Genomic DNA, 72089 nt, shown 5'->3' on the forward strand with positions numbered 1-72089 from the left:
TTTTTTTACAATCGTGAATGATTGCCAAGATGTAGGAACGGTGACTTCCAGACTGCACCGCCTATCAATCATCTAGAGTACATATACATTATTGGTGTAAAGGGTCATTCTGAGAAACAATGTTTTGCTATTGTCTAGGACTACTATCCCATCATTATTTTATTTAATATGTTTATTTGGACATGGACAATGTGCAACAAAAACACACATCTCAGATGTGAGATGTGATGCTTGGCACCAGACAGAGCTAACAGCTCATTTCCATCTGCAGTCCCCATCATATAATTTTAGAGAGATCTGTTGCAAAACCTGCTGCAAACTAATATTGGAAATGTTTTCCCCATGAGATGAGTAGGTCCCCTTTGTCCCCATGTGCAGTTGCAAACCGTAGTCTGGCTTTTTTATGGCGGTTTTGGAGCAATGGCTTCTTCCTTGCTGAGCGGCCTTTCAGGTTATGTCGATATAGGACTCGTTTTACTGTGGATATAGATAATTTTTACCTGTTTCCTCCAGCATCTTCACCAGGGCCTTTGCTGTTGTTCTGGGATTGATTTGCACTTTTCACACCAAAGTACTTTCATCTCTAGGAGACAGAACGCGTCGCCTTCCTGAGCGGTATGACGGCTGCGTGGTCCCATGCTGTTTATATTTGCATACTATTGTTTGTACAGATGAACGTGGTACATTCAGGCGTTTGGAAATTGCTCCCAAGGATGAACCAGACTTGTGGAGGTCTACAATTTTTTTTCTGAGGTCTTGGTTGATTTCTTTTGATTTTCCCATGATGTCAAGCAAAGAGGCACTGAGTTTGAAAGTAGATGACATAATTTTCTGGAATTTTCCAAGTTGTTTAAAGGCACAGTCAACTTAGTGTATGTAAACGTCTGACACGCTGGAATTGTGATACAAGTGAATTTTAAGTAAAATAATCTGTCTGTAAACATTTGTTGGAAAAATTACTTGCATCATGCACAAAGTAGATGTCCTAACCGACTTGCCAAAACTATAGTTTGTTAACAAGAAATGTTTGGTGGTTGAAAAATGAGTTTTAATGACTCCAACCTCAGTGTATGTAAACTTCCAACTTCAACTGTAAGTAAAGAAAGATGAAAATAATTGAAGTTTAATGACAGTGAAAATAACAGTAGCGAGGCTGTACATAGGTGGTACCGGTACAGTCAATGTGCGGGGGCACCGGTTAGTCGGGCTAATTGAGGTAATATGTACATGTAGATACAGTGCCTGGCAAAAGTATTCATCCCCCTTGGCGTGTAATTATTTTTTTGCATTACAACCTGTAATTTAAATTTAGATTTATTTGGATTTCAACATACACAAAATAGTCCAAATTGGGGGAAAAAACGGAAAAGTGGTGCGTGCATATGCATTCAACCCTTTGTTGTGAAGCACCTAAATAAGATCTGGTGCAATCAATTGCCTTCAGAAGTCACATAATTAGTTAAATAAAAGTCCACCTGTGTGCAATCTAAGTGTCACATGATCTCAGTATATATACACCTGTGCTGAAAGGCCTCAGAGTCTGCAACACCACTAAGCAAGGGGCACCACCAAGAAAGTGGCAACAGTAAGACCAAGGAGCTCTCAAAACAGATCAGGGACAACGTTGTGGAGAAGTACAGATCAGGGTTGGGTTAAAAAAACTATCAGAAACTTTGAACATCCCACGGAACACAATTAAATCCATTATTAAGAAATATTGCCCCACAACAAACCTATCAAGAGAGGGCCGCCCACCAAAACTCACGGACCAGGTAAGGAGGGCATTAATCAGAGGCAACAAAGAGACCAAAAATAACCCCGAATGAGCAGCAAAGCCCCACAGCAGAGATCCGTATATCTGTCCATAGCACCACTTTAAGCCGTACACTCCACAGAGCTGGAAAAAAGCCATTGCTTAAAATAAAAATAAGTAAACACGTTTGGTGTTTGCCAAAAGGTACTCTGGTCAGATGAGACTAAAATTGAGCTTTTTGGCCATCAAGGAAAACGATATGTCTGGCATAAACCCAACACCTCTCATCATCCCGAGAACACCATTCCCACAGTGAAGCATGGTGGTGGCAACATCATGCTGTGGGGATGTTTTTCTGCGGCAGGGACTGGGAAACTGGTCAGAATTGAAGGAATGATGGATGGTGCTACATACAGGGAGACTCTTGAGGAAAACCTGTTTTAGTCTTCCAGACATTTGAGGCTGGGACGGAGGTTCACCTTCCAGCAGAACAATGACCCTTAGCATACTGCTAAAGCAACACTCGAGTTGTTTAAGGGGAAACATTCAAATGTCTTGTAATGGCCCAGTCAACGCCCGGACCTCAATCCAAATGAGAGTCTGTGGTATGACTTACATATTGCTATACACCAGTGGAACACATCCAACTTGAAGGAGCTGGAGCAGTTTTGCCTTTGAGAATGCAAAAATCTCAGTGGCTAGATGTGCTAAACTTTTAGAGACATACTCCAAGAGACTTGAAGCTGTAATTGCTGCAAAAGGTGGCTCTACAAAGTAGAATAGTTATGGGTTCTCAAGTTCTCTTATTTTTGGTCTTATTTCTTTCACAATAAAAAGTATTTTGCATCTTCAAAGTGGTAGGCATGTTGTGTAAATCAAATGATACAAACCCCCCAAAAATAAATTTTAATTCCAGGTTGTAAGGCAACAAAATAGATAAAATGCCAAAAGGGGTGAATACTTTCGCAAGCAACTGTTGTGATTATGCATAGACGATAAACAGAGAGTAGCAACAGCATAAGAGGGGGTTGGCGGGTGGGGAGTGGCGGGACACAATGCAAATAGTCCGGGTAGCCAATGTGTGGGGGTACCGGATTGTCGGGCTAATTGAGGTAATATATACATGAATGTATAGTTAAAGTGACTATGCATAGATGACAAACAGAGAGTAGCAGCAGTGTCAAAGAGGGGTTGGCGGTGGGACACAATGCAAATAGTCCGGGTAGCCATTTGATTACCTGTTCAGGAGTCTTATGGCTTGGGGGTTAAAGCTGTTGAGAAGCCTTTTGGTCATAGAATTGACGCTCCGGTACCACTTGCAATGCAGTAGCAGGGAGAACAGTCTATGACTGGGGTGGCTGGGGTCTTTGACTATTTTTTGGGCCTTCCTATGACACCTCCTGGTGTAGAAGTCCTGGATGACAGGCAGCTTAGCCACAGTGATGTACTGGGCCGTACGCACTACCCTCTGTAGTACCTTGCGGTCGGAGGCCGAGCATTTGCCGTACCAGGCAGTGATGCAACCAGTCAGGATGCTCTCAATGTTGTAGGTGTAGAACCTTTTGAGGATCTGAGGACCGATGCGAAATCTTTTCAGTCTCCTGAGGGGGAATATGTTTTGTCGTGCCCTCTTCATGACAGTCTTAGTGTGTTTGGACCATAATAGTCTGATGGTGATATGGACACCAAGGAACTTGAGGCTCTCAACCTGCTCCACTACAGCCCCGGCAATGAGAATGGGGTCGTGCTCGGTCCTCCTTTTCCTGTAGTCCACAATCATCTCCTTTGTCTTGATTACGTTGAGGGACAGGTTATTATTCTGGCACCACCCTGCCAGGTCTCTGACCTCCTCCCTATAGGCTGTCTCGTTGTTGTCGGTGATCAGGCCGACCACTTTTGTGTCATTTGCAAACTTAATGCTGGTGTTGGAGTCGTGCCTGGCCATGCAGTCATGGTTGAACAGGGAGTATAGGAGGGGACTGAGCATGCAACCCTGAGGGGCTCCATTATAGTGTTGCAACCTACCCTCACCACCTGGGGGCTGCCCGTCAGTAGTCTAGGATCCAGTTGCAGAAGAAGGTGTTTAGTCCCAGGATCCTTAGCTTAGTAATGAGCTTTGAGGGCACTATGGGGTTGAACGCTGAGATGTAGTCAATGAATAGCATTCTCACGTAGGTGTTCCTTTTGTCCAGGTGGGAAAGAGCAGTGTGGAGTGCAAGAGATTGCATCATCTCTGGATGTGTTTGAGCGGTATGCATATTGGAATGGGTCCAGGGTTTCTGGGATAATAGTGTTAATGTGGGACATTACCAGCCTTTTAAAGCACTTCATGGTTAAGGACGTGAGTGCTACGGGTCTGTAGTCATTTATGCAGGTTAACTTAGTGCTCTTGGGCACAGGGACTATGGTGATCTGCTTGAAACATGTTGGTACTACAGAGTCAATCAGGGACATGTTGAAAATGTCAGTGAAGACACCTGCCAGTGTTGCCAGGAGAAATGGCACTATCTTATCCACATGTTTGAGGAAACCCAGAAACACAGAGGTAAACCACTCCTCTAGATGACGTCAGAAACACAGAGGTAAACCACTCCTCTAGATGACGTCAGAAACACAGAGGTGAACCACTCCTCTAGATGACGTCAGAAACACAGAGGTGAACCACTCCTCTAGATGACGTCAGAAACACAGAGGTAAACCACTCCTCTAGATGACGTCAGAAACACAGAGGTAAACCACTCCTCTAGATGACGTCAGAAACACAGAGGTGAACCACTCCTCTAGATGACGTCAGAAACGCAGAGGTGAACCACTCCTCTAGATGACGTCAGAAACACAGAGGTGAACCACTCCTCTAGATGACGTCAGAAACACAGAGGCGAACCACTCCTCTAGATGACGTCCGAAACACAGAGGTGAACCACTCCTCTAGATGACGTCCGAAACACAGAGGTAAACCACTCCTCTAAATGACGTCAGAAACACAGAGGTAAACCACTCCTCTAGATGACGTCAGAAACACAGAGGTAAACCACTCCTCTAGATGACGTCAGAAACACAGAGGTAAACCACTCCTCTAGATGACGTCAGAAACACAGAGGTAAACCACTCCTCTAGATGACGTCAGAAACACAGAGGTAAACCACTCCTCTAGATGACGTCAGAAACACAGAGGTAAACCACTCCTCTAGATGACGTCAGAAACACAGAGGTGAACCACTCCTCTAGATGACGTTAGAAACACAGAGGTGAACCACTCCTCTAGATGACGTCAGAAACACAGAGGTGAACCACTCCTCTAGATTACGTCAGAAACACAGAGGTAAACCACTCCTCTAGATGACGTCAGAAACACAGAGGTAAACCACTCCTCTAGATGACGTCCGAAACACAGAGGTAAACCACTCCTCTAGATGACGTCAGAAACACAGAGGTAAACCACTCCTCTAGATGACGTCAGAAACACAGAGGTGAACCACTCCTCTAGATGACGTCAAACACAGAGGTGAACCACTCTTCTAGATGACGTCAGAAACACAGAGGTAAACCACTCCTCTAGATGACGTCAGAAACACAGAGGTGAACCACTCCTCTAGATGACGTCAGAAACACAGAGGTGAACCACTCCTCTAGATGACGTCAGAAACACAGAGGTGAACCACTCCTCTAGATGACGTCCGAAACACAGAGGTGAACCACTCCTCTAGATGACGTCAGAAACACAGAGGTAAACCACTCCTCTAGATGACGTCAGAAACACAGAGGTAAACCACTCCTCTAGATGACGTCAGAAACACAGAGGTAAACCACTCCTCTAGATGACGTCAGAAACACTCCAAAAACATCATCTGCTGATCAGGTGCTTCTTTTAAACCTTTCACCTCGTTATTATACTCAAATTCAGCCTACGATTAATCGACACGCACTGATAATGTTGTGTAAATCACTCATACATAGTTTCATTTATTAAAGCTTGTCTTTCTTTCCTCACTGATGTTCTGGTGCGTTCCAGCACCAAGGTCACAGCAGGTCACACAATGGCTTTTCGACATGGTGTTATATATGTTAATCAGGTACACTGCTGAACCTTTAACTGCGTACTGGACTAAGCCTCAGGTTCTGTTGAGGGAGAAGTACGACTTTCCACTATTCAAAACATGATTCCTGGTTGGAAGGAAGGACTAAAGAGCCACCTCATCAGCAGGATAGATGGTTCTTAGGGTAAGAATCTGAGTGAAACGTGATCTGATATTATGCTCATTAAGGTGGTCAATCTGTCAACAGTCTGTCAGTTCTATTATGTCTGTCTGTCCTTAGGGCAGTCTGTCTGTCAACAGTATGGTATATTAGATTCTCATCAGGCTTCCCAGTAAGGTCGTGTGTGTGTGTGTGTGTGTGTGTGTCTGTGTGTGTGTCTGTGTGTGTCTGTGTGTGTGTGTGTGTGTGTGTGTGTGTGTGTGTGTGTGTGTGTGTGTGTGTGTGTGTGTGTGTGTGTGTGTGTGTGTGTGTGTGTATAGAACTCCCTTCCATCTGTCGGTCTGTGTGGTAGGGTCCCAGCAGCAAACCCAGGTGGTGATTAGTGAGGGCAATTATAGCAGAGCTGTCTTTAATGCAGCATCCATAAAACACTGGGGCTGCTAACTCCTGTCTACACAACTTGTCTCTCTCTATTCAATTTCAATTTAAGGGGCTTTTTTGGCATGGGAATCATATGTTTACATTGTCAAAACTAGTGAAATGGATAAAACACAAAAATGCCAACTCAACTGTAAACATTACACCAAAAGAATAAAGATATTTCAAATATAAAATTATGTCTATAAACAGTGTTGTAACGATGTGCAAATAGTACAGACGGGAAAATAAATAAACATAAATATTGGTTGTATTTACAATGGTGTTTGTTCTTCACTTGTTGCCCTTTTCTTGTGGCAACAGGTCACAAATCTTGCTGCTGTGATGGCACACTGTGGTATTTCACCCAGTAGATATGGGAGTTTATCAAAATGGGATTTGTTTTCTAATTCTTTTTGGGTCTGTGTAATCTGAGGGAAATATATGTCTCCAATATGGCCAACACATTTTGGGGCTCCCGAGTGGTGCAGCAGTCTAAGGCAATGCATCTCAGTGCTAGAGGTGTCACTACAGACCCTGGTTTGATTCCAGGCTGTATCACAACAAGCCATGATTGGGAGTCCCATAGGAGGTGCACACTTTATCCAGCGTTGTTAGGGTTTGGCCAGGGTAGGCCGTCACTGTAAGTAAGAATTTGCTCTTAACTGACTACATTTGGGAGGAAGTTAGTGTGTGTGTGTGTGTGTGTGTGTGTGTGTGTGTGTGTGTGTGTGTGTGTGTGTGTGTGTGTGTGTGTGTGTGTGTGTGTGTGTGTGTGTGTGTGTGTGTGTGTGTGTGTGCGCGTGTGTGTGTTTCTGAAAGTTGTTTACCCACTGAATTGGTAGAGTTTTTCCAAATGTTTTCCCGGAATCGCATTCCTGCACCTCTGTGCCCCACCACCTGCACCTCTGTGCCCCACCACCAGCACCTCTGTGCCCCACCACCTGCACCTCTGTGCCCCACCACCTGCACCTCTGTGCCCCACCCCCAGCACCTCTGTGCCCCACCACCTGCACCTCTGTGCCCCACCACCGGCACCTCTGTGCCCCACCACCTGCACCTCTGTGCCCCACCACCTGCACCTCTGTGCCCCACCACCTGCACCTCTGTGCCCCACCACCTGCACCTCTGTGCCCCACCAAATGATCACTACAGTAACTCTCTAAATGATAATCCACTGGAGTCCACTACAGTAGCACTCTAAAAATGATAATCCACTAGAGTCCACTACAGTAACACTCTAAATGATAATCCACTAGAGTCCACTACAGTAACACTCTAAATGATCATCGACTAGAGTCCACTACAGTAACACTCTCTAAATGATCATCCACTAGAGTCCACTACAGTAACACTCTCTAAATGATAATCCACTAGAGTCCACTACAGTAACACTCTAAATGATAATCCACTAGAGTCCACTACAGTAACACTCTCTAAATGATCATCCACTAGAGTCCACTACAGTAACACTCTCTAAATGATCATCCACTAGAGTCCACTAAAGTAACACTCTAAATGATATTCCACTAGAGTTCACTACAGTAACACTCTCTAAATGATAATCCACTACAGTAACACTCTCTAAATGATAATCCACTAGAGTCCATTACAGTAACACTCTAAATGATAATCCACTATAGTCCACTACAGTAACACTCTCTAAATGATAATCCACTAGAGTCCACTACATTCACACTCTCTAAATTATAATCCACTAGAGTCCACTACAGTAACACTCTAAATGATCATCCACTAGAGTCCACTACAGTAACACTCTAAATGATCATCCACTAGAGTCCACTACAGTAACACTCTCTAAATGATAATCCACTAGAGTCCACTACAGTAACACTCTCTAAATGATCATCCACTAGAGTCCACTACAGTAACACTCTCTAAATGATAATCCACTAGAGTTCACTACATTCACACTCTCTAAATGATAATCCACTACAGTAACACTCTCTAAATGATAATCCACTAGAGTTCACTACATTCACACTCTCTAAAGGATAATCCACTAGAGTTCACTACAGTAACACTCTCTAAATGATAATTCACTTGAGTCCACTACAGTAACACTCTCTAAATGATCATCCACTTGAGTCCACTACATTAATGCTCTCTAAATGATAATCCACTAGAGTCCACTCCAGTAACACTCTCTAAATGAGCATCCACTTGAGTCCACTACAGTAACACTCTCTAAATGATCATCCACTTGAGTCCACTACAGTAATGCTCTCTAAATGATCATCCACTTGAGTCCACTACAGTAACACTCTCTAAATGATAATCCACTAGAGTCCACTACAGTAACACTCTAAATGATCATCCACTAGAGTCCACTACAGTAACACTCTCTAAATGATAATCCACTAGAGTTCACTACATTCACACTCTCTAAATGATAATCCACTACAGTAACACTCTCTAAATGATAATCCACTAGAGTTCACTACATTCACACTCTCTAAAGGATAATCCACTAGAGTTCACTACAGTAACACTCTCTAAATGATAATCCACTTGAGTCCACTACAGTAACACTCTCTAAATGATCATCCACTTGAGTCCACTACATTAATGCTCTCTAAATGATAATCCACTAGAGTCCACTCCAGTAACACTCTCTAAATGAGCATCCACTTGAGTCCACTACAGTAACACTCTCTAAATGATCATCCACTTGAGTCCACTACAGTAATGCTCTCTAAATGATAATCCACTTGAGTCCACTACAGTAACACTCTTTAAATGATCATCCACTAGAGTCCACTACAGTAACACTCTCTAAATGATCATCCACTAGAGTCCAATACAGTAACACTCTCTAAATGATAATCCACTTGAGTCCACTACAGTAATACTCTCTAAACGATCATCCACTTGAGTCCACTACAGTAGCACTCTCTAAATGATCATCCACTTGAGTCCACTACAGTAATGCTCTCTAAATGACAATCCACTAGAGTCCACTACAGTAACACTCTCTAAATGATCATCCACTTGAGTCCACTACAGTAACACTCTCTAAATGATCATCCACTTGAGTCCACTACAGTAATGCTCTCTAACCGATAATCCACTTGAGTCCACTACAGCAACACTCTCTAAATGATCATCGACTTGAGTCCACTACAGAAATGCTCTCTAAATGATAATCCACTAGAGTCCACTACAGAATTCTCTCTAAATGATAATCCACTAGAGTTCACTACAGTAACACTCTCTAAATGATCATCCACTTGAGTCCACAACAGTAAAGCTCTCTAAATGATAATCCACTAGAGTCCAAAGTGGCTCAGCGGTCTAAGGCATTGGGTCTCATTGCAAGAGAACTTCACTGCAGTACTTGGTTTGAATCCAAGCTGCATCACATCCAGCCATGATTGTGATTCCCAAAGGGCGGTGCACAATTGGCACAGCATGGTCCGGGTTTGGCCGTCATTGTAAATAAGAATTTGTTTTTAACTGACTTGCCTAGTTAAAAATAAGGTACAATAAAAATAAATACAAAACCACAGTAACACTATTTAAGTGATAATGCACTTGAGTCCACTACAGTAATGCTCTCTAAGTGACGCTCCACTTGAGTACACTATAGTAATGCTCTCTAAGTGACACTCGCCTTGAGTCCACTACAGTAATGCTCTCTAAGTGACGCTCCACCTGAGTGCACTACAGTAATGCTCTCTAAGTGACACTCGCCTTGAGTCCACTACAGTAATGCTCTCTAAGTGACGCTCCACTTGAGTCCACTACAGTAATGCTCTCTAAGTGACGCTCCACCTGAGTGCACTACAGTAATGCTCTCTAAGTGACGCTCCACTTGAGTCCACTATAGTAATCAATCAATCAATCAAGTTTATTTTATATAGCCCTTCGTACATCAGCTAATGTCTCGAAGGGCTGTACAGAGACCCAGCCTAAAACCCCAAACAGCTAGAATGCAGGTGTAGAAGCACGGTGGCTAGGAAAAACTCCCTAGAAAGGCCAAAACCTAGGAAGAAACCTAGAGAGGAACCAGGCTATGGGGGGTGGCCAGTCCTCTTCTGGCTGTGCCGGGTGGAGATTATAACAGAACTATGCCAAGATGTTCAAAAATGTTCATAAGTGACAAGCATGGTCAAATAATAATCATGAATAATATTCAGTTGGCTTTTCATAGCCGATCATTAAGAGTTGAAAAACAACAGGTCTGGGACAGGTGGCGGTTCCATAACCGCAGGCAGAACAGCAGCAAGGCCAGGCGGACTGGGGACAGCAAGGAGCCACCACGCCCGGCAGTCCCGACGTATGGTCCCAGGGCTCAGGGCCTCCGAGAGAAAGAAAGAGAGAGGAAGAGAAAATTAGAGAGAGCCAAGATTTTCAAAATGTTCATAAATGACAAGCATGGTCAAATAATAATCAGGAATAAATCTGTTGGCTTTTCATAGCCGATCATTAAGAGTTGAAAACAGCAGGTCTGGGACAGGTAGGGGTTCCGTAACCGCAGGCAGAACCGTAATGCTCTCTAAGTGACGCTCCACTTGAGTCCACTACAGTAATGCTATCTAAGTGACGCTCGCCTTGAGTCCACTACAGTAATGCTCTCTAAGTGACGCTCCACTTGAGTCCACTACAGTAATACTCTCTAAGTGACGCTCGCCTTGAGTCCACTACAGTAATGCTCTCTAAGTGACGCTCCACTTGAGTCCACTACAGTAATGCTCTCTAAGTGACGCTCCACTTGAGTCCACTACATCAGGTATTCCTAAACTGTGGTACGTACACGGAATGCTGTCGGGGGTACATCAAATAAAAATGTCATTCACAACTATATATATTTTTAAACATTGTTCATTTTCTTCACATTTTCAAATAGTACATTTATGTTTTCAACGGGGCTATACATTTGGGTGAGTTTTTTTTATCGCCTTGTTTCACTGCCAAAAATAAAATTCAACCATCTTGTTTTCAGCGAAATAACAACACAATGTCAAAAACAGGTAACTTAGTCAAATAATTAACATCCAATCACATGAACCATTGATCTCTTGCGGGAAACTTCACTCTTATGCAGACATTTAGAAACAAAACAAACATGTTTTTGGAAAGAGAATAAAGATTACTTTCGAGTAGTAAGACATGTATAAAAGCAACAGATACCATTAATAAGAAGGGGCTAGAATCATCTTATATGGTGAGCTACCGAGTGGCTAGGACAGGCAGGCCCCAAACTATTGTGGAGGACTTAGTTCTTCCTGCTGCCGCAGATATGGCTGGGATATTGCTGGGGAAAAAGGCCAAAAAATACTATACAGACAATGACTTCATCATACCCCACTGCTTCACGACGCATCAGCGACATGGCAGGAGTTGTTTTGAAACAATTACTGCTTCACATACAAGCCAGTGAATTATATCTGTTACAGCTGGATGAGTCAACAGACGTGGCGGGCCTGGCACAGCTCCTGGTATAGACATTCTCTTCTGCAAACCACTGGAAACCAGGACAACATGAGAATATATTTTTTAAGTACTGGACAGCTTTGTGACATCAAATGGACTTTGGTGATCAAGATGTGTTGGTATCTGTACTGATGGCGCAAAAGGCATGACTGGGAGACATAGTGGAGTGGTAACGCGCGTGCAAGCAGTTGCTCCCAACGCCACTTGGGTACACTGCAGCATCCACCGAGAGGCTCTTGCTGACAAGGGAATGCCTGACAGCTTGAAAGACGTTTTGGACTCAACAGTGAAAATTGTTAACTTTGTTAAAGCAAGGCCCCTGAACTCTCGTGTATTTTCTGCATTGTGCAATGATATGGACAGCGACCATGTAACGCTTTTACAACATACAGAAGTGCGCTGGTTATCATGGGGCAAAGTATTGACACATTTTTTTTAATTGAGAGACGAGCTTAACGTTTTCTTTACTGACCATTATTTTCCTTGCATGATGACGAGTTTCTCACATGACTGGCCTATCTGGGTGATGTTTTTTCTCGCCTGAATGATCTGAATCTAAGATTACAGGGACTCGCCGCAACTATATTCAATATGCGGGACAAAATTGTGGCTATGACTAAGAAGTTGGAGTTTTTTTCTGTCTGCATTAACAAGGACAATACACAGGTCTTTCAATCATTGTATGATTTTTTGTGTGCAAATGAACTCAAGCTTACGGACAATGTCAACTACATTTGAGAGTGCTCTGACCCTTGTGTAGAGGGGGTATGCAGCCAGAGGTTGAATGTTTGAAGGGGTACGGGACGATAAAAAGTTTGTGAACCACTGCTCTACAGTAACGCTCTCTAAGTGATGCTCCACTTGAGTCCACTACAGTCTATGACTGTTATGTAGTTCTAGTTGTTCTGTCAAGTGTACCTAGCTATGTTCCAGTGTGTTTCCTGTCGTGTCTATGGCTCTGGAGACTGTGTCCATGGCTCTGGAGACTGTTGTGTCTATGGCTCTGGAGACTGTTGTGTCTATGGCTCTGAGAGACTGTTGTGTCTATGGCTCTGGAGACTGTGTCCATGGCTCTGGAGAGTGTGTCCATGGCTCTGGAGACTGTTGTGTCTATGGCTCTGGAGACTGTTGTGTCTATGGCTCTGAGAGACTGTTGTGTCTATGGCTCTGAGAGACTGTTGTGTCCACGACTCTGGAGACTGTTGTGTCCACGACTCTGGAGACTGTTGTGTCCACGACTCTGGAGACTGTTGTGTCTATGGCTCTGGAGACTGTTGTGTCTATGGCTCTGGAGACTGTTGTGTCTATGGCTCTGGAGACTGTTGTGTCCATAGCTCTGAGAGACTGTTGTGTCCATGGCTCTGGAGACGGTTGTGTCCATGGCTCTGAGAGACTGTTGTGTCTATGGCTCTGAGAGACTGTTGTGTCTATGGCTCTGAGAGACTGTTGTGTCTATGGCTCTGAGAGACTGTTGTGTCTATGGCTCTGAGAGACTGTTGTGTCCATGGCTCTGGAGACTGTTGTGTCTATGGCTCTGAGAGACTGTTGTGTCTATGGCTCTGAGAGACTGTTGTGTCTATGGCTCTGAGAGACTGTTGTGTCTATGGCTCTGGAGACTGTTGTGTCTATGGCTCTGAGAGACTGTTGTGTCCATAGCTCTGGAGACTGTTGTGTCCAAGGCTCTGGAGACTGCTGTGTCTATGGCTCTGAGAGACTGTTGTGTCCATGGCTCTGGAGACCGTGTTCATGGCTCTGGAGACTGTTGTGTCCACGGCTCTGGAGACTGTTGTGTCCCCGACTCTGGAGACTGTTGTGTCCACGACTCTGGAGACTGTTGTGTCCACGACTCTGGAGACTGTTGTGTCCACGGCTCTGGAGACTGTTGTGTCCATGGCTCTGGAGACTGTTGTGTCTATGGCTCTGAGAAACTGTTGTGTCTATGGCTCTGAGAGACTGTTGTGTCCATGGCTCTGAGAGACTGTTGTGTCTATGGCTCTGAGAGACTGTTGTGTCCATGGCTCTGGAGACTGTTGTGTCTATGGCTCTGAGAGACTGTTGTGTCCACGGCTCTGGAGACTGTTGTGTCCACGGCTCTGGAGACTGTTGTGTCTATGGCTCTGGAGACTGTTGTGTCTATGGCTCTGAGAGACTGTTGTGTCTATGGCTCTGAGAGACTGTTGTGTCTATGGCTCTGGAGACTGTTGTGTCTATGGCTCTGAGAGACTGTTGTGTCTATGGCTCTGAGAGACTGTTGTGTCTATGGCTCTGGAGACTGTTGTGTCTATGGCTCTGAGAGACTGTTGTGTCCACGGCTCTGGAGACTGTTGTGTCTATGGCTCTGGAGACTGTTGTGTCCACGACTCTGGAGACTGTTGTGTCCACGACTCTGGAGACTGTTGTGTCCACGACTCTGGAGACTGTTGTGTCTATGGCTCTGAGAGACTGTTGTGTCTATGGCTCTGAGAGACTGTTGTGTCTATGGCTCTGGAGACTGCTGTGTCTATGGCTCTGAGAGACTGTTGTGTCTATGGCTCTGAGAGACTGTTGTGTCTATGGCTCTGAGAGACTGTTGTGTCTATGGCTCTGGAGACTGTTGTGTCTATGGCTCTGAGAGACTGTTGTGTCCATGGCTCTGGAGACTGTTGTGTCCATGGCTCTGAGAGACTGATGTGTCCATGGCTCTGAGAGACTGTTGTGTCTATGGCTCTGAGAGACTGTTGTGTCCACGACTCTGGAGACTGTTGTGTCCACGACTCTGGAGACTGTTGTGTCCACGACTCTGGAGACTGTTGTGTCTATGGCTCTGGAGACTGTTGTGTCTATGGCTCTGGAGACTGTTGTGTCTATGGCTCTGGAGACTGTTGTGTCCATAGCTCTGAGAGACTGTTGTGTCCATGGCTCTGGAGACGGTTGTGTCCATGGCTCTGAGAGACTGTTGTGTCTATGGCTCTGAGAGACTGTTGTGTCTATGGCTCTGAGAGACTGTTGTGTCTATGGCTCTGAGAGACTGTTGTGTCTATGGCTCTGAGAGACTGTTGTGTCCATGGCTCTGGAGACTGTTGTGTCTATGGCTCTGAGAGACTGTTGTGTCTATGGCTCTGAGAGACTGTTGTGTCTATGGCTCTGAGAGACTGTTGTGTCTATGGCTCTGGAGACTGTTGTGTCTATGGCTCTGAGAGACTGTTGTGTCCATAGCTCTGGAGACTGTTGTGTCCAAGGCTCTGGAGACTGCTGTGTCTATGGCTCTGAGAGACTGTTGTGTCCATGGCTCTGGAGACCGTGTTCATGGCTCTGGAGACTGTTGTGTCCACGGCTCTGGAGACTGTTGTGTCCCCGACTCTGGAGACTGTTGTGTCCACGACTCTGGAGACTGTTGTGTCCACGACTCTGGAGACTGTTGTGTCCACGGCTCTGGAGACTGTTGTGTCCATGGCTCTGGAGACTGTTGTGTCTATGGCTCTGAGAAACTGTTGTGTCTATGGCTCTGAGAGACTGTTGTGTCCATGGCTCTGAGAGACTGTTGTGTCTATGGCTCTGAGAGACTGTTGTGTCCATGGCTCTGGAGACTGTTGTGTCTATGGCTCTGAGAGACTGTTGTGTCCACGGCTCTGGAGACTGTTGTGTCCACGGCTCTGGAGACTGTTGTGTCTATGGCTCTGGAGACTGTTGTGTCTATGGCTCTGAGAGACTGTTGTGTCTATGGCTCTGAGAGACTGTTGTGTCTATGGCTCTGGAGACTGTTGTGTCTATGGCTCTGAGAGACTGTTGTGTCTATGGCTCTGAGAGACTGTTGTGTCTATGGCTCTGGAGACTGTTGTGTCTATGGCTCTGAGAGACTGTTGTGTCCACGGCTCTGGAGACTGTTGTGTCTATGGCTCTGGAGACTGTTGTGTCCACGACTCTGGAGACTGTTGTGTCCACGACTCTGGAGACTGTTGTGTCCACGACTCTGGAGACTGTTGTGTCTATGGCTCTGAGAGACTGTTGTGTCTATGGCTCTGAGAGACTGTTGTGTCTATGGCTCTGGAGACTGCTGTGTCTATGGCTCTGAGAGACTGTTGTGTCTATGGCTCTGAGAGACTGTTGTGTCTATGGCTCTGAGAGACTGTTGTGTCTATGGCTCTGGAGACTGTTGTGTCTATGGCTCTGAGAGACTGTTGTGTCCATGGCTCTGGAGACTGTTGTGTCCATGGCTCTGAGAGACTGATGTGTCCATGGCTCTGAGAGACTGTTGTGTCCATGACTCTGGAGACTGCTGTGTCTATGGCTCTGGGAGACTGTTGTGTCTATGGCTCTGGAGACTGCTGTGTCTATGGCTCTGAGAGACTGTTGTGTCCACGACTCTGGAGACTGTTGTGTCCACGGCTCTGGAGACTGTTGTGTCTATGGCTCTGGAGACTGTTGTGTCCACGACTCTGGAGACTGTTGTGTCTATGGCTCTGGAGACTGTTGTGTCCACGACTCTGGAGACTGTTGTGTCCATGGCTCTGAGAGACTGATGTGTCCATGGCTCTGGAGACTGTTGTGTCCACGACTCTGGAGACTGTTGTGTCTATGGCTCTGAGAGACTGTTGTGTCTATGGCTCTGAGAGACTGTTGTGTCTATGGCTCTGAGAGACTGTTGTGTCTATGGCTCTGAGAGACTGTTGTGTCCATGGCTCTGGAGACTGTTGTGTCCACGGCTCTGGAGACTGTTGTGTCCACGGCTCTGGAGACTGTTGTGTCCATGGCTCTGGAGACTGTTGTGTCCATGGCTCTGAGAGACTGTTGTGTCCACGACTCTGGAGACTGTTGTGTCCATGGCTCTGAGAGACTGTTGTGTCCATGGCTCTGGAGACTGTTGTGTCTATGGCTCTGGAGACTGTTGTGTCCACGACTCTGGAGACTGTTGTGTCCATGGCTCTGAGAGACTGTTGTGTCCATGGCTCTGGAGACTGTTGTGTCTATGGCTCTGAGAGACTGTTGTGTCTATGGCTCTGGAGACTGTTGTCTTTATGGCTCTGAGAGACTGTTGTGTCTATGGCTCTGAGAGACTGTTGTGTCTATGGCTCTGAGAGACTGTTGTGTCTATGGCTCTGGAGACTGTTGTGTCTATGGCTCTGAGAGACTGTTGTGTCTATGGCCCTGGAGACTGCTGTGTCTATGGCTCTGGAGACTGCTGTGTCCATGGCTCTGGAGACTGTTGTGTCCATGGCTCTGGAGACTGACTAGAATATTATATACCATGGACTAAATGACCTTAAGACACTGAACCTGACTCAAACAGTGACATCAGTCAACTAGAACCCACAACTTAACAAAGAGCTGTATGTTTGTCTGTGTGTTCTAGGTGCCTCAACAGTAGTCTGAATTGCACGTCATACACAAACAAACACAGCTATCAGAGATTGACTCAGAGAACATCCCACGCGTCTAGACACCTTATCTCTCCATTGCAATCAGGGAGAGAATAGCAGGTCCAGACAGGTGTGCATTATTACATTGTGAGTGTGTGTTTATGTGGTAGAAGTATTAACAACACACTCCAGGGTGTATACACCCTACAGGCAGAAGTTCACAATAATCACAGATTCATGGTCAGATTTATGTTTACCTCCTTAATTGTTATTTATGAGGGGGTAGGGTGATCTGATCCTAGATCTGTGATCCCTATCTCAAGAGTGGAATGGGGTAAACCTTGGCCTGGGGTTCAGGAATCAGACTTAACCCAGCCTTAAGGTGGTCTAAAGAGGATGTTTAACCCAGCCTTAAAGTGGTCTAAGGACGAGGTTTAACCCAGCCTTAAGGTGGTTTAAGGAGGATGTTTAACCCAGCCTTAAGGTGGTTTAAGGAGGATGTTTAACCCAGCCTTAAGGTGGTTTAAGGAGGAGGTTTAACCCAGCCTTAAGGCGGTTTAAGGAGGAGGATTAACCCAGCCTTAAGGTGGTCTAAGGAGGAGGTTTAACCCACCCTTAAGGTGGTTTAAGGAGGATGTTTAACCCAGCCCTAAAGTAGTTTAAGGAGGAGGCTTAAGCCAGCCTTAAGGTGGTCTAAGGAGCAGGGTTGACCCAGCCATAAGGAGGTTTAAGGAGGAGACTTAACCCAGCATTAAGGAGGTTTAAGGAGGAGGTTTAACCCAGCTTTAAGGAGTTCTTAGGGAGGTTTAATGAGCAGGTTTAATCCAGCCTTAAGGAGGTCTAAGGAGGAGGCTTTACACAGCCTTAAGGAGGTCTAAGGAGGAGGATTTACACAGCCTTAAGAAGGTCCAACGAGGAGGTTTAACCCAGAGGTCCAATGAGGAGGCTTAACCCAGCCATAAGGAGGTCTAAGGAGGAGGATTTACACAGCCTTAAGAAGGTCCAACGAGGAGGCTTAACCCAGAGGTCCAATGAGGAGGCTTAACCCAGCCATTAGGAGGTCTAAATTGCAGGCTTAATCCAGCCTTATGGAGGTCCAAGGAGTTTTTGGGGGGATAAAACGTACAAGGCTCGTAACAGGCCTTGGAAAATGTGGCCAGAGAGCAAAAGTAAAAAAAGAAATGCAAAGACAGCTGGGTTGCATCAGGAAACACACACACACACACACACACACACACACACACACACACACACACACACACACACACACACACACACACACACACACACACACACACACACACACACACACACACACACACACACACACATACACACACACACACACACACACACACCACAGCCACACTCCGTGCCGCTACTGATGATAAGCATCAATGTTTGACTTGGAACTGTTGTGGAAGCGTTCCAGGAACTCCCTGAGATTCTGAGAACAGGGCTACTGGTCTTTGCTTGAACAATTGGGTTCAACCATAACACACTACTTACCAAACACAGAAAACCAACACTAAACATCTTGCAACACCGCACAGGAAATCTGTGTACATATTTATACCATTACAATCAATTAAAAACAATTAACTTATAGCATGAAACAAATGGATGATACAGTTCAATAAAACACAGTAGCAATGTTAGGATTTACTAGAATAATAATGGACAATATCTGAAATACAGAAGTATTTAGAAAGCCCAAAGTTGAATCATGACACTTGGTTTGGGTCTGTAGTCAATCTAGTCAAACACATCCAGCACAAAGTGAGCAAAACACACACACCAACAAACCATCACTGTAAAACAGAGCAACAGAGTCAGAGTGAAAACAGGTCGCTTTACCTGCACCATGCTATCCCTCCACCACAAGCAATCCCTCCACCATGCTATTCCTCCACGACGCTATCCCTCCACCATGTTATCCCTCCAACATGTTATCCTTCACCATGTTATCCCTCCAGCAGGCTATCTTTCTATCCCTTCATCATGCTATCGCTGCATGACGCTATCCCTCCACCATAAAATCCCTACACCATGCTATCCCTCCAACATGCTATCCCTCCACCATGCTATCCCTCCACCATGCCATCCCTCCATCATGTTATCCCTCCACCATGTTATCCTTCTATCCCTTCATCATGCTATCCCTCCACATTACTATCCCTCCGTCACGCTATCCCTCCACCATGCTATCCTTCTATCCCTTCATCATGCTATTCCTCCACCATTCTATCCCTCCACCCCGCTGTCTCTCCACTATGCTATCCGTCCATCACGCTATCCCTCCACCATGTCATCCTTCTATCCCTCCACCATGATATCCTTCTATCCCTCCATCACGCTATTCTCTATCCCTTCATCATGCTATACCTCCACCATGCTATTCTTCCACCATTCTATCCCTCCACCCCGATTTCCCTCTACTATGCTATCCGTCCATCACGCTATCCCTCCGCCATGCTATCCATCTATCCCTCCATCATGCTATCCTTCTATCCCTCTGCCATAATATCCCTCCGCCATACCATCCCTCCACCAGGCTATCCCTCCACCATGGTATCCCTCCACCAGGCTATCCCTCCACCAGTCTATCCCTCCACCAGGCTATACCTCCACCATGGTATCCCTCCACCATGGTATCCCTCCACCATGGTATCCCTCCACCATGTTATCCCTCCACCATACTACCCCTCCGCCAGGCTATATCTCCATCATGCTATCCTTCTATCACTCCAACATGCTATCCCTCCAACATGCTATCCCTCCACAATTGTATCACTCCACCACGCTATCACTCCACTATGCTATCCGTCCATCACACTATCCCTCCACCATGCTATCCATCCACCATGCCATCCTTCTATCCTTCTACCATGCTATACCTCCACCATGCTATACCTCCACCATACCATCCCTCCACCCCGATTTCCCTCTACTATGCTATCCGTCCATCACGCTATCCCTCCGCCATGCTATCCATCTATCCCTCCATCATGCTATCCTTCTATCCCTCTGCCATAATATCCCTCCGCCATACCATCCATCCACCAGGCTATCCCTCCACCATGGTATCCCTCCACCAGGCTATCCCTCCACCAGGCTATCCCTCCACCATGGTATCCCTCCACCAGGCTATCCCTCCACCAGTCTATCCCTCCACCAGGCTATACCTCCACCATGGTATCCCTCCACCATGGTATCCCTCCACCATGACATCCCTCCACCACGCCATCCCTCCACCACGCTATCCCTCCACCATGCAATCCTTCTATCCCTCCACCATGCAATCCTTCTATTCCTCCACCACACTATCCCTCCACCATGCTATCCTTCTATCCCTCAACCATGCAATCCTTTTATCCCGTCATCATGCTATCCCTCCACCCATCTTTCCCTCCACTATGCTATCCGTCAATCCCGCTATCCATACACCAGGCAATCCTTCTATCCCTCCACCATGATATCCTTCTATCCCTCCATCACGCTATCCTTCCACCATGCTATCCTTCATCTTGCTATCCCTCCACCATGCTATCCCTCCACCATTCTATTCCTCCACTATGCTATACGTCCATCATGCTATCCCTCCACCATGCTATCCATCTATCCCTCCACCATGCTATCCTTCTATTCCTCCGCCACGCTATACCTCCACCATGCTATCCTTCTATCCCTCCACCATGCTATCCTTCTATCCCTCCACCATGCAATCCTTCTATTCCTCCACCACACTATCCCTCCACCATGCTATCCTTCTATCCCTCCACCATGCTATCATTCTATCCCTCCATCATGATATCCTTCTATCTCTCTGCCATAATATCCCTCCACCACGCCATCCCTCCACCAGGCTATCACTCCACCATGTTATCCATCCGCCATGTTATCCATCCGCCATTTTATCCGGCCACTATGCTATCCCTCCAACACGCTATCCCTCCACCATGCTATCCCTTCACCATGTTATCCCTCCACATTGCTATCCTCCATCACGTTATCTCTCCATCACACTATCCCTCCACCATGCTATCCTTGTATCCCTTCATCATGCTCTCCTTCCACCATTCTATCCCGCCACCACGCTGTCACTCTACTATGCTATCCATCCATCACGCTATCCATCCGACATGCAATCCCTCCACATTGCTATCCCTCCATCATGCAATCCTTCTATCCCTCCAACATGCTATCCCTCCCGAAATGTTATCCCATAACCACGCTATCACTCCACTATGCTATCAGTCCATCACGCTATCCCTCCACCATGGTAACCTTCTATCCATCCACCATGCCATCACTCTATCCCTCCATTATGCTATACCTCCACCATGCTTAACCTCCACCATGCTATCCCTCCACCATGCTATTCCTCCACCATGCTATCCCTCCACCATGCTATACCTCCACCATGCTATCCCTCAACCATGCTATCCCTCCAACATGCTATCCCTCTACCACAATATACCTCCAGCATGCTATACCTCCACCATGCTTTCCCTCCATCATGCTATCCCTCCACCAGGATATCCCTCCACCATGCTATCCCTCCACCACGATATCCCTCCACCACGATATCCCTCCACCACGATATCCCTCCACAACGCTATCCCTCCATCACGCTATCCCTCCACTATGCTATCCCTCCATCACGCTATCCCTCATCACACTATCCCTCCACCATGCTATCCTTTTATCCCTGCATCATCCTATCCCTCCACCCCGCTTTCCCTCCATTATGCTATTCGTCAATCACACTATCTCTACACCATGCAATCCTTCTATCCCTCCACCATGCAATCCTTCTATCCCTCCATCAAGCTATCCTTCCACCATGCTATCCTTCATTATGCTATCCCTCCACCATAATATCCCTCCACCATTCTACCCCTCCAACCCGCTTTCCCTCCACTATGCTATCCGTCTATCCCTCCACCATGCCATCAATCTATCCCTCCACCATGCTATCCTTCTATTCCTCCACCATGCTATCCGTCCACCATGCTATCCTTCTATCCCTCCATCATGATAACCGCCACCATGCTATCGATCCACCATGCTATACCTACACCATGTTATTCCTCCAACATGCTATCCCTCCACCATAATATACCTCCACCATGCTATCCCTCAACCATTCTATTCCTCCACTATGCTATACGTCCATCATGCTATCCCTCCACCCATCTTTCCCTCCACTATGCTATCCGTCAATCCCGCTATCCATACACCAGGCAATCCTTCTATCCCTCCACCATGATATCCTTCTATCCCTCCATCACGCTATCCTTCCACCATGCTATCCTTCATCTTGCTATCCCTCCACCATGCTATCCCTCCACCATTCTATTCCTCCACTATGCTATACGTCCATCATGCTATCCCTCCACCATGCTATCCATCTATCCCTCCACCATGCTATCCTTCTATTCCTCCGCCACGCTATACCTCCACCATGCTATCCTTCTATCCCTCCACCATGCTATCCTTCTATCCCTCCACCATGCAATCCTTCTATTCCTCCACCACACTATCCCTCCACCATGCTATCCTTCTATCCCTCCACCATGCTATCATTCTATCCCTCCATCATGATATCCTTCTATCTCTCTGCCATAATATCCCTCCACCACGCCATCCCTCCACCAGGCTATCACTCCACCATGTTATCCATCCGCCATGTTATCCATCCGCCATTTTATCCGGCCACTATGCTATCCCTCCAACACGCTATCCCTCCACCATGCTATCCCTTCACCATGTTATCCCTCCACATTGCTATCCTCCATCACGTTATCTCTCCATCACACTATCCCTCCACCATGCTATCCTTGTATCCCTTCATCATGCTCTCCTTCCACCATTCTATCCCGCCACCACGCTGTCACTCTACTATGCTATCCATCCATCACGCTATCCATCCGACATGCAATCCCTCCACATTGCTATCCCTCCATCATGCAATCCTTCTATCCCTCCAACATGCTATCCCTCCCGAAATGTTATCCCATAACCACGCTATCACTCCACTATGCTATCAGTCCATCACGCTATCCCTCCACCATGGTAACCTTCTATCCATCCACCATGCCATCACTCTATCCCTCCATTATGCTATACCTCCACCATGCTTAACCTCCACCATGCTATCCCTCCACCATGCTATTCCTCCACCATGCTATCCCTCCACCATGCTATACCTCCACCATGCTATCCCTCAACCATGCTATCCCTCCAACATGCTATCCCTCTACCACAATATACCTCCAGCATGCTATACCTCCACCATGCTTTCCCTCCATCATGCTATCCCTCCACCAGGATATCCCTCCACCATGCTATCCCTCCACCACGATATCCCTCCACCACGATATCCCTCCACCACGATATCCCTCCACAACGCTATCCCTCCATCACGCTATCCCTCCACTATGCTATCCCTCCATCACGCTATCCCTCATCACACTATCCCTCCACCATGCTATCCTTTTATCCCTGCATCATCCTATCCCTCCACCCCGCTTTCCCTCCATTATGCTATTCGTCAATCACACTATCTCTACACCATGCAATCCTTCTATCCCTCCACCATGCAATCCTTCTATCCCTCCATCAAGCTATCCTTCCACCATGCTATCCTTCATTATGCTATCCCTCCACCATAATATCCCTCCACCATTCTACCCCTCCAACCCGCTTTCCCTCCACTATGCTATCCGTCTATCCCTCCACCATGCCATCAATCTATCCCTCCACCATGCTATCCTTCTATTCCTCCACCATGCTATCCGTCCACCATGCTATCCTTCTATCCCTCCATCATGATAACCGCCACCATGCTATCGATCCACCATGCTATACCTACACCATGTTATTCCTCCAACATGCTATCCCTCCACCATAATATACCTCCACCATGCTATCCCTCAACCATGCTATCCCTCAACCATGCTATCCCTCTACCACGCTATACCTCCACCACGCTATACCTCCACCATGCTATACCTCCACCATGTTATCTCTCCACATTGCTATCCCTCCACCATGCTATACCTCCACCATGCTATACCTCCACCATGTTATCCCTCCACCATGTTATCTCTCCACATTGCTATCCCTCCACCAGGCTATCCCTCCACCAGGCTGTCCCTCCACTATGCTATCCGTCCATCACGCTATCCCTCCACCACGCCATCCTTCTATCCCTCCACCATGCTATCCTTCTATCCCTCCATCACGCTATTCTCTATCCCTTCATCATGCTATACCTCCACCATGCTATCCCTCCACCATTCTATCCCTCCACCCCGATTTCCCTCTACTATGCTATCCGTCCATCACGCTATCCCTCCGCCATGCTATCCATCTATCCCTCCATCATGCTAGCCTTCTATCCCTCTGCCATAATATCCCTTCGCCATACCATCCCTCCACCAGGCTATCCCTCCACCATAGTATCCCTCCACCAGGCTATCCCTCCACCAGTCTATCCCTCCACCAGGTTATCCCTCCACCGTGGTATCCCTCCACCATTTTATCCCTCCACCATGTTATCCCTCCACCATACTATCCCTCCGCCAGGCTATCCCTCAACCATGCTATCCTTCTCTCCCTTCATCATGCTATCCCTCCCCCATTCTATCCTTCCACCATGTAATCCCTCCACATTGCTATCCCTCCATCACCCTATCCCTCTATCATGCTATCCTTCTATCAATCCAACATGCTATCCCTCCAACATGCTATCCCTCCACAATTGTATCACTCCACCACGCTATCACTCCACTATGCTATCTGTCCATCACACTATCTAACTACCTCCAACCTTGCTTTCCCTCCATCATGCTATACCTCCACCAGGATACCCCTCCACCATGATATCCCTCCACCACGATATCCCTCCACCACGATATCCCTCCACAACGCTATTCCTCCATCACGCTATCCCTCCACCATGACATCCCTCCACCACACTATCCCTCCTTCACGCTATCCCTCATCACACTATCCCTCCACCATGCTATCATTTTATCCCTGCATCATCCTATCCCTCCACCCCGCTTTCCCTCCATTATGCTATTCGTCAATCACACTATATCTACACCATGCAATCCTTCTATCCCTCCACCATGCTATCCTTCTATCCCTCCATCACGCTATCCTTCCACCATGCTATCCTTCATTATGCTATCCCTCCATCATAATATCCCTCCACCATTCTATCCCTCCAACCCGCTTTCCCTCCACTATGCTATCCGTCTATCCCTCCACCATGCAATCCATCTATCCCTCCACCATGCAATCCTTCTATTCCTCCACCATGCTATCCGTCCACCATGTTATCCTTCTATCCCTCCATCATGATAACCGCCACCATGCTATCCCTCCACCATGCTATCCCTCCACCATGCTATACCTACACCATGCTATTCCTCCAACATGCTATCCCTCCGCCATAATATACCTCCACCATGCTACTATGCTATCCATCCATCACGTTATCCCTGCGACATGCAATCAATCCACATTGCTATCACACCATCATGCGATCCTTCTATCCCTCCAACATGCTATCCCTCCCAAAATGTTATCCCTCCACCACGCTATCACTCCACTATGCTATCAGTCCATCACGCTATCCTTCCACCATGCTAACCTTCTATCCATACACCATGCCATCCTTCTATCCCTCCATTATGCTTAACCTCCACCATGCTATCCCTCCACCATGCTATTCCTCCAACATGCTATCCCTCCACCATGCTATACCTCCACCATGCTATCCCTCAACCATGCTATCCCTCAACCATGCTATCCCTCCAACATGCTATCCTTCTACCACACTATACCTCCACCATGCTTTCCCTCCATCATGCTATCCCTCCACCAGGATATCCCTCCACCATGCTATCCCTCCACTACGATATCCCTCCACATTTACATTTTACATTTAAGTCATTTAGCAGACGCTCTTATCCAGAGCGACTTACAAATTGGTGCATTCACCTAATGACATCCAGTGGAACAGCCACTTTACAATAGTGCATCTAAATCTTTTAAGGGGGGGGGGGGGGGCAGAAGGATTGCTTTATCCTAGGTATTCCTTGAAGAGGTGGGGTTTCAGGTGTCTCCGGAAGGTGGTGATTGACTCCGCTGTCCTGGCGTCGTGAGGGAGTTTGTTCCACCATTGGGGTGCCAGAGCAGCGAACAGTTTTGACTGGGCTGAGCGGGAACTGTACTTCCTCAGTGGTAGGGAGGCGAGCAGGCCAGAGGTGGATGAACGCAGTGCCCTTGTTTGGGTGTAGGGCCTGATCAGAGCCTGAAGGTACTGAGGTGCCGTTCCCCTCACAGCTCCGTAGGCAAGCACCATGGTCTTGTAGCGGATGCGAGCTTCAACTGGAAGCCAGTGGAGAGAGCGGAGGAGCGGGGTGACGTGAGAGAACTTGGGAAGGTTGAACACCAGACGGGCTGCGGCGTTCTGGATGAGTTGTAGGGGTTTAATGGCACAGGCAGGGAGCCCAGCCAACAGCGAGTTGCAGTAATCCAGACGGGAGATGACAAGTGCCTGGATTAGGACCTGCGCCGCTTCCTGTGTGAGGCAGGGTCGTACTCTGCGGATGTTGTAGAGCATGAACCTACAGGAACGGGCCACCGCCTTGATGTTAGTTGAGAACGACAGGGTGTTGTCCAGGATCACGCCAAGGTTCTTAGCGCTCTGGGAGGAGGACACAATGGAGTTGTCAACCGTGATGGCGAGATCATGGAACGGGCAGTCCTTCCCCGGGAGGAAGAGCAGCTCTGTCTTGCCGAGGTTCAGCTTGAGGTGGTGATCCGTCATCCACACTGATATGTCTGCCAGACATGCAGAGATGCGATTCGCCACCTGGTCATCAGAAGGGGGAAAGGAGAAGATTAATTGTGTGTCGTCTGCATAGCAGTGATAGGAGAGATCATGTGAGGTTATGACAGAGCCAAGTGACTTGGTGTATAGCGAGAATAGGAGAGGGCCTAGAACAGAGCTCTGGGGGACACCAGTGGTGAGAGCGCGTGGTGAGGAGACAGATTCTCGCCACGCCACCTGGTAGGAGCGACCTGTCAGGTAGGACGCAATCCAAGCGTGGGCCGCGCCGGAGATGCCCAACTCGGAGAGGGTGGAGAGGAGGATCTGATGGTTCACAGTATCGAAGGCAGCCGATAGGTCTAGAAGGATGAGAGCAGAGGAGAGAGAGTTAGCTTTAGCAGTGCGGAGCGCCTCCGTGATACAGAGAAGAGCAGTCTCAGTTGAGTGACTAGTCTTGAAACCTGACTGATTTGGATCAAGAAGGTCATTCTGAGAGAGATAGCAGGAGAGCTGGCCAAGGACGGCACGTTCAAGAGTTTTGGAGAGAAAAGAAAGAAGGGATACTGGTCTGTAGTTGTTGACATCGGAGGGATCGAGTGTAGGTTTTTTCAGAAGGGGTGCAACTCTCGCTCTCTTGAAGACGGAAGGGACGTAGCCAGCGGTCAAGGATGAGTTGATGAGCGAGGTGAGGTAAGGGAGAAGGTCTCCGGAAATGGTCTGGAGAAGAGAGGAGGGGATAGGGTCAAGCGGGCAGGTTGTTGGGCGGCCGGCCGTCACAAGACGCGAGATTTCATCTGGAGAGAGAGGGGAGAAGGAGGTCAAAGCACAGGGTAGGGCAGTGTGAGCAGAACCAGCGGTGTCGTTTGACTTAGCAAACGAGGATCGGATGTCGTCGACCTTCTTTTCAAAATGGTTGACGAAGTCGTCTGCAGAGAGGGAGGAGGGGGGGGGAGGGGGAGGAGGATTCAGGAGGGAGGAGAAGGTGGCAAAGAGCTTCCTAGGGTTAGAGGCAGATGCTTGGAATTTAGAGTGGTAGAAAGTGGCTTTAGCAGCAGAGACAGAAGAGGAAAATGTAGAGAGGAGGGAGTGAAAGGATGCCAGGTCCGCAGGGAGGCGAGTTTTCCTCCATTTCCGCTCGGCTGCCCGGAGCCCTGTTCTGTGAGCTCGCAATGAGTCGTCGAGCCACGGAGCGGGAGGGGAGGACCGAGCCGGCCTGGAGGATAGGGGACATAGAGAGTCAAAGGATGCAGAAAGGGAGGAGAGGAGGGTTGAGGAGGCAGAATCAGGAGATAGGTTGGAGAAGGTTTGGGCAGAGGGAAGAGATGATAGGATGGAAGAGGAGAGAGTAGCGGGGGAGAGAGAGCGAAGGTTGGGACGGCGCGATACCATCCGAGTAGGGGCAGTGTGGGAAGTGTTGGATGAGAGCGAGAGGGAAAAGGATACAAGGTAGTGGTCGGAGACTTGGAGGGGAGTTGCAATGAGGTTAGTGGAAGAACAGCATCTAGTAAAGATGAGGTCAAGCGTATTGCCTGCCTTGTGAGTAGGGGGGGAAGGTGAGAGGGTGAGGTCAAAAGAGGAGAGGAGTGGAAAGAAGGAGGCAGAGAGGAATGAGTCAAAGGTAGACGTGGGGAGGTTAAAGTCACCCAGAACTGTGAGAGGTGAGCCGTCCTCAGGAAAGGAGCTTATCAAGGCATCAAGCTCATTGATGAACTCTCCAAGGGAACCTGGAGGGCGATAAATGATAAGGATGTTAAGCTTGAAAGGGCTGGTAACTGTGACAGCATGGAATTCAAAGGAGGCGATAGACAGATGGGTAAGGGGAGAAAGAGAGAATGACCACTTGGGAGAGATGAGGATCCCGGTGCCACCACCCCGCTGACCAGAAGCTCTCGGGGTGTGCGAGAACACGTGGGCAGACGAAGAGAGAGCAGTAGGAGTAGCAGTGTTATCTGTGGTGAGCCATGTTTCCGTCAGTGCCAAGAAGTCGAGGGACTGGAGGGACGCATAGGCTGAGATGAGCTCTGCCTTGTTGGCCGCGGATCGGCAGTTCCAGAGGCTACCGGAGACCTGGAACTCCACGTGGGTCGTGCGGGCTGGGACCACCAGGTTAGGGTGGGCGCGGCCACGCGGTGTGAAGCGTTTGTATGGTCTGTGCAGAGAGGAGAGAACAGGGATAGACAGACACATAGTTGACAGGCTACAGAAGAGGCTACGCTAAAGCAAAGGAGATTAGAATGACAAGTGGGCTACACGTCTCGAATGTTCAGAAAGTTAAGCTTACGTTGCAAAAAATAAAAGTAAAATAAAAGATCTGATTGACTAAAATGATATAGTACTGCTGGCTGGTGAAGTAGCCTGGCTAGCAGTGGCTGCGTTGTTGAAAGTGAAGCTGGCTAGGTGACCTCGACAATTTCTCTAAATTTCTCTAAACTACACAATTATCATGGATACAAGGACAGCAAAGACAACTAGCTAACACTACGCTAATCAAGTCGTTCCGTTGTAATGTAAGTTTCTACAGTGCTGCTATTCGGTAGAAGTTGGCTAGCTAGCAGTGTTAGCTAGCAGTGTTGGCTAGGTAGGAGGACGGCAGCGCGGCAGGCGAAAATAGCTGGCTAGCTAACCGATAATTACTCAAAGCTACACAATTATCTTAGATACAAAAATAGCAAAGAAAACTATGTAGCTAGCTAACACTACACAAATCAAGTCGTTCCGTTGTAATGTAATCGTTTCTACAGTGCTGCTAATCGGTGGCTAGCTGGCTAGCTAGCAGGGTTGACTACGTTACGTTACGTTACGTTAGGACGAGAATACCTGGCTAGCGAACCTCAGCGAACCTCGATAACTACACAATTATCTTTGATACAAAGACGGCTATGTAGCCAGCTAAGTAGCTAGCTAAGATCAAACAAATCAAAGATAGCAAAGACAACTGTGTAGCCAGCCAACGCTACACTAATCAAGTCGTTCCGTTGTAATGCACTCGTTTCTACAATGCTGCTATTCGGTGGCAAGCTGGCTAGCTAGCAGTGTTGGCTACGCTGCGTTACGTTAGGACGAAAATAGCTGGCTAGCGAACCTCAATAACTACACAATTATGTTTGATACAAAGACGGCTATGTAGCTAGCTAAGATCAAACAAATCAAACCGTTGTACTGTAATGAAATGTAATGGAAAGTTATACTACTATTGGGTAGACGATATCCCTCCACAACGCTATCCCTCCACCATGACATCCCTCCACCACACTATCCCTCCATCATGCTATACCTCCACCAGGATACCCCTCCACCATGATATCCCTCCACCACGATATCCCTCCACCACGATATCCCTCCACAACGCTATCCCTCCATCACGCTATCCCTCCACCATGCTATCCCTCCACCACACTATCCCTCCACCATGCTATCCTTTTATTCCTGCATCATGCTATCCCTCCATCACGCTATCCCTCATCACGCTATCTCTCACCATGCTATCCTTCTATCCCTCCATCACGCTATCCTTCCACCATGCTATCCTTCATCATGATATCCCTCCACCATAATATCCCTCCGCCATTCTATCCCTCCAACCCGCTTTCCCTCCACTATGCTATCCGTCTATCCCTCCACCATGCCATCCATCTATCCCTCCACCATGCTATCCTTCTATTCCTCCACCATGCTATCCGTCAACTATACTATCCTTCTATCCCTCCATCATGATAACCGCCACCATGCTATCCCTCCACCATGCTATACCTACACCATGCTATTCCTCCAACATGCTATACCTCCACCATGCTATACCTCCACCATGTTATACCTCCACCATGTTATCCCTCCACATTGCTATCCCTCCACCAGGCTATCCCTCCACCAGGCTATCCCTCCACCACGCTATCCCTCCACCAGGCTATCCCTCCACCATGCTATATTTCCACCATGTTTCCCTCCACATTGCTATCCCTCCATCACACTATCCCTCAATCATGCTATCCCTCCACCATGCTTTCCTTCTATCCCTTCATCATGCTATCCCTCCACCATGCTATACCTCCACCATGCTATCCCTCCACCATGCTATCCCTCCACCATGCTATCCCTCCAACATGCTATCCCTCCACCATGCTATCCCTCCACCATGCTATCCCTCCACCATGCTATTCCTCCACCATGCTATCCCTCCACCATGCTATCCCTCAACCATGCTATCCCTCTACCACGCCATACCTCCACCATGCTATCCCTCAACCATGCTATCCCTCAACCATGCTATCCCTCCACCATGCTATCCCTCCACCATGCTATCCCTCTACCACGCTATACCTCCACCATGCTATACCTCCACCATGCTATACCTCCACCATGTTATCCCTCCACCATGCTATCCCTCCACCATGCTATCCCTCCACCATGCTATCCCTCCAACATGCTATCCCTCCACCATGCTATCCCTCCACCATGCTATCCCTCCACCATGCTATCCCTCCACCATGCTATCCCTCCACCATGCTATTCCTCCACCATGCTATCCCTCCACCATGCTATCCCTCTACCACGCTATACCTCCACCATACTATCCCTCCATCACATAAGAGAAATCGAGAAAGAGATCAGCCTATTGAGTGAAAAGGATTTTGCCGATGGGCACTGAGCTGATCCTCACTGGAAGGGCGAGTTCAAGAAAGGATCAATTGATAGCTGAGCAGACATTCTCCCTCTACCTCTCCCCTTCTATTCCACTCTCTTTCTCAGTAGTTGTTTTCTCTGAACCTGCCCTCATTTACTCCTGTTCCTCTGTCCACTCTAAAGTCACCCCCTGCATCCTGCAAGTGCTTCTATTAATCACAGACTAGAGTGGAGCTGAGAGGAACAGAATGGAGCTGAGAGGAACAGAGTGGAGCTGAGAGGAACAGAGTGGAGGTGAGAGGAACAGAATGGACCTGAGAGGAACAGAGTGGACCTGAGAGGAACAGAGTGGTGCTGAGAGGAACAGAATGGAGCAGAGAGGAACAGAGTGGAGCTGAGAGGAACAGAGTGGAACTGAGAGGAACAGAGTGGAGCTGAGAGGAACAGAGTGGTGCTGAGAGGAACAGAGTGGTGCTGAGAGGAACAGAGTGGAGCTGAGAGGAACAGAGTGGAGCTGAGAGGAACAGAGTGGTGCTGAGAGGAACAGAGTGGTGCTGAGAGGAACAGAGTGGACCTGAGAGGAACAGAGTGGTGCTGAGAGGAACAGAGTGGAGCTGAGAGGAACAGAGTGGAGCTGAGAGGAACAGAGTGGTGCTGAGAGGAACAGAGTGGAGGTGAGAGGAACAGAATGGAGCTTAGAGGAACAGAGTGGACCTGAGAGGAACAGAGTGGACCTGAGAGGAACAGAGTGGTGCTGAGAGGAACAGAGTGGAGGTGAGAGGAACAGAATGGAGCTGAGAGGAACAGAGTGGACCTGAGAGGAACAGAGTGGACCTGAGAGGAACAGAGTGGACCTGAGAGGAACAGAGTGGAGCTGAGAGGAACAGAGTGGAGCTGGAGCTGAGAGGAACTGAGTGGGGCACAGAGGAGCAGATAGGAGGAGAGGAGGAGAGTGGGGCTGAGAAAGGGAGAGTGGGGCTGAGAAGAACAGAGTGGTGCAGAGAGTTGGAGAGTGGAGCTGAGAGGAGGAGGGTGTTGTGGAGAGGAGGAGAATGGGGAGTAGAGGAGGAGACAGCTCCACTCTCCACCTGTCATCACCACTCTTTCCTCATCTCAGCTCCACTCCGTTCCCCTCAGCTCCAATCTCTTCTTCTCAGCCTGACTCTGTTCCTCTCAATTCCACTCTGTTCCTCTCAGCCCCAATCTCCTCCTCTCAGCTCCACTCTCCTCCTCTCAGGACTTGTCTCCTCCTCTCCTCCCTTCCCTTCTGCTGCTCTGTGCTCCACTCTGCTTCTTTCAGCACTACTCTGTCCCTCTCAATTCCATTCTGTTCCTCATAGCCCCACTCTGTTCCTCTCAGCACCGCTCTGTTCCTCTCAGCACCGCTCTGTTCCTCTCAGCACCGCTCTGTTCCTCTCAGCTGCAATATTCTCCTCTCAGCCACTCTGCTGCTCTCTCCACCACTCTGCTAAGAGGAACAGATTAGAGCTGAGAGGAGTAGAGTGGGGCTGAGAGGAACAGAGTGGAGGTGAGAGGAACAGAGTGGAGGTGAGAGGAGTAGAGTGGGGCTGAGAGGAACAGAGTGGAGGTGAGAGGAACAGAGTGGAGGTGAGAGGAGTAGAGTGGGGCTGAGAGGAACAGAGTGGAGGTGAGAGGAACAGAGTGGAGGTGAGAGGAACAGAGTGGGGCTGAGAGGAGCAGAGTGGAGGTGAGAAGAACATAGTGGAGGTGAGAAGAACATAGTGGAGGTGAGAGGAGCAGAGTGGAGGTGAGAGGAGGAGAGCGGAGGTGAGAGGAGCAGAGTGGAGGTGAGAGGAGCAGAGTGGAGGTGAGAGGAACAGAGTGGGGCTGAGAGGAACAGAGTGGGGCTGAGAGGAACAGAGTGGAGGTGAGAGGAACAGAGTGGGGCTGAGAGGAACAGAGTGGGGCTGAGAGGAACAGAGTGGAGCTGAGAGGAACAGAGTAGAGGTGAGAGGAACAGAGTGGAGGTGAGAGGAGCAGAGTGGAGGTGAGAGGAGCAGAGTGGAGGTGAGAGGAACAGAGTGGAGCTGAGAGGAGGAAAATGGAGCTGAGAGACTGAGAGTGGAATTGAGAGGAACAGAGCGGAATTGAGAGGAACAGAGTGGAGGTGAGAGGAACAGAGTGGAGGTGAGAGGAACAGAGTGGGGCTGAGAGGAACAGAGTGGAGGTGAGAGGAGCAGAGTGGAGGTGAGAGGAACAGAGTGGGGCTGAGAGGAACAGAGTGGGGCTGAGAGGAACAGAGTGGAGGTGAGAGGAACAGAGTGGGGCTGAGAGGAACAGAGTGGGGCTGAGAGGAACAGAGTGGGGCTGAGAGGAACAGAGTGCAGCTGATAGGAGAAAAGTGGGGCTGAGAGGAGGAGAGTGGTGCTGAGAGGTGGAGAGTGGCGCTGAGAGGAGGAAAGTAGGGCTGTGAGGAGGAGAGTCGAGCTGTGAGGAACAGTGTTGATTAGAGGTGCAGCGCAGGCGTCACAGTATCCAGTGTCCAGGAAGGAAAGGAGCCGCACTTGTTGATATAGACAGAGCTCAGGAACACACGCACAGGCAGACACACACGCAAACACTCACACACACACTCACACACTCACACTCACACTCACACATATCTCACTCACACTCACACATATTATTGTATATCTTGTCATACAAATCATCATACATATCATAATACATATTATACATATACTTATACATAGTATATAAATCATCATATATCACATACATATTATATATATAAGTATACATATTATATATATCATCATACATATTATACATATCACCATACATATTATACATATCATCATACATATTATACATATCATCATATATATCAATATACATATTATATATATCACCATACATATTATATATATTATCATACATATTTTGTAAATCATCATATATATTATACATATCATCAAACATATCATCAGATATGTAATCATACCTTTCATCATACATATTATCATATATATTATATATATATATACAGTATATATCATCATACATATTATATATATCATAATATATATTATCACATATATCATCATACAGTTGATGTCGGAGTCATTAAAGCTCGTTTTTCAACCACTCCACAAATGTATTGTTAACAAACTATAGTTTTGGCAAGTCGGTTAGGACATCTACTTTGTGTATGACACAAGTAATTTTTCCAACAATTGTGTACAGACAGATTATTTCACTTAAATTCACTGTATCACAATTCCAGTCAGTCAGAAATGTACATACACTAAGTTGACTGTGCTTTTAAACAGCTCGGAAAATTCCACAAAATGGCTATATTATCTTCTGATAGGCTAATTGACATCATTTGAGTCAATTGGAGGTGTACCTGTGGATGTACTTCAAGGCCTACCTTCAAACTCAGTGCCTCTTAGCTTGACATCACGGGAAAATCATAAGAAATCAGCCAAGACCTCAGATAAAAAATTGTAGACCTCCACAAGTCTGGTTCATCCTTGACAGCAATTTCCAAATGCCTGAAGGTACCACGTTCCACTGTACAAACAATAGTACACAAGTAAAAACACCAAGGGACCACGCAGCCGTCCTACCGCTCAGGAAGGAGACGTGTTTTGTCTCCCAGAGATGAAAGTACTTTGGTGCAAAAAGTGCAAATCAATCCCAGAACAACAGCAAAGGACCTTGTGAAGATACTGAAGGAAACAGGTACAAAGTATCTATATCCACAGAAAAACGAGTCCTAAATTGACATAACCTGAAAGGCCGCTCAGCAAGGAAAAAGCCACTGCTCCAAAACCTCCATAAAAAAGCCAGACTATGGTTTGAAATTCCCCTTTTGGACAAAGTTCGCACTTTTTGGAGAAATGTCCTCTGGTCTGATGAAACAAAAATAGAACTGTTTGGCCATAATGACCATTGTTATGTTTGGAGGAAAAAGGGGGAGGCTTGCAAGCCGAAGAACACCATCTCAACCGTGACGCACGGGGGTGGCAGCATCATGTGGTGGGGGTGCTTTGCTGCAGGAGGTACTGGTGCACTTCACAAAATAGATGGCATCATGAGGGAGGAAAATTATGTGGATACATTGAAGCAACATCTCAAGACATCAGTCAGAAAGTTAAAGCTTGGCCGCAAATCGGTCTTCCAAATGGACAATGACCCCAAGCATTCTTCCAAAGTTGTGGCAAAATGGCTTAAGGACAACAAAGTCAAGGTATTGGAGTGGCCATCACAAAGCCCTGACCTCAATCCTATAGAAAATGTGTGGGCAGAACTGAAAAAGTGTGTGCGAGCAAGGAGGCCTACAAACCTGACTCAGTTACACCAGCTCTGTCAGGAGGAATGGGCCAAAATTCACCCAACTTATTGTGGGAAGCTTGTGGAAGGCTACCCAAAAGGTTTGACCCAAGTTAAACAATTTAAAGCCAGAAACCAATATACACAGGCAGTTAGAACAGCCAAGGCTAGCTTTTTCAAGCAGAAATTTGCTTCCTGCAACACAAATTCAAAAAAGTTCTGGGACACCGTAAAGTCCATGGAGAATAAGAACACCTCCTCCCAGCTTCCAACCGCCCTGAAGATAGGAAACACTGTCACCACCGACAAATCCACTATAATTGAGAATTTCAATAAGCATTTTTCTACGGCTGGCCATGCTTTCCACCTGGCTACCCCTACCCGGGACAACAGCACTGCCCTCCCCTCTGCTACTCGCCCAAGCCTTCCCCATTTCTCTTTCTCCCAAATACAGTCAGCTGATGTTCTTAATGAGCTGCAAAATCTGGACCCTTACAAATCAGCCGGGCTAGATAATCTGGACCCTTTCTTTCTAAAACTATCTGCTGAAATTGTTGCCACCCCTATTACTAGCCTCTTCAACCTCTCTTTCGTGTCGTCTGAGACCCCCAAAGATTGGAAAGCAGCTGCGGTTATCCCCCTCTTCAAAGGGGGGGACACCCTTGACCCTAACTGCTACAGACCTATATCTATCCTACCCTGCCTTTCTAAGGTCTTCGAAAGCCAAGTCAACAAACAGATTACCGACCATTTCGAATCACACCACACCTTCTCCGCTATGCAATCTGGTTTCAGAGCTGGTCATGGGTGCACCTCAGCCACGCTCAAGGTCATAAACGATATCGTAACCGCCATCGATAGGAAACAATACTGTGCAGCCGTATTCATTGACCTGGCCAAGGCTTTTGACTCTGTCAATCACCACATCCTCATTGGCAGACTCGACAGCCTTGGTTTCTCTAATGATTGCCTCGCCTGGTTCACCAACTACTTCTCTGATCGAGTTCAGTGTGTCAAATCGGAGGGTCTGTTGTCCGGGCCTCTGGCAGTCTCTATGGGGGTGCCACAGGGTTCAATTCTTGGACCGACTCTCTTCTCTGTTTACATCAATGATGTCGCTCTTGCTGCTGGTGATTCTCTGATCCACCTCTACGCAGACGACACTATTCTGTATACTTCTGGCCCTTCTTTTGACACTGTGTTAACAACCCTCCAGGCGAGCTTCAATGCCATACAACTCTCCTTCCGTGGCCTCCAACTGCTCTTAAATACAAGTAAAACCAAATGCATGCTCTTCAACCGATCGCTGCCTGCTCCTGCCCGCCTGTCCAACATCACTACTTTGGACGGCTCTGACTTAGAATATGTGGACAACTACAAATACCTAGGTGTCTGGTTAGACTGTAAACTCTCCTTCCAGACCCACATCAAACATCTCCAATCCAAAGTCAAATCTAGAATTGGCTTCCTATTCCGCAACAAAGCATCCTTTACTCATGCTGCCAAACATACCCTTGTAAAACTGACCATCCTACCAATCCTCGACTTCGGTGATGTCATTTACAAAATAGCCTCCAAAACCCTACTCAATAAATTGGATGCAGTCTATCACAGTGCCATCCGTTTTGTCACCAAAGCCCCATATACTACCCACCACTGCGACCTGTACACTCTCGTTGGCTGGCCCTCGCTTCATACTCGTCGCCAAACCCATTGGTTCCAGGTCATCTACAAGACCCTGCTAGGTAAAGTCCCCCCTTATCTCAGCTCGCTGGTCACCATAGCAGCACCTACCCGTAGCACGCGCTCCAGCAGGTATATCTCTCTAGTCACCCCCAAAACCAATTCTTCCTTTGGACGCCTCTCCTTCCAGTTCTCTGCTGCCAATGACTGGAACGAACTACAAAAATCTCTGAAACTGGAAACACCTATCTCCCTCACTAGCTTTAAGCACCAGCTGTCAGAGCAGCTCATAGATTACTGCACCTGTACATAACCCATCTACAATTTAGCCCAAACAACTACCTCTTTACCTACTGTATTTATTTATTAATTTATTTTGCTCCTTTGCACCCCATTATTTCTGTCTCTACTTTGCACTTTCTTCCAATGCAAACCAACCATTCCAGTGTTTTTTTTTGTTTTTATTTTACTTGCTGTGTTGTACTCACTTCGCCTCCATGGCCTTTTTATATTTTTACTTATTTATACATATATCTGTTTGCCTTCACCTCCCTTATCTCACCTCACTTGCTCACATTGTATATAGACTTATTTTTTTTTATTATTTTTTTTTCACTGTATTATTGACTATATGTTTGTTTTTACTCCATGTGTAACTATGTGTTGTTGTATGTGTCGAACTGCTTTGCTTTATCTTGGCCAGGTCGCAATTGTAAATGAGAACGTGTTCTCAATTTGCCTACCTGGTTAAATAAAGGTTAAATAAAAATAAATAAATAAATAAATAAAGGAAATGCTACCAAATACTAATTGAGAGTATGTACACTTCTGACCCACTGGGAATGTGATATAAAAGCTGAAATAAATCCTCCTCTCTACTATTGTTCTGACATTTCACTTTCTTAAAATAAAGTGCTGATCCTAACTGACCTAAGACAGGACATTTTTACCAGGATTACATTTCAGGAATTGTGAAAAACTGAGTTTAGCCTGTTATGGCTGCTAGCTGAATATTGAAAAAACTGGAAAATGTGTGCACATTTTCAAACGGCCTCCTAAGAAACTTTTTATTTTCCAATATGCATATATTTACTACTGTTGGATAGATAACAGTCTGTAGTTTCTAAAAAGGTTTGAATTGTTTCTCTAAGTCGAACAGAAATATTTTTACAGCCATTTTCCCAGCCGAATTGAGTTTTCCAAAATGCGATGTGTCTCTTTAAGACCTTCTCTATAAAAGGCCCTTTGACTTAGGACCATAGGGACACGTCACAGGCGTTCGTCAGACTGTAATGCGGAAGTGAGAATTGAAAGGAGTCGAATATCTCGTCCATGGACTGAATAACACACCTTCTTGTGAGACCTGCGCAGTTAAAAAAAAATTCCGGGCGCGAAGGATAATTTGTTCTCGGCTTCTGGAACAAGGTAGATAACGTTGAATATGATGCCTGACTACGATATTATTTGATACATGTCACAAAATCATCCTAAAGTATGTTTTTTCAATATACTTTAATTATATTATTGCAATTTATTCTGGACTTTAGATGTGAAACGACGGAAGAATTTTTTGAAGAAACGCTTTCTAGCGCCGCAATGCTATCGTGCCTGCTAACCAAAGAGGGAAATAATTCGTTCTGGAACCCAACTAAAGACTCTACTGGACATTGGACCCCGTTACAACATTCTGATGGAATATCAAGAAAGATAAGACCCAATTTGGGATGCTTTTTCATATATATGTCGAACTGTTGTATGCTAACTCTGCTAACTGTGCTAGGCTAGCGCTTGACTAGAATCAATGCTGCCTTATGCTAGCTTATGTTGTTAGCTAATATAACGATATATTGTGTTTTCGCTGTAAAACACTTCAAAAATCGGAAATGTTGGCTTTATTCACACGATATCTGTCTTTCATTAGTTATCCACCATATGTTTTTCTGAAATGTTTTATGAGGTGTAATTAGTAGCCGACGTTGGTGTATGTATTTTCTCTGGCTACTCCCGGCTGGATTCAGACTCTAGCTATGTATTAGCATTTTTGGGTAGCATCAATGTAAAACTGATTTATAGCTAAAATATGCACTTTTTATGAACAAAACATAGATTTATTGTGTAACATGTTATATGACTGTCATCTGAGGTAGTTTTTTCTGGGCTCTTTAGGTTGGTTTTAGTTGATTTCGGTTGGCTTGTGCATGCTACTTCAATCATAATTCATACTTCATAATCATAATTCATACGTGTCTGTCCACTTTTGTATTTGGTGGTGAGCTAACATAAATATATGTGGTGTTTTCTCTGTAAAACATTTAAAAAATAGGACATGTTGGCAGGTTTGACAAGATGTTTATCTTTCAAATGCTGTATTGGACTTGTTAATGTGTAAAAGTTAAATATTTTTAAAAAATAGATTTTGAATTTCGCGCCCTGCAGCTGTTGTCATTTTCGTCCGATTTCGGGCTTGCACCCCAAACAGGTTAAATGTATTTGGCTAAGGTGTATGTAAACTTCCGACTTCAATTGCATATTTCACTGGTCATCCCTTAAGCCAACACCTACTTTGGCCGCCTTTCCTTCTAGTTCTCTGCAGCCAATGACTGGAACGAATTGCAAAAATCACTGAAGTTGGAAACTTGTATCTCCTTTACTAATTTTAAGCGTCAGCTGTCAGAGCAGCTTACCGATCACTGCAGCTGTACACAGGCAATCTGTAAATAGCCCATCCAACCAACTTCCTACCTCATCCCCATATTTGTTTGTGTTTTTCTGCTCTTTTGCACAGTAGTATTTCCACGTGCACATCCTCATCTGCACATATATCACTCCAGTGTAAATTGCTAAACTGCTGGCCTATTTACTGCCTTACCTCCTTACTTCATTTACACAATATATACAGATTTTTTTCTATTGTGTTATTGACTGTACGTTTGTTTATCCCATGTGTAACTCTGTGTTGTTGTTTTTTTTCACACTGCTTTGCTTTATCTTGATCAGGTCGCAGTTGTAAATGAGAACTTGTTCTCAACTGGCCAACCTGATTAAATAAATGTGAAATAAAAAAATAAAAAAATGACGGATTACAATACATCGACAGGGTGTGGCCCTAGCTCTTCCAACAGCATCCTCTGGTCATGCAGGGATGACGGATTAAAGTACACCGACAGGGTGTGGCCCTAGCTCTTTCAGATTCTGAAAATCGGGGCCTTCTATCCTGGACAGCCATAAACAACCGGTTCCTGATTGCCCGACTATGACCTTAACAAGGCAGGCTTACAGTTATATAGTGTATTACGCTCCAACAGATGTGCGATAAAAAGACACCTTCTACACACAGCTGGAAAGCCTAACTGAGGGCATTTCCAGACACGACATCGTTAGCATTGTGGGTGACTTCAATGCAGACACTCCGACAGGACTGGCTTTGAAAGCGCACTAGAACCCAAGGGCACTGGCTCCTGCAACGACAATGGAAACAGACTCCTGGAGTTTTTCACCAGCCACGGACTATGGACTGAATGATCCTTCTACGCTCATAAACACATACACTGCATGACATGGATCAGTAATGACGGCAGGACAACCAAGGACATATAGATCACATTCTCAACTAACCCCTGCTGGCATGCTTCCTCAAAATGCCAGGTCTACTGCAGAGCGAAAGTTGGGAACACTGATCACAGGCTTCTATCCATGCCCCTCTATCTTCACTTAAAACACATTGTGTCCTCTTCCAATCAACACAGGTTTGAAGTTGCTAAGATATAGATCCCTGATATCACATCCACATTCAAACTTGAGCTGCAGAACCGCTGCTCTGTTCTCACCCACGATATCCCAGCCGATCCAGAAGAGATCTGGACCGCCTTTAAGAAAAACATCACTGAAACAGCTGGAAAGATAGCTGGGCACAAAAGACCAAAGAGCAAGGACTATATCTCAGAGGAAACCCTGAGTATAATTGAGGTCATAATAGCAGCCAGGACAGGAGGTTGAACTCCATGAACAAGAAGTAGTTACGGAAAGGAAAAACAGAAGTGGCATGACACCCTTGCTGATTAAGCTGAGGCTGCCTCTGAGGTAGGTAACCATGGAGCCCTCTGGAAGATCCTTAGGATCCTTGGAGTTTCAAGGAAGCTGACCGGTCTGCTTTCCATGCTATTCAGGAACACCATCTCTTGTGTTCAGATCAACGGTTGAACCTCCCCACCTTTAATATGAACAGCGGCGTTAGACAGGGCCATGTTCTGGCACCCACCATCTTTAATACATCCCATCGACTTGATATTGTGACGGACTGCTGAGCTCTTGGACATCATACACCTTGCCCTTGAGATCAAAAATGAGGAGACCCACCCACTTGGCCTCATGTTTAGCAGGAACAAAACTAAGATTCAGTCCTTCAGCGACTGCCAACCCCCCTCCAACCAGCACCGTTGACCCTAAGTTCTGCTACATTGGAAGCACACTAACAACTGACTTAAGGAGCAACACCAACATCCACCTACGCACCAGCCGGGCAGCGTCAACCATGGCCAGCCTAAAGATCTTCTGGAAACAACACTTTTCATATACAGTAGCCTGGTCATCTCCATCCTGATGAACAGATCATAGTCATGGACCCTCACCCTGGTCCTCACACGTTGTCTGAACGCATTTGACTCCAAGTGTCTCCACCGCATACCGGGCATCACCTGGCGCGACCACATTCCCGAGCTCTTTGATATTCTTCCAGCCTGAGGCAGGGACAAAACAACAAACAATATGGCCGACACCGTTCAGTCTTCAAAGAACACGCGAAGCAGCCACACAAACCACAACACAGCCGAGACAGACAACAGTGTGTGTGTGTGTGTGTGTGTGTGTGTGTGTGTGTGTGTTTGTGCGTGTGCGTGTGCGTGTGCGTGTGTGTGTGTGTGCGTGTGCGCGCCAGAGACAGAACGATACTTTGGTTTAAGAGAGCACTTATCCTTCTTGGTACTGCATTTAGAATCTCTTTCAACTGGGATTTACTTTAGAACAAAGGTTACAAAAGCCTTCAGGAGCAGCAGGCAGCAAACATCTCTGTGTGGCTAGGATACAGTACTGGCCAAACTACACTGCGATTTGGTGGGTAGGGGCCAATTGAATGAGCAGCCTACTTACAATCTTCTCCTCCACACAGCTAGGCTGACCATAATGGCTGAAACAGAGCAGTACCTTCTCTTTCACACAGCTAGGCTGACCATAATGGCTGTAACAGAGCAGTACCTTCTCTTTCACACAGCTAGGCTGACCATAATGGCTGTAACAGAGCAGTACCTTCTCTTTCACACAGCTAGGCTGACCATAATGACTGAAACAGTGCAGTACCTAGCCAGTTGGTTTGATCTACTCTTAGGCAGGCCTGTAATCTGAAGGCCATGTACAGTAAGCCTGTGTAGGTGGCCTAGACTTCCCTCATTAAAATGCAAATGAATTTATAACATTTTTGACATGAGTTTTTCTGGATTTTTGTTTTGTTATTCTGTCTCTCACTGTTTAAATAAACCTACTATTAAAATTATAGACTGATAATTTCTTTATCAGTGGGCAAACGTACAAAATCAGCAGGAGATCAAATACTTTTTTCCCTCACTGTATATGCAGGGGTAACTATGTGGTAATTATGTGCATGCAGGTTACGTTATTAAAGTGGCTATGCATAGATGATAACAGAGAGTAGCAGCAGTGCAGGGGGGTGCAAATAGTCTGGGTAGCCATTTGATTAGCTGTACAGGAGTCTTATGGCTTGGGGGTAGAAGCTGTTTAGAAGCCTCTTGGACCTACAGTTGGAGATCCGGTACCACTTGCCATGCGGTAGCAGAGAGAACAGTCTCTGACTAGGGTGGCTGGAGTCTTTGACAATTTTTAGGGCCTTCCTCTGACACCGCCTGGTATAGAGGTACCGGATGGCAGGAAGCTTGGCCCCAGTGATGTACTGGGCCGTACGCACTACCCTCTGTAGTGTCTTGTGGTCAGAGGCCGAGCAGTTACCATACCAGGCAGTGATGCAACCCGTCAGGATGCTCTCGATGGTGCAGCTGTAAAACCTTTTGAGGATCTGAGGACCCATGTCAAATCTTTTCAGTCTCCTGAGGGGGAATATATTTTGTCATGCCCTCTGCCCTCTGTCTTGGTGTGCTTGGACCATGTTAGTTTGTTGGTGATGTGGACACCAAGGAACTTGAAGCTCTCAGCCTGTTCCACTACAGCGCCATTGATGAGAATGCGGGCGTGCTCACTCCTCCTTTTCCTGTAGTCCACAATCATCTCCTTTGTTTTGATCACATTGAGGGAGAGGTTGTTGTCCTTGAACCACGCATTCAGGTCTCTGACCTCCTCCCTATAGGCTGCCTCATCGTGATCAGGCCTACCACTGTTGTGTCATCAGAAAATGTAATGATGGTGTTGGAGTTGTGCTTGGCAGTGCAGTCATGAAGGAACATGGAGTACAGGAGGGGACTGAGCACGCACCCCTGAGGGGCTCTCGTGTTGAGGATCAGCATGGTGTATTTGTTGTTACCTACCCTTACCACTTGGGGGCTGCCCATCAGGAAGTCTAGGATCCAGTTGCAGAGGGAGGTGTTCAGTCCCAGGGTCCTTAGCTTAGTGATGAGCTTTGAGGGCACTATGGTGTTGAACGCTGAGCTGTAGTCAATGAATAGCATTCTCACATTGGTGTTCCTTTTGTCCTGGTGGGAAAGGGCAGTGTGGAGTGCAACAGAGATTGCATCATCTGTGGATCTGTTGGTGCGGTATGCAAATAGGAATGGGTCTAGGGTTTCTGAGATAATGGTGTTGATGTGAGCCATGACCAGCCTTTCAAATTATTTCATGGCTACAGACATGTGTGTTGCGGGTCAGTAGTCATTTAGGCAGGTTACCTCAGTGTTCTTGGGCACAGGGACTATGGTGGTCTGCTTGAAACAGGTTGGTATTATAGACTCTGACAGGGAGAGGTTGAAAATGTCAGTGAAGACACTTACTAGTTGGTCAGCGCATGCTCGGAGTATGTGTCCTGGTAATCTGTCTGACCCTGCGGCCTTGTGAATGTTGACCTGTTTGAAGGTCTTACTCACATCGGCTGCGGAGAGCGTGATCACACAGTCATCCAGAACAGCTGATACTCTCATGCATGTTTCAGTGTTTCTTGCCTCGAAGCAAGCAAAGAAGTTATTTAGCTCGTCTGTTAGGCTCGTGTTACTGGGCAGCTCTCGGCTGTGCTTCCCTTTGTATACTGTAATTGTTTGGAAGCCCTGCCACATCCGACGAGCGTCGGAAGCGGTGTAGTACGATTTGATCTTAGTCCTCTTTTGAAGCTTTGCCTGTTTGATGGTTCTTTCGAGGGCATAGCGGAATTTCTTATAAGCTTCAGGGTTAGAGTCCCTCTCCTTGAAAGCAGCAGCTCTACCCTTTAGCTCAGTGCGAATGTTGCCTGTAGTCCATGGCTTCTGGTTGGGGTATGTACGTACAGTCACTGTGGGGACGACGTCCTCGATGCAGTTATTGATAAAGCCAGTGAATGATGTGGTGTACTCCTCAATGCCATCGGAGGAATCCCAGAACATATTCCAATCTGTGCTGACAAAACAGTCCTGTAGTTTAGCATTTGCTTCATCTATCAATTTTTTTTATAGACTGAGTCACTTGTACTTCCTGCTTTAATTGTTGCGTGTAGGCAGGAATCGGGAGGATAGCATTATGGTCAGATTTGCCAAATGAAGTACGAGGGAGAGCTTTGTATATGTCTCTGTGTGTGGAGTAAAGGTGGTCTAGAGTTTTTTCCCTCTGGTTGCACATTTAACATGCTGATAGAAATTCGGTAAAAGTGTGTTAAGTTTCCCTGCATTAAAGTCACCGGCCACTAGGAGCGCCGCCTTTGGGTGAGCATTTTCCTGTTTGCTTATGGCGGAATACAGCTCATTGAGTGCGGTTTTAGTGCCAACCTCGCTCTGTTGTGTTATGTAGACAGCTACGAAAAATACAGATGAAAACTCTTTAGGTAGATAGTATGGTGTACAGCTTATCATGAGATACTCTACCTCAGGCGAGCAACACCTTGAGACTTCCTTAGATATCATGCACCAGCTGTTGTTTACATAAATGCATAGGCCCCCGGCCCTGTGTCTTACTCCTGGTGTTGTTTATGACAAGGGAATTTACAGCAGCCGACAGAGGTATGTGTGTAACGGCTGTCCTCCTCTTCTTCATCCGAAGAGGAGCAGGGATTGAACCAAGGCGCAGTGGAGTTTGAATACATAATGAATTTATTGACAAGACGAAAAAACACGAACTTGACTATACACTAACAAAACAAATAAACGGTGTAGAACAGATCTGAACGACGGACTCACATAACACACGAGAACGCACGAACAGGGAAAAAGCCTACACATAAATGACACTTAACAAACAAACCGAAACCAGTCCCGTGTGGCGCAACGACATACACAAACACAGGAGACAATCACCCACAACGAACACTGTGACAACGCCTACCTAAATATGACTCTTAATTAGAGGAACGCCAAACACCTGCCTCTAATTAAGAGCCATACCAGGCAACCCAAAACCAACACAGAAACAGAAAACATAGAATGCCCACCCAACCTCACGTCCTGACCAACTAACACACATAACAACTAACATAAATAGGTCAGGAACGTGACATTACCCCCCCCCACAAGGTGCGAACTCCGGACGCACCAGCACAAAGTCTAGGGGAGGGTCTGGGTGGGCATCTAACCACGGTGGTGGCTCAGGCTCCGGGCGAGGTTCCCACCCCACCATAATCCATCCTAGCTTCCTCCCTCTAAGAATGTCCACCCTCTTTTTACCCCCACAAAATCCTCTTAATAACATCACTAATAAGGACAGCACCGGGACAGAGAGATAAATCAAGACAGAGGGATAGATAAGAATATAGAGGTAGATCAAGATAGAGGGGCAACTCCGGACTGAAAAACAGCTCCGGACAGAGAGACAGCTCTGGACTGATGGGCAGTTCTGGGTATCTAGAGGTTTCGGGCTGAAGGGCAGCTCATGGCTGACTGACGAATCACGACGCTCAAGGCTGGCTGACGGCTCTCGACGCTCATTGCTGGCTGACGGCTCTCGACGCTCATGGCAGGCTGACGGCTCTCGACGCTCATGGCAGGCTGACGGCTCTGGCTGCTCATGGCGCTCTGACGGCTCTGGCTGCTCATGGCGCTCTGACGGCTCTGGCTGCTCATGGCTCTCTGACGGCTCTGGCTGCTCATGGCTCTCTGACGGCTCTGGCTGCTCATGGCTCGCTGGCGGCTCTGGCAGATCCTGTCTGGTTGGCGGCTCTGGCAGATCCTGTCTGGTTGGCGGCTCTGGCAGATCCTGTCTGGTTGGCGGCTCTGGCAGATCCTGTCTGGTTGGCGGCTCTGGCAGATCCTGTCTGGTTGGCGGCTCTGGCAGATCCTGTCTGGCTGACGGCTCTAGCGGCTCCTGTCTGGCTGACGGCTCTAGCGGCTCCTGTCTGGCGGATGGCTCTGTAGGCTCATGGCAGACGGGCGGCTTTGCAGGCTCATGGCAGACGGGCGGCTTTGCAGGCTCCTGGCAGACGGATGGCTCAGACGGCGCTGGGGAGACGGATGGCTCAGATGGCGCTGGGGAGACGGATGGCTCAGATGGCGCTGGGGAGACGGATGGCTCAGATGGCGCTGGGGAGACGGATGGCTCTGGCCGGATACGGTGCACTGTAGACCTGGTGCGTGGTGCCGGAACTGGAGGCACCGGGCTAAGGATAAGCACCTTCCTACTAGTGCGGGGAGCAGGGACAGGGCACACTGTATTCTCAAAGCCCACTCTATAACTGATGCGTGGTACCGGCACTGGTGACGCCGGGCTGAGGACAAGCACATCAGGATTAGTAGGGGGAGAAGATACAGTGTGTTCAGGGCTCTGGAGACGCACAGGTGGCTTAGTGCGTGGTGCCGGAACTGGAGGCACCGGGCTAGATACACGCACTACAGGGAGAGTGCGTGGAGGAGGAACAGGGCTCAGGATACGCACTGGTAGCCTAGTGCGTAGTGTAGACACTGTAGGTACTAGGCTGGGGCGGGGAGGTGGTGCCGGAAATACCGGACCGTGGAGACATACTGGCACTCTTGAGCATTGAGCCTGCCCAACCTTACCTGGTTGAATGCTCCCGGTTGCCCGACCAGTGCGGGGAGGTGGAATAACCCGCACCGGCCTATGTAGGCGAACCGGGGAAACCATGCGTAAGGCAGGTGCCATGTATGCCGGCCCGAGGAGACGCACTGGAGACCAGACGCGTTGAGCCGGCCTCATGACACCTGGCTCAATACCCGATCTAGCCCTACCAGTGCGGGGAGGTGGAATAACCCGCACTGGGCTATGCACTCGTACAGGAGACACCGTGCACTCTACTGCGTAACACGGCGCCTGCCCGTACTCCCGCTCTCCACGGTAAGCCTGGGAAGTGGGCGCAGGTCTCCTACCTGCCCTTGGCCCACTACCTCTTAGCCCCCCCCCAAGAAATTTTTGGGAATTACTTACGGGCTTTTCGGGCTTCCGTGCCAGACGCGTTCCCTCATAGCTCCGGTTCCTCTCCCCGGTAGCCTCTGCTCTCCTCAGTGCCTCCAGCTGTTCCCATGGGAGGCGATCCCTCCCAGCCAGGATCTCCTCCCAAGTGTAGCAACCCTTTCCGTCCAATACATCGTCCCATGTCCATTGCTCCTTCTTTTCCTGTCCCTTTCTCCGTTGACTCCGCTGCTTGGCTCTGGTATGGTGGGTGATTCTGTAACGGCTGTCCTCCTCTTCTTCATCCGAAGAGGAGCAGGGATTGAACCAAGGCGCAGTGGAGTTTGAATACATAATGAATTTATTGACAAGACGAAAAAACACGAACTTGACTATACACTAACAAAACAAATAAACGGTGTAGAACAGATCTGAACGACGGACTCACATAACACACGAGAACGCACGAACAGGGAAAAAGCCTACACATAAATGAAACTTAACAAACAAACCGAAACCAGTCCCGTGTGGCGCAACGACATACACAAACACAGGAGACAATCACCCACAACGAACACTGTGACAACGCCTACCTAAATATGACTCTTAATTAGAGGAACGCCAAACACCTGCCTCTAATTAAGAGCCATACCAGGCAACCCAAAACCAACACAGAAACAGAAAACATAGAATGCCCACCCAACCTCACGTCCTGACCAACGAACACACATAACAACTAACATAAATAGGTCAGGAACGTGACAATGTGTCTGTGGCGCTCACTCTTACGTACGTGTGTGTCTGTGGCGCTCACTCTTACGTACGTGTGTGTCTGCGCTGTTGACTAAACATGGGCTTAGCTTCTTCAAAACATTACTTTATTATGCTCTGGTATGGAACACTAAAGCGTCAGTCAAATATCTTTCCAAGGTATGTGAGATGCTCACCTACAAGTCAAACCCACACCCAGGCTGGTGTCTGTCTGTCTGTCTGTGTGTCTGTGTGTGTAGTTTTATGTAAGGCATGTTACGCAAGCAGTAGAGAACGCAGTCTGTCACTCCACCGCTCCTCTCCTCACACAAGTCTGAAATTGACACTATCCATTCCTCCCCCTCTTTATCCATCCATTCCTCCCCCTCTCTATCCATTCCTACCCCTCTCTATCCATTCCTCCCCCTCTCTATTCATTCCTCCCCCTCTCTATCCATCCGTCCATTCCTCCCCCTCTCTATCCATCCGTCCATTCCTCCCCGTCTCTATCCATCCATCCATTCCTACCCCTCTCTATCCATTCATCCCTCTCTCTATCCATTTCTCCCCCCCTCTATCCATTCCTCCCCCTCTCTATCCATTCCTCCCTCTCCATCCATTCCTCCCTCTCTCTATACATTCCTCCCTCTCCATCCATTCCTCCCTCTCTCTATTCCTCCCCTCTCTATCCATCCCCCCCCTCTATCCATTCCTCCCCCCCTCTATCCATTCCTCCCTCTCTCTATCCATTTCTCCCTCTCTCTATCCATTCCTCCCTATCTCTATTCCTCCCCCTCTCTATCCATCCATCCATTCCTACCCCTCTCTATCCATTCCTCCCCCTCTCTATCCATTCCTCCCTCTCTCTATCCATTCCTCCCTCTCTCTATCCATTCCTCCCCCTCTCTATCCATTCCTCCCCCTCTCTATCCATTCCTCCCTCTCTCTATCCATTTCTCCCCCCTCTATCCATTCATCCCCCTCTCTATCCATTCCTCCCTCTCTCTAGCCATTTCTCCCTCTCTCTATCTATTCATCCCCCTCTCTCTATTTTTCCCCCTCTCTATCCATTCCTCCCCCTCTCTATCCATTCCTCCCTCTCTCTATCCATTCCTCCCTCTCTCTATCCATTCCTCCCTCTCTCTATCCATTCCTCCCCCTCTCTATCCATTCCTCCCCCTCTCTATCCATTCCTCCCCCTCTCTATCCATTCCTCCCCCTCTCTATCCATTCCTCCCTCTCTCTATCCATTCTTCCCCCTCTCTATCCATTCATCCCCCTCTCTATCCATTCCTCCCTCTCTCTATCCATTCTTCCCCCTCTCTATCCATTCCTCCCTCTCTATCCATTCCTCCCCCTCTCTATACATTCCTCCCCCTCTCTATACATTCCTCCCCCTCTCTATCCATTCCTCCCTCTCTCTATCCATTCCTCCCTCTCTCTATCCATTCCTCCCTCTCTCTATCCATTCCTCCCTCTCTATCCATTCCTCCCTCTCTCTATCCATTCTTCCCTCTCTATCCATTCCTCCCCCTCTCTATACATTCCTCCCCCTCTCTATCCATTCCTCCCTCTCTATCCATTCTTCCCCCTCTCTATCCATTCCTCCCCCTCTCTATCCATTCCTCCCCCTCTCTATACATTCCTCCCTCTCTATCCATTCCTCCCTCTCTATCCATTCCTCCCTCTCTATCCATTCCTCCCTCTCTCTATCCATTCCTCCCCCTCTCTATACACTCCTCCCTCTCTATCCATTCCTCCCTCTCTCTATCCATTCCTCCCTCTCTATCCATTCCTCCCTCTCTATCCATTCCTCCCCCTCTCTATCCATTCCTCCCTCTCTATCCATTCCTCCCTCTCTATCCATTCCTCCCTCTCTCTATCCATTCCTCCCTCTCTATCCATTCCTCCCTCTCTATCCATTCCTCCCCCTCTCTATCCATTCCTCCCTCTCTATCCATTCCTCCCTCTCTATCCATTCCTCCCTCTCTATCCATTCCTCCCACTCTCTATCCATTCATCGCTCTGCCCCTTTCCTCTCTACCCCTCCTCTTTCTCTCCCCTATGACTACCTCTCTTTACCCCCCATCTCTTTCTCCATATCTCTATTCTATTCCAAGCTGCTGTCACAGATACAGATAACAGAGGACAGGAGGTCAAGATGAGAAGGTGAAAGATACTTTACAGAGTCTGAAGAAACTAACACTCAATGTCTGTCAATATGTCAGCAAAACAACGACTACAATATCTTATCAAAGACGACATGTCAACTTTACTAGCAACACTTGATATGAAATACCCACCGTTCATGTGGCTGCTCTGTTGTACTCCTCAGCATGCACACAGCTTCCATGGATCTGTCCACACTGCCGTCCACATCGTTGAAATTGTACATCAGCTAAGACACACACATACACACACATGACGCAAGCGTGCGCACACACAGATGCACGTGGACGTGCACACGACACAAACGCGCACACACACACACACACACGCACACACACACACACACACACACACACACACACACACACACACACACACACACACACACACACACACACACACACACACACACACACACACACACACACACACACACACACACACACACACACACACGACGCAAGCGCTCGCACACACAGACACACACACACACACAAACGCACATGCGCAGACACATAAACAGAACACAAAGTGTTAAACACGTACACACACTTCTCTGCAGGATGGGGTGCTCTAGAACTGGAAAAGAATAATACATTTTGGAATGTTTTCAGAGACTACCTGAGACACATCACATATAGAATCCTCATGTATCTCAATGTACCTAAAAACCCCAGAGAGGACTAAACATTATTCTCAGAACAAATCCAGACTAGGTGGGGCTTATTCATTGAGAAAAACGGGTTACCACTGCAAGTGGATAACCATGGAGAAAGGGCCACTGCTTGATTTAATTAGCTACGTATTCCTAAATGACTTGGGATTGGCGGAGAAACGTGTTCTTTGTTTCTCTTTCATATATCTAACGAGGGTGCTACGTTATCATAGAAGGATGGTCTCTAGACAGACACAAAGTATTTAGCTTGGAGCTAAATGAAATTGAGAATGTATGTATTTTGGTTAGTGAGTATATGTGTTCATTTTTGTTGTGTGCATGTGGGTATAGCGGGGATGTGTTAGTGTGTGTGTGTGTGTGTGTGTGTGTGTGTGTGTGTGTGTGTGTGTGTGTGTGTGTGTGTGTGTGTGTGTGTGTGTGTGTGTGTGTGTGTGTGTGTGTGTGTGTGTGTGTGCGCGCGCAACCACAAACACAAATCTTTCTCTTTGAATTTGACAGTGCAAACAAAGAAAGACTCATTAAGTAGGATAGCAAGAACACCAGAAAAAGGTTAACTTCTAACTGTAAACAGTCCATAATATGCACCAGCTGGACAGGGTTTTGGAACTAGACGTGTCACTGAGGGACGGAAGAGGGACGGAAGAGGGACGGAAGCAAAACTGTTACACCAGGTTGGAAAAAGTTACAAAGCTCCCGTAGCCTACTTCCCAGAGAACAGTTGACCAAGAAAAAAGGAGAACATGCGAGGTACTAGACAATTAGAGCAAGCAGGTATGATTTTCTCTTTCGTTTTGAGCCTAGGTCAAAAACACACCAGAGTCTGCCATGCTAACGGGTTCCCACTTGATAACACAGCCACAAAGTTTCTAAAAAGCATACTAACAGTAGCCAACTTGAGCTAGCTACGGAGCTAGCATACGAACTTGGTAGCACAGAGTAGATTCTCCATATGACGTTGAGAAATAGTACATTGTAGGGTAGTTTAGAAGATATCAGGAAATAAGTTAATACATTTAAAATAATGCAAAAAACACAACTATAAATGTAGTTATATGTAACCAGATCTTGACTAAAACTAAGTTACTACGTTTTTGACCACACTGTGTTTTTACTTTGGTGAGTATAAACTAATTATTCCTACCTCATAAAGGATCATTTCAAAAAACTGTGGTGGATATTAATGTTATAAACGTATTGTTTATTTATGCAAATATGGATTTTTTTGTACATACAGCCCAGCTGTACTCCCTTCTCTGATTCACTCTGTAAGAAGGTATCTTCAGAAAGCACATTACATCATACACATATCTCAGAGTTAATATATGTGTACGTACAAACAAAAACACATATGCATGTTCAAAGACAGGGATAATAGAGATTCACCCCTGGCTTACTAGAGCACACACACAAACATACACACCTGGACTGGAGAATCACAGAGCTTGTTCTCAAATGATTCCTCTGTAATCATAGTCACACGCTAAACCTTCTTCCACTCTTCTCACATGCATACACACAAACACAACTACCTACCAGAAACAAATAAGAATGTACCAGAAACAACTACCTACCAGAAACAACTACCTACCAGAAACAACTAAAGAATGTACCAGAAACAACTACCTACCAGAAACAACTACCTACCAGAAACAACTACCTACCAGAAACATTTATCTACCAGAAACAACTACCTACCAGAAACAACTACCTACCAGAAACATCTCCCTACCAGAAACAACTACCTACCAGAAACAACTACCTACCAGAAACATCTACCTACCAGAAACATCTACAGTGCGTGAAAGAAACAACTACCTACCAGAAACTTCTACCTACCAGAAACAACAACCTACCAGAAACTTCTACCTACCAGAAACAACTACCTACCAGAAACAACTACCTACCAGAAACAACTACCTACCAGAAACATCTACCTACCAGAAACAACTACCTACCAGAAACTTCTACCTACCAGAAACAACTACCTACCAGAAACAACTACCTACCAGAAACATCTACCTACCAGAAACATCTACCTACCAGAAACAACTACCTACCAGAAACATCTATCTACCAGAAACAACTACCTACCAGAAACATCTACCTACCAGAAACATCTACCTACCAGAAACATCTGCCTACCAAAAACATCTACCTACCAGAAACATCTACCTACCAGAAACATCTACCTACCAGAAACATCTACCTACCAGAAACATCTATCTACCAGAAACAACTACCTACCAGAAACATCTACCTACCAGAAACATCTACCTACCAGAAACATCTATCTACCAGAAACAACTACCTACCAGAAACATCTACCTACCAGAAACATCTATCTACCAGAAACATCTACCTACCAGAAACATCTATCTACCAGAAACATCTATCTACCAGAAACATCTACCTACCAGAAACATCTATCTACCAGAAACAACTACCTACCAGAAACATCTACCTACCAGAAACATCTACCTACCCATGTTGGAAAAGAGAACAGACGAAAAGACAACAAAGACCGAATCACACTCCTGAGAGTGTGCCCTCATCTGGACAACCAATCAGAGAGATCGTTAGGTCCAGTGCCCAGTCCTTCATCTTATTTTCACACATATGGAGTGACTTGAGGTCAGTGCCCATGTCACATGGTGGCAATTGTTATGTGGCTTGTAGAGGTCATTCACCCCAAAACGTTAGTGCAGTCCCATTCTTTACTATTTTACCCCAGGGTGTGAACATGTTCTAACACACTTAGGACTTGCTTTCCCAACATGGGAACGGTATTATTGGATATTCCTAGAGATTTAGTTGTTACCTGTAAACTGTCCAGAATAATGTGTAGACTGGACCTTCTTCTGAGGTTTCCAGAGAGAAAGGGAGAAATAGGTAGATAGATAGGGAGGGGAAAGAGAGGGAGGGAGAGAGCAGGGGAGAGGGGGAGGGAGGGGAGAGAGGGAGAGGAGGGAGAGAGGGTGGGAGAGGTAGAGCGTGGGAGGGGGTTGAGTGAGTGAGCTCAGCACACCTATGGAGCAAAAGACAAGGACCAGGTAGAGAGAGAGGTAGAGAGAGAGGAGGGAAGGTAGTGCGAAAGGGAGGGGAGAGAGACATAGAGGGAGGGGAGAGAGGTATAGAGAGAGGAGGGGAGAGAGGTAACGAGAAGGGAAAATAGTGAGAGAGGGAGGGGAGAGAGAGGTGGAGGGAGGGGGAGAGAGGTAGAGAGAGGAGGGGAGAGTAGAGAGAGAGGAGGGAAGGTAATGAGAGAGGGAGGGGAGAGAGACAAAGAGAGAGGTAGAGCGAGAGGTAGGGAGAGAGAGGGAGGGAAGAGTAGAGAGAGTGGAGGGAAGGTAGTGAGAGAGGGAGGGGAGTGCGGATAAAGAGAGAGATGTAGAGAGAGAGAGAGAGAGAGAGAGAGAGAGAGAATGAATGAAAGAAAGAAAGAAAGAAAGAAAGAAAGAAAGGGGAGAGAGAGGCAAAGCGAGAAGTAGAGAGAGAGAGAGAGAGAAAGAAAGAAAGAAAGAAAGAAAGAGAGGGGCGAGAGAGGGAGGAGAGAGAGGCAAAGCGAGAAGTAGAGAGAGAGAGAAAGAAAGAAAGAAAGAAAGAAAGAGGGAGGAGAGAGAGGTAGCGAGATAGGGAGGGGAGAGATAAATAGCGGGGGGGGGGGAGAGGAAGAGAGCGAGGGAGGGGAGAGAGAAAGACAGAAAGAGTTTTTTTTTTTTTTTTTTTTTTACCGTTATTTTACCAGGTAAGTTGACTGAGAACACGTTCTCATTTGCAGCAACGACCTGGGGAATAGTTACAGGGGAGAGGAGGGGGATGAATGAGCCAATTGTAAACTGGGGATTATTAGGTGACCTTGATGGTTTGAGGGCCAGATTGGGAATTTAGCCAGGACACCGGGGTTAACACCCCTACTCTTACGATAAGTGCCATGGGATCTTTAATGACCTCAGAGAGTCAGGACACCCGTTTAACGTACCATCCGAAAGACGGCACCCTACACAGGGCAGTGTCCCCAATCACTGCCCTGGGGCATTGGGATATTTTTTTAGACCAGAGGAAAGAGTGCCTCCTACTGGCCCTCCAACACCACTTCCAGCAGCATCTGGTCTCCCATCCAGGGACTGACCAGGACCAACCCTGCTTAGCTTCAGAAGCAAGCCAGCAGTGGTATGCAGGGTGGTATGCTGCTGGCAGGTTGAGGGGAGAGAGAGAGGGAGGGGGAGAGAGGTAGAGAGAGGGAGGGGAGAGAGGTAGAGAGAGAGGGAGGGGAGAGAGGTAGAGAGAGAGGTAGAAATAGGAGGGGAGATAGGTGGAGATAAAGGGAGGGAAGAGAGCGAGAGATGGAGTGAAGAGAGAGGTGGGAAGGTGGAGAAAGAGGAGGGAGTTAGATAACGTTGCCATTTTTCAAATTGGTAAAAAACGACCTAGATCAGAGCCAATGTGTACAGCATTAATCTTAAATTAAAGCTAATGGGTATTGATACCATCATGTTAGCATGTGTGAGAACTGTGAAAAAGATGAGCTCAGCACACCTGTGGAGCAAAAGACAAGGGCCAGCATTATTTTATAACGGCAAGTGGGAGGTGTGTGTGTGTGTGTGTGTTTGTGAAGGTGGGCTGACTGATTCCTGACTGGAGTACTGCTAGCCCCTGATAATCACGCATGCGATGCGGACACACACACACACACACACACACACACACACACACACACACACACACACACACACACACACACACACACACACACACACACAGACACACACACACACAGACACACACACACACACACACACACACACACACACACACACACACACACACACACACACACACACACACACACACACACACACACACACACACACACACACACACACACACACACACACACAGACACATGTAAATATGGGAAGGATATGAGACCACCACTCTCTCCCAGGGCCTGCTGAGGGATTGCCTATGAGGTGTTTGAGTTCTCAGTGTAGAACCAGAGCGTGACGTGGTGTGTGAGTTTATGTGTGTGTGTGTGTGTGTGTGTGTGTGTGTGTGTGTGTGTGTGTGTGTGTGTGTGTGTGTGTGTGTGTGTGTGTGTGTGTGTGTGTGTGTGTGTGTGTGTGTGTGTGTGTGTGTGTGTGTGTTATCAGAATTGGCGTGCCTGGGGGTGGTATTGTGGCTGCGTGTGTATCAGCCATCCCATCAGTCTAGCTCTGTCCTGTCATGTAGCAGTGTTTAAAACACACGAGTCAAGTCCCTACCACTGGCAACTAGCACAGTGGGTACAGAGAGGCCTGCTTTATGGGACAGGTGTGCACATTAATACAAACTCACTGCAAGCATTCAACTTCAATTTGCCGTCACTGCTAGCCTAGCATTCAACTTAAATCTGCCCTCACTGCTAGCCTAGCATTCAACTACAATCTCCCTCACTGCTAGCCTAGCATTCAACTACAATCTGCCCTCACTGCTAGCCTAGCATTCAACTACAATCTGCCCTCACTGCTAGCCTAGCATTCAACTACAATCTCCCTCACTGCTAGCCTAGCATTCAACTACAATCTGCCCCACTGCTAGCCTAGCATTCAACTACAATCTTCCTAACTGCTAGCCTAGCATTCAACTACAATCTCCCTAACTGCTAGCCTAGCATTCAACTACAATCTGCCCTCACTGCTAGCCTAGCATTCAACTACAATCTGCCCTCACTGCTAGCCTAGCATTCAGCTTCAATCTGGCCTCTCATCCATACCAGCATTATATCTTCCTTGGGCTAGATGTCATCTTTATATTCAATTATGTAAACTGTTGCTATTTCATAGAAGGATTTGGTTGGTTTGATTTGAGGTACACACTCAATATTGTACAACAGTCCCATACTCTCACACGGCATATAACATTATGCAGTCCAGTGGTGATATGGTTTCCTCTACACATTCCTGTGTGACTCTCGAACAGCCACAGCTACTTCCCCCAGAACGTTCCACAGACCAGAGAGAGATGAATAAAAATGTCCAGAATACTGAATTGTTGTTCACGACAACAACAAGTACCCAGAGTGTGGCTCACTACATCAGGACATCTTCTGTCCCCACAGCACCTCTATTCACAATCACATCTACTCTCCCCACAGCACCTCTATTCACAATCACATCTACTCTCCCCACAGCACCTCTATTCACAATCACATCACATCTACTCTCCCCACAGCACCTCTATTCACAATCACATCTTCTCTCCCCACAGCACCTCTATTCACAATCACATCTACTCTCCCCACAGCACCTCTATTCACAATCACATCACATCTACTCTCCCCACAGCACCTCTATTCACAATCACATCACATCTACTCTCCCCACAGCACCTCTATTCACAATCACATCTACTCTCCCCACAGCACCTCTATTCACAATCACATCTACTCTCCCCACAGCACCTTTATTCACAATCACATCTACTCTCCCCACAGCACCTCTATTCACAATCACATCTACTCTCCCCACAGCACCTCTATTCACAATCACATCTACTCTCCCCACAGCACCTCTATTCACAATCACATCTACTCTCCCCACAGCACCTCTATTCACAATCACATCTACTCTCCCCACAGCACCTCTATTCACAATCACATCTTCTCTCCCCACAGCACCTCTATTCACAATCACATCACATCTACTCTCCCCACAGCACCTCTATTCACAATCACATCTTCTCTCCCCACAGCACCTCTATTCACAATCACATCACATCTACTCTCCCCACAGCACCTCTATTCACAATCACATCTTCTCTCCCCACAGCACCTCTATTCACAATCACATCACATCTACTCTCCCCACAGCACCTCTATTCACAATCACATCTACTCTCCCCACAGCACCTCTATTCACTATGACATCTACTCTCCCCACAGCACCTCTATTCACAATCACATCTACTCTCCCCACAGCACCTCTATTCACAATCACATCTACTCTCCCTACAGCACCTCTATTCACAATCACATCACATCTACTCTCCCCACAGCACCTCTATTCACAATCACATCACATCTACTCTCCCCACAGCACCTCTATTCACAATCACATCTACTCTCCCCACAGCACCTCTATTCACAATCACATCTTCTCTCCCCACAGCACCTCTGTTCAAAATCACATCACATCTACTCTCCCCACAGCACCTCTATTCACAATCACATCTACTCTCCCCACAGCACCTCTATTCACAATCACATCTACTCTCCCCACAGCACCTCTATTCACAATCACATCTACTCTCCCCACAGCACCTCTATTCACAATCACATCTACTCTCCCCACAGCACCGCTATTCACAATCACATCACATCTACTCTCCCCACAGCACCTCTATTCACAATCACATCACATCTTCTGTCCCCACAGCACCTCTATTCACAATCACATCTACTCTCCCCACAGCACCTCTATTCACAACAATCACATCTACTCTCCCCACAGCACCTCTATTCACAATCACATCTACTCTCCCCACAGCACCTCTATTCACAATCACATCTACTCTCCCCACAGCACCTCTATTCACAATCACATCTACTCTCCCCACAGCACCTCTATTCACAATCACATCTACTCTCCCCACAGCACCGCTATTCACAATCACATCACATCTACTCTCCCCACAGCACCTCTATTCACAATCACATCACATCTACTCTCCCCACAGCACCTCTATTCACAATCACATCACATCTACTCTCCCCACAGCACCTCTATTCACAATCACATCTACTCTCCCCACAGCACCTCTATTCACAATCACATCTACTCTCCCCACAGCACCTTTATTCACAATCACATCTACTCTCCCCACAGCACCTCTATTCACAATCACATCTACTCTCCCCACAGCACCTCTATTCACAATCACATCTACTCTCCCCACAGCACCTCTATTCACAATCACATCTACTCTCCCCACAGCACCTCTATTCACAATCACATCTACTCTCCCCACAGCACCTCTATTCACAATCACATCTTCTCTCCCCACAGCACCTCTATTCACAATCACATCACATCTACTCTCCCCACAGCACCTCTCTTCACAATCACATCTTCTCTCCCCACAGCACCTCTATTCACAATCACATCACATCTACTCTCCCCACAGCACCTCTATTCACAATCACATCTTCTCTCCCCACAGCACCTCTATTCACAATCACATCACATCTACTCTCCCCACAGCACCTCTATTCACAATCACATCTACTCTCCCCACAGCACCTCTATTCACTATGACATCTACTCTCCCCACAGCACCTCTATTCACAATCACATCTACTCTCCCCACAGCACCTCTATTCACAATCACATCTACTCTCCCTACAGCACCTCTATTCACAATCACATCACATCTACTCTCCCCACAGCACCTCTATTCACAATCACATCACATCTACTCTCCCCACAGCACCTCTATTCACAATCACATCTACTCTCCCCACAGCACCTCTATTCACAATCACATCTTCTCTCCCCACAGCACCTCTGTTCAAAATCACATCACATCTACTCTCCCCACAGCACCTCTATTCACAATCACATCTACTCTCCCCACAGCACCTCTATTCACAATCACATCTACTCTCCCCACAGCACCTCTATTCACAATCACATCTACTCTCCCCACAGCACCTCTATTCACAATCACATCTACTCTCCCCACAGCACCGCTATTCACAATCACATCACATCTACTCTCCCCACAGCACCTCTATTCACAATCACATCACATCTTCTGTCCCCACAGCACCTCTATTCACAATCACATCTACTCTCCCCACAGCACCTCTATTCACAACAATCACATCTACTCTCCCCACAGCACCTCTATTCACAATCACATCTACTCTCCCCACAGCACCTCTATTCACAATCACATCTACTCTCCCCACAGCACCTCTATTCACAATCACATCTACTCTCCCCACAGCACCTCTATTCACAATCACATCTACTCTCCCCACAGCACCGCTATTCACAATCACATCACATCTACTCTCCCCACAGCACCTCTATTCACAATCACATCACATCTACTCTCCCCACAGCTCCTCTATTCACAATCACATCACATCTACTCTCCCCACAGCATCTCTATTCACAATCACATCACATCTACTCTCCCCACAGCATCGCTATTCACAATCACATCACATCTACTCTCCCCACAGCACCTCTATTCACAATCACATCACATCTACTCTCCCCACAGCACCGCTATTCACAATCACATCACATCTACTCTCCCCACAGCTCCTCTATTCACAATCACATCACATCTACTCTCCCCACAGCACCTCTATTCACAATCACATCACATCTACTCTCCCCACAGCATCGCTATTCACAATCACATCACATCTACTCTCCCCACAGCACCTCTATTCACAATCACATCTACTCTCCCCACAGCACCTCTATTCACAATCACATCACATCTACTCTCCCCACAGCTCCTCTATTCACAATCACATCTACTCTCCCCACAGCACCTCTATTCACAATCACATCACATCTACTCTCCCCACAGCATCGCTATTCACAATCACATCACATCTACTCTCCCCACAGCACCGCTATTCACAATCACATCACATCTACTCTCCCCACAGCACCTCTATTCACAATCACATCACATCTTCTCTCCCAACAGCACCTCTATTCACAATCACATCTATTCTCCCCACAGCAACTCTATTCACAATCACATCCTACCTCCCCACAGCACCTCTATTCACAATCACATCACATCTTCTCTCCCCACAGCACCGCTATTCACAATCACATCACATTTTCTCTCCCCACAGCACCTCTATTCACAATCACATCACATCTACTCTCCCAACAGCAACTCTATTCACAATCACATCTACTCTCCCCACAGCACCTCTATTCACAATCACATCACATCTTCTTTCCCCACAGCACCTTTATTCACAATCACATCACATCTTCTCTCCCCACAGCACCGCTGTACACAATCACATCGCATCTTCTCTCCCCACAGCACCTCTATTCACAATCACATCACATCTACTCTCCCAACAGCACCTCTATTCACAATCACATCTACTCTCCCCACAGCACCTCTATTCACAATCACATCACATCTTCTCTCCCCGCAGCACCTCTATTCACAATCACATCACATCTACTCTCCCCACAGCACCTCTATTCACAATCACATCTACTCTCCCCACAGCACCTCTATTCACAATCACATCTACTCTCCCCACAGCACCTCTATTCACAATCACATCTACTCTCCCCACAGCACCTCTATTCACAATCACATCACATCTTCTCTCCCCACAGCACCTCTATTCACAATCACATCACATCTACTCTCCCCAGAGCACCTCTATTCACAATCACATCACATCTATCAGGAGTGTCTGTCTTTGTGTGTGTGTGTGTGCTTGTGTGTGTCAGTGCGTGCACATGAGTACCAGGTATCAGCATGTTATTGTGAGGTCTGAAAGATAAGGAGCTGATTGATGCTCTGCCTTTAATTTAAAACAGAACTGAAACCTGGTTCTGTCCTACAAAGATAAATAAGTCAACCTTTGCAGAGGGGAAAACTCTCTCTCTCTCTCTCTCTCTCTCTCTCTCTCTCTCTCTCTCTCTCTCTCTCTCTCTCTCTCTCTCTCTCTCTCTCTCTCTCTCTCTCTCTCTCTCTCTCTCTCTCTCTCTCTCTCTCTCTCTCTCTCTCTCTCTCTCTCTCTCTCTCTCTCTCTCTCTCTCTCTCTCTCTCTCTCTCTCTCTCTCTCTCTCTCTCTCTCTCTCTCTCTCTCTGCCATGTTTCCAGTGCCTTAGGGTGGGTTAGTAGTTACAGCATGATTATAGCTGTCGCTCACTGTCTGCTTTTACCATAGAAGAAGACAGAATGACTAGAACAACAGAAGTCACGAGTGATGATCTAGTATTGAGGAGCGGTTCTAAGGTGACAGCTTTTGGAACGTGACTATCAGCATGCAACAACTTGGCTTACGCTAAGCCTAGTCTGACACCGACCCAATAGGGAGAATAAGAGAGGGAGAGAGAGAGAGAGAGAGAGAGAGAGAGAGAGAGAGAGATGGAGGAGGAATGGAAGATCAAAGGGGCAAGGGAGAGAAAGGGGGAGAGAGAGTGAGAGAGAGAGGGGGGAGGGAAGGAGAGAGAGAGCAATAGAGAGTGATGGAGAGAGAAGGAGGAGAGGGATAGGAGAGAGAGAGTGATGAAAGAGGGAGGGAGAGGGATAGGAGAGAGCGAGAGAGAGAGAGAGAGAGATGGAGAGAGAAGGAGGAGAGGGATAGGAGAGAGAGAGTGATGAAAGAGTGGGGGAGAGGGATAGGAGAGAGCGAGAGAGAGAGAGAGAGAGAGAGCGATGGAGAGAGAGAGAGAGAGAGTGATGGAGAGAGAGAGAGAGTGATGGAGAGAGAGTGGGGGAGAGGGATAGGATAGAGTGTATGTAAAGAATGATAAGGCAAGAAAATATCACAAAATGAAGCTCCTTATGGAAAATCAAGACACTTCTTGCTGACTATTATAAAAATGGGAACATCAGCAACCTCATCTTCCACAAAAACCACCCCCTGGCATGGCACTGTGCTGTATTATTACTACCCCTCTGTTAAGAGAGGGGGTGTTAACTAGGGGTGGAAACTCAGGATACTAGACAACGAGGACTCTGAGTCAGTTAATATAAATCTAAATCTGGAACAGTAATGGTACAGGGCAACCCCAAACAGTTTCAGCTGGACTTTAACCTAATCAAATAATTATCCAAGCAGGAGAAGCTCACCCTTGAGAAAGATACCCTCACCCCGAGCGGGTCAGACCAGACCTCTTCATTATATAACCCCACAGACGAGCAACCCCAAGCGGAAACTCTACCTCTCAGCACAGAGTACTACCCCCTCATTGAAATGAAGGATACATTTACCCAGCTGGAGGTAAGGCAGGTGGAGCTGGAACGGCAGGTGATTACACTCCAGTCAGGACAGATTCAGACAACAGTCCAGCACAACAACACGCCCTCAACCAGTCCCGGAGAGCTGGAGGTGGAGAGAGACATATCTGCACTCTGGACTGTGGTGAGACAACTTCAACAATATAAAAAGCAAGAGCAGGAGAAGAGCAGAGCACTAGATGAGAGGATCAGACTGCTGGAGGAGAGGGTGAGGGGGATGGCGTGTGACAGAGAACAACCCATTAGAGTTGTTCTCTGAGAAGCCAGCAGAACAGCCCACCTCAGCTCCCGACAAAAGTATTGACACCACAGCAGAACAGTCCACCCCAGACCAGTCCACCCCAGACCCCTGACACCACAGCAGAACAGTCCACCCTCAGGGTCGACATCATAGCAGAACAGATCAGACACACTCTGGCTGAGACAAGATCAGACACACTCTGGCTGAGACAAGATCAGACAGACTCTGGCTGAGACAAGATCAGACACACTCTGGCTGAGACAAGATCAGACACACTCTGGCTGAGACAAGATCAGACACACTCTGGCTGAGACAAGATCAGACAGACTGGCTGAGATAAGATCAGACAGACTGGCTGAGACAAGGTCACGATCTTGGAAGCCAGGCGCCATGACACTGGCTAAGATGTGTATTCTCCTCTGAATCCTATAGGAACTTTCTTTCTCCTCTGAATCCTAAAGGAACTTTCTTTCTCCTCTGAATCCTAAAGGAACTTTCTTTCTCCTCTGAATCCTAAAGGAACTTTCTTTCTCCTCTGAATCCTAAAGGAACTTTCTTTCTCCTCTGAATCCTATAGGAACTTTCTTTCTCCTCTGAATCCTATAGGAACTTTCTTTCTCCTCTGAATCCTATAGGAACTTTCTTTTTCCTCTGAATCCTAAAGGAACTTTCTTTCTCTGAATCCTAAAGGAACTTGTATTCAGCTCTGATTTCTATACAAACTTGACACCAAGCTTGATTTAAGTTTTCCTTGAATTAGTCACGATTCGACCGTTACTCCACTGTGTGTGTGTTGTGTTGTAATGTTGTGTAGAGAGAGAGAGAGAGAGAGAGAGAGAGGGGGAGAGAGCATGGCTGGCCCGCTCATTAGACAGGATTAGGAGGCAGATTGACGAGGATGGCGTTTTCTGAGCTAAACTGACCAAGGCGCACCTCCAACAACAACACATCTAACCTCACATTATCCTGCGAAAAATAACATACTTCTGCTTTTCCAGCTGTGTAAACACATTGCAAATAGGCTCGCGATAACTCCTGATAAAGTTGGGTAGCTGATAATCAGTACTTAAATAGCCAAATGGATTAGTCACATGAATCAGGATTAATAAAGCCAATGCAACAACCTGTTTTACAAACGCTGGGCCTACCACATGGATGGGCCTACCACATGGATGGGCCTACCACATGGATGGGCCTACCACATGGATGGGCCTACCACATGGATGGGCCTACCACATGGATGAGCCTACCACATGGATGAGCCTACCACATGGATGGGTCTACCACATGGATGAGCCTACCACATGGATGGGCCTACCACATGGATGAGCCTACCACATGGATGAGCCTACCACATGGATGAGCCTACCACATGGATGGGTCTACCACATGGATGGGCCTACCACATGGATGGGCCTACCACATGGATGGGTCTACCACATGGATGGGCCTGCCACATGGATGAGCATTCATAACATTGTATAATGACATGGTAGAATACACTCCAGTAAGCACAAGTGTATTACAAACAGTTGTCTTACCATATGAACAGGCATTCAGAAACGTATTTTGTTAGTGCAGTTCCTGACCGGCCTTGATTTCCTCATCCACGAACGTTGGTTTTTGGTTCAGTCCGGGGGTGAGGGGGGGGGCTCCCTTCTTTGGTAGGAAGAAACCTTGAGAGGAACTAGACTGCAGAAGGGGACGTTTATAGAAAGAGAATTATGTAGAATTTTAAATTACAAGCATGTCTATGAGGACACCATCCAGGTGAGAATATACTGCAGTCTGAGAGTGATCATTGCCCGTAAGAGTTGAAACGTGGCGAACACGTGTCTCCATGCTGATGCATCAGCACCTGTAAAGGGAGGATGACTGACTGTGACACCATTCTGGCTCATCAGTGTCAGTACACATGTGTCCCAGCGTGACTCCATTCTGGCTCATCAGTGTCACTACACATGTGTCCCAGCGTGACTCCATTCTGGCTCATCAGTGTCACTACACATGTGTCCCAGCGTGACTCCATTCTGGCTCATCAGTGTCACTACACATGTGTCCCAGCGTGACTCCATTCTGGCTCATCAGTGTCACTACACATGTGTCCCAGCGTGACTCCATTCTGGCTCATCAGTGTCAGTACACATGTGTCCCAGCGTGACTCCATTCTGGCTCATCAGTGTCAGTACACATGTGTCCCAGCGTGACTCCATTCTGGCTCATCAGTGTCAGTACACATGTGTCCCAGCGTGACTCCATTCTGGCTCATCAGTGTCAGTACACATGTGTCCCAGCGTGACTCCATTCTGGCTCATCAGTGTCAGTACACATGCGTCCCAGCGTGACTCCATTCTGGCTCATCAGTGTCAGTACACATGTGTCCCAGCGTGACTCCATTCTGGCTCATCAGTGTCACTACACATGTGTCCCAGCGTGACTCCATTCTGGCTCATCAGTGTCACTACACATGTGTCCCAGCGTGACTCCATTCTGGCTCATCAGTGTCACTACACATGTGTCCCAGCGTGACTCCATTCTGGCTCATCAGTGTCATTACACATGTGTCCCAGCGTGACTCCATTCTGGCTCATCAGTGTCAGTACACATGTGTCCCAGCGTGACTCCATTCTGGCTCATCAGTGTCAGTACACATGTGTCCCAGCGTGACTCCATTCTGGCTCATCAGTGTCACTACACATGTGTCCCAGCGTGACTCCATTCTGGCTCATCAGTGTCACTACACATGTGTCCCAGCGTGACTCCATTCTGGCTCATCAGTGTCACTACACATGTGTCCCAGCGTGACTCCATTCTGGCTCATCAGTGTCACTACACATGTGTCCCAGCGTGACTCCATTCTGGCTCATCAGTGTCACTACACATGTGTCCCAGCGTGACTCCATTCTGGCTCATCAGTGTCAGTACACATGTGTCCCAGCGTGACTCCATTCTGGCTCATCAGTGTCAGTACACATGTGTCCCAGCGTGACTCCATTTTGGGTCACCAGTGTCAGTACACATGTGTCCCAGCGTGACTCCATTCTGGCTCATCAGTGTCAGTACACATGTGTCCCAGCGTGACTCCATTTTGGGTCACCAGTGTCAGTAAAGCAGTGACATGATTGACTACATACAGTAAATTGTCAGTAATATACACACTGAGTGTACCAAACATTAGGGCTCCCGAGTGGCGCAGAGCTCTAAGACACTGCATCTCAGTGCTAGAGGCATATTATTGAATTCCTTAATACTTACAACTACATACAATCATTAAATAGAATATGAACTGAGATATTGGTGGCAATTTCCAGCTCAGCATAAAAGGGTTTTAATATCATTGTAACAAAGTGGAAAATGGTTAGTTATCTATTGAGCACACACACACAAACACAAACACAAACACACACACACACACACACACACACACACACACACACACACACACACACACACACACACACACACACACACACACACACACACACACACACACACACACACACACACACACACACACACACACACACACACACACACACACACACACACACTGCATGGGTTCATTGTGTGGGAGAGGTCTTGGCTGTGTGTGAATAGGTCCATTATGAGGGAATAGGGAGCTGTCATCTATCTGTCTCCGTCAGTGGAAAACAGCAGTGATCTTCCCTAATTAAACACTGTGTATCAGTGTGCGTGTGTGTGTGCACACGTGACTGTGTGTGTGTCTATTTCAGGAGGCATAGAGAGTCGCAGGGTGGCGTTTATTGTCATGAATCTTGAACTGGAAGCAGACCTGCAGAGTGTGTGGGTATGTGTGTGAGAGGGCTTTCAGAGGGCTCAGTGAGATAATGTTTGTGTGTTAGCAGGTAAAAACAGCTTACAGTAATTGCAGCAAGAGAGCCTAGGCAGAGTGTGTACTTGAAGGGCCATGCTTTGTGTGCTCAGGATGGTCATCGAAGAAGACCTCTAGATGGTGGAAAACAGCCTGAGAGAGTGGGTCTCTCACATCTGAGGGGCCCTCTGTGTGTGTGTGTGTGTGTGTGTGTGTGTGTGTGTGTGTGTGTGTGTGTGTGTGTGTGTGTGTGTGTGTGTGTGTGTGTGTGTGTGTGTGTGTGTGTGTGTGTGTGTGTGTGTGTGTGTGTGTGTGTGTGTGTGTGTGTGTGTGTGTGTCACCTATGACCTGAGTGAAACATTGCGCACCTATTTTGAGTGAGTTGAAGGCTTTGTGCTTTTGAAGCAGATATCACTAAAAGGCACATATTGTATTATCAAACATAACTCTGGATTAGTGCTTTTCATTCCCGGTCCCAATTTGGGATGCTTTTTCATATATCTGTTGAACTGTGCTATGCTAGCGCTTGACTAGAATCAATGCTGCCGTATGCTAGCTAATGTTGTAAGCTAATATAACGATATATTGTGTTTTTGCTGTAAAACACTTCAAAAATCGGAAATATTGGCTCTATTCACACGATATTTGTCTTTCATTAGCTATCCACCATATGTTTTTCTGAAATGTTTTATGAGGTGTAATTAGTAGTTGACGTTGGTGTCTGTATTTTCTCTGGCTACTCCCGTGTGATTTCAGACTGTAGCTATGATGTAGCTATGATGGGAGCAGTAATGTAAAACTGATTTATAGCTAAAATATGCACATTTTATGAACAAAACATAGATTTATTGTGTAACATGTTATAGGACTGTCATCTGAGGTAGTTTTTTCTAGGTTGTTTAGGTTGGTTCTAGGTTATTTAGGTTGGCTTGTGCATGCTACTTGAATCCTACTTGTGCTGCTCCTACTTGTCTGTCCTCTTTTTTATTTGGTGGTGAGCTAACATAAATATATGTGGTGTTTTCTCTGTAAAACATTTAAAAAATCGGAAATGTTGGCTGGATTGACAAGATGTTTATCTTTCAAATGCTGTATTGGACTTGTTAATGTGTGAAAGTTAAATATTTAAAAAAAAATAGATTTTGAATTTCGCGCCCTGCAGCTGAGCTGGATGTTGTCATAATTGTACCGGTGTCGGGCTTGCAGCCCAAACAGGTTAATCAGGGATGAGGTTCCGGTCCTTTATTAATCAGTGATGAGGTCCCAGTCCTTTATTAATCAGGGATGAGGTCCCGGTCCTTTATTAATCAGTGGTGAGGCTAAAGTCCTTTATTAATCAGTGATGAGGTCCCAGTCCTTTATTAATCAGGGGTGAGGCTAAAGTCCTTTATTAATCAGTGATGAGGTCCCAGTCCTTTATTAATCAGTGGTGAGGTCCCAGTCCTTTATTAATCAGGGATGAGGTCCCAGTCCTTTATTAATCAGGGATGAGGTCCCAGTCCTTTATTAATCAGGGGTGAGGCTAAAGTCCTTTATTAATCAGTGATGAGGTCCCAGTCCTTTATTAATCAGTGGTGAGGTCCCAGTCCTTTATTAATCAGGGATGAGGTCCCAGTCCTTTATTAATCAGGGATGAGGTCCCAGTCCTTTATTAATCAGGGATGAGGTCCCGGTCCTTTATTATTCAGGGATGAGGTCCCAGTCCTTTATTAACCAGGGGTGAGGTTATAGTCCTTTATTAATCAGTGGTGAGGTTCCAGTCCTTTATTAATCAGGGATGAGGTCCCAGTCCTTTATTAATCAGGGGTGAGGCTAAAGTCCTTTATTAATCAGGGATGAGGTCCCAGTCCTTTATTATTCAGTGGTGAGGTCCCAGTCCTTTATTAATCAGTGGTGAGGCTAAAGTCCTTTATTAATCAGGGATGAGGTCCCAGTCCTTTATTAATCAGTGGTGGGGCTAAAGTCCTTTATTAATCAGGGATGAGGTCCCAGTCCTTTATTAATCAGGGGTGAGGCTAAAGTCCTTTATTAATCAGGGATGAGGTCCCAGTCCTTTATTAATCAGGGGTGAGGCTAAAGTCCTTTATTAATCAGGGATGAGGTCCCAGTCCTTTATTAATCAGGGGTGAGGCTAAAGTCCTTTATTAATCAGTGGTGAGGTCCCAGTCCTTTATTAATCAGTGGTGAGGTCCCAGTCCTTTATTAATCAGGCATGAGGTCCCAGTCCTTTATTAATCAGGGATGAGGTCCCAGTCCTTTATTAATCAGGGGTGAGGTCCCAGTCCTTTATTAATCAGTGGTGAGGTCCCAGTCCTTTATTAATCAGTGGTGAGGTCCCAGTCCTTTATTAATCAGTGGTGAGGTCCCAGTCCTTTATTAATCAGGCATGAGGTCCCAGTCCTTTATTAATCAGTGGTGAGGTCCCAGTCCTTTATTAATCAGGGGTGAGGCTAAAGTCCTTTATTAATCAGGGATGAGGTCCCAGTCCTTTATTAATCAGGGGTGAGGCTAAAGTCCTTTATTAATCAGGGGTGAGGTCCCAGTCCTTTATTAATCAGGGGTGAGGCTAAAGTCCTTTATTAATCAGGGATGAGGTCCCAGTCCTTTATTAATCAGGGGTGAGCTTCCGGTCCTTTATTAATCAGTGATGAGGTCCCAGTCCTTAATTAATCAGGGGTGAGGTCCCAGTCCTTTATTAATCAGGGGTGAGGCTAAAGTCCTTTATTAATCAGGGGTGAGGTCCCAGTCCTTTATTAATCAGGGGTGAGGCTAAAGTCCTTTATTAATCAGGGATGAGGTCCCAGTCCTTTATTAATCAGGCATGAGGTTCCAGTCCTTTATTAACCAGTGGTGAGGTCCCAGTCCTTTATTAATCAGTGGTGAGGTCCCAGTCCTTTATTAAGCAGTGGTGAGGTCCCAGTCCTTTATTAATCAGTGATGAGGTCCCAGTCCTTTATTAATCAGGGGTGAGGTCCCAGTCCTTTATTAATCAGGGGTGAGGCTAAAGTCCTATATTAATCAGGGGTGAGGTTCCAGTCCTTTATTAATCAGGTGTGAGGTTCCGGTCCTTTATTAATCAGGGGTGAGGTCCCAGTCCTTTATTAATCAGGGGTGAGGCTAAAGTCCTTTATTAATCAGGCATGAGGTCCCAGTCCTTTATTTTTTAAGGGGTGAGGTTCCGGTTCTTTATTAATCAGGGGTGAGGCTCCAGTCCTTTATTAATCAGTGGTGAGGTCCCAGTCCTTTATTAATCAGGCATGAGGTCCCAGTCCTTTATTAATCAGGCATGAGGTCCCAGTCCTTTATTAATCAGGGGTGAGGTTCCGGTTCTTTATCAATCAGGGGTGAGGTTCCAGTCCTTTATTAAATAGTGGTGAGGTTCCAGTCCTTTATTAAATAGTGGTGAGGTTCTAGTCCTTTATTAATCAGCTGTAAGGTTCCAGTCCTTTATTAATCAGGGATGAGGTTCCAGTCCTTTATTAATCAGCTGTAAGGTCCCAGTCCTTTATTAACCAGGGCTGAGGTTCCGGTTCTTCCTTAATCAGATGTTTGACTGTATGCACACTACAGCCTTCAAGGCCATATGACAGAGTTTGCATTTTTGGTACTATCCCATTGGTTACATTTTACATTTTAGTCATTTAGCAGACGCTCTTATCCAGAGCGACTTACAGTAGAGTGCCTATATTTTATTACATACTGAGACAAGGATATCCCTACCGGCCAAACCCTCCCTAACCCGGACGACGCTATGCCAATTGTGCGTCGCCCCACGGACCTCCCGGTTGCGGCCGGCTGCGACAGATCTTTGACCTGGGCGTGAACCCAAAGACTCTGGTGGCGCAGCTAGCACTGCGATGCAGTGCCCTAGACCACTGCGCCACCCGGGAGGCCGATGGTTACATTGTACAAAAATAATTTGACTTGTCTTTGACCCAAGTCTCTGACATTACCACGTCATACACAGTACTTAGTATTTTTGTATTTTATTAGGATCCCCAATGGGGCCTGTGAAGAGACACAGCCTATCGCTAGTTACCCATTCTAAAACTGACTGGAGCTCTATGTTAACTTTTAGCGCACGGATCCCGTTATCGGGAAGCTGGAGTGCTCCAAATTCAAATTACAAAATTGTAATATTAACCATTCATGAACATACAAGTGTCTTGCATCATTTAAAAGCTTAACTTCTTGTTAAATCAACCGTGTTGTCAGATTTCAAAAAGGCTTTACAGCAAAAGCATACCATACGATTATCTGAGGACAG

Source organism: Salvelinus fontinalis, chromosome 23 (genome assembly GCF_029448725.1).
Source record: "Salvelinus fontinalis isolate EN_2023a chromosome 23, ASM2944872v1, whole genome shotgun sequence".
Lineage (NCBI taxonomy): Eukaryota > Metazoa > Chordata > Actinopteri > Salmoniformes > Salmonidae > Salvelinus > Salvelinus fontinalis.